Source organism: Triticum urartu, chromosome 2A (genome assembly GCF_056163025.1).
Source record: "Triticum urartu cultivar PI428250 chromosome 2A, HENAU_Tu73, whole genome shotgun sequence".
Taxonomy (NCBI): domain Eukaryota; kingdom Viridiplantae; phylum Streptophyta; class Magnoliopsida; order Poales; family Poaceae; genus Triticum; species Triticum urartu.
The window spans coordinates 671,469,274-671,540,595 of record NC_141874.1 but is presented as its reverse complement, the minus strand read 5'-3'; the positions used below and the strand labels follow the sequence as shown (position 1 = coordinate 671,540,595).

General features: G+C 46.4%; 3 protein-coding genes and 1 pseudogene across 6 annotated transcripts; 2 read left to right on the top strand and 2 right to left on the bottom strand.

Annotated features, from left to right (window-relative positions):
* Positions 1-31,777: 31,777 nt before the first annotated feature.
* Positions 31,778-35,067, top strand: LOC125539625 (26S proteasome non-ATPase regulatory subunit 13 homolog B). The gene is made up of 6 exons (XM_048703123.2): positions 31,778-32,053; positions 32,764-33,210; positions 33,292-33,372; positions 34,183-34,379; positions 34,485-34,584; positions 34,695-35,067. Exons 1-6 carry the CDS (start codon positions 31,901-31,903, stop codon positions 34,878-34,880), a joined length of 1,164 nt encoding a protein of 387 aa, XP_048559080.2. The 5' UTR covers positions 31,778-31,900; the 3' UTR covers positions 34,881-35,067.
* Positions 35,068-35,719: 652 nt separating this feature from the next.
* LOC147986589 (uncharacterized) lies at positions 35,720-36,866 on the bottom strand (annotated as a pseudogene).
* Positions 36,867-47,118: 10,252 nt separating this feature from the next.
* LOC125539624 (Translation elongation factor EF1A/initiation factor IF2gamma family protein) lies at positions 47,119-57,282 on the top strand. 4 transcript variants are annotated; one of them, XM_087544832.1, is made up of 13 exons: positions 47,119-47,971; positions 48,223-48,389; positions 48,719-48,829; positions 51,356-51,489; positions 53,224-53,373; positions 53,466-53,609; positions 54,361-54,695; positions 54,819-54,929; positions 55,017-55,516; positions 55,728-55,896; positions 56,344-56,583; positions 56,663-56,794; positions 56,905-57,282. In XM_087544832.1, the coding sequence occupies exons 4-13, from the start codon at positions 51,360-51,362 to the stop codon at positions 57,037-57,039; spliced, it is 2,046 nt and encodes a 681-aa protein (XP_087400958.1). In that variant the 5' UTR covers positions 47,119-47,971; positions 48,223-48,389; positions 48,719-48,829; positions 51,356-51,359; the 3' UTR covers positions 57,040-57,282. The 4 variants fall into 4 exon arrangements, with proteins under 4 accessions (XP_087400958.1, XP_087400957.1, XP_048559079.2 ...); XM_087544831.1 differs by having other exon boundaries at positions 48,223-48,421; XM_048703122.2 differs by lacking the exons at positions 47,119-47,971; positions 48,223-48,389; positions 48,719-48,829 and adding an exon at positions 50,822-51,006 and having other exon boundaries at positions 53,469-53,609.
* A 2,397-nt stretch (positions 57,283-59,679) lies between these two features.
* Positions 59,680-65,265, bottom strand: LOC125539623 (receptor protein kinase-like protein ZAR1). Its single transcript, XM_048703120.2, has 2 exons — positions 63,471-65,265; positions 59,680-60,625 (listed from the first exon to the last, which is right to left on the bottom strand). The coding sequence occupies exons 1-2, from the start codon at positions 65,230-65,232 to the stop codon at positions 59,910-59,912; spliced, it is 2,478 nt and encodes an 825-aa protein (XP_048559077.1). The 5' UTR covers positions 65,233-65,265; the 3' UTR covers positions 59,680-59,909.
* Positions 65,266-71,322: the final 6,057 nt, after the last annotated feature.

Genomic DNA, 71,322 nt, shown 5'->3' with positions numbered 1-71,322 from the left:
GATAAGAAGGATGGCAAAGTGAACATAAGTATATTTGATATACATGTTATTGATGTGTACTTTACTAGTGTTTATAGCAACCCCTCAGTATTTGATACTAGTTCAGTTGCTAAGATTAGTAACTCGAAACGGGAGTTGCAGAATAAATAGAGACTAGTTAAGGGTGAAGTGATGATGTGTGTTGGAAGTGGTTCCAAGATTGATATGATCATCATCGCACACTCCCTATACTTTCGGGATTAGTGTTGAACCTGAATAAGTGTTATTTGGTGTTTGCGTTGAGCATGAATATGATTTGATCATGTTTATTGTAATAAGGTTATTCATTTAAGTAAGAGAATAAATTGTTGTTCTGTTTACATGAATAAAACCTTATATGGTTACACACCCAATGAAAATAGTTCGTTGGATCTCGATCGTAGTGATACACATAATCATAATATTGAAACCAAAAGATGCAAATTTAATAATGATAGTGCAACTTATTTGTGGCACTACCGTTTAGGTCATATTGGTGTAAAGCGCATGAAGAAACTCCATGCTAATGGGTTTTGGAATCACTTGATTATGAATCAGTTGATGCTTGCGAACCATGCCTCATGGGCAAGATGACTAAAACACCGTTCTCCGGAACTATGGAGCGAGCAACTGACTTATTGGAAATAATACATACTGATGTATGAGATCCGATAAGTGTTAAGGCTCGTGGCGGGTATCATTATTTTCTGACCTTCACAGATGATTTGAGCAGATATGGGTATATCTACTTAATGAAACACAAGTCTGAAATATTTGAAAAAAATTCAGAGTGAAGTGGAGAATCATCGTAACAAGAAAATAAAAGTTTCTATGATATGATCGCAGAGGTAAAATATTTGAGTTACGAGTCTGGCCTTCAGTTAAAACAATGTGAAATAGTTTCACTACTCACGCCACCTGGAACACCACAGCATAATGGTGTGTCCGAACATCATAACCGTACTTTATTAGATATGGTGCGATCTATGATGTCTCTTACTGATCTACCACTATCGTTTTGGGGTTATGCATTAAAGACAGCTGCATTCACGTTTAAAAGGGCACCATCTAAGTCCGTTGAGACGACACAATCTGAACTGTGGTTTGGCAAGAAACCAAAGTTGTCGTTTCTTAAAGTTTGGGATTGTGATGCTTATATGAAAAAGTTTCATCCTGATAAGCTCAAACCCAAATCGGAGAAATATGTCTTCATAGGATACCTAAAGGAGACTATTGGGTACACCTTCTATCATAGATCCGAAGGCAAGACATTCGTTGCTAAGAATGGATCCTTTCTAGAGAAGGGGTTTCTCTTGAAAGAAGTGAGTGCGAGGAAAGTAGAACTTGATAAGGTAATTGTACCTTCTCCCTTATTGAAAAGTAGTTCATCACAAGAAATCTGTTCCTATGACTACTACACCAATTAGTGAGGAAGACTAATGATGATGATCATGTAACTTCAGATCAAGTTAATACCGAATCTCGTAGGTAAACCAGAGTGAGATCCGCACCAAAGTGGTACGATAATCCTGTTCTGGAAGTCATGTTATTAGACCATGACGAACTTGCGAACTATGAGGAAGCGATGATGAGCCTAGATTCCGCGAAATGGCTTGAGGCCATGAAATCTGAGATGAGATCCATGTATGAGAACAAAGTATGGACTTTAATTGACTTGCCCAATGATCGGCGAGCCATCAAGATTAAATGGATCTTCAAGAGGAAGACGGACGCTGATAGTAGAGTTACTATCTACAAAGCTAGAATTGTCGCAAAAAGGTTTTCGACAAGTTCAAGGTGTTGACTATGATGAGAGTTTCTCACTCGTATCTATGCTTAAGTCTGTCCGAATCATGTTAGCAATTGCCGCATTTTATGAAATCCAGCAAATGGATGTAAAAACTGCATTCCTGAATGGATTTCTGGAAGAAGAGTTGTATATGATGCAGCTAGAAGGTTTTGTCGATTCAAAGGGAGCTAACAAAGTGTGCAAGCTCCAGCGATCCATTTATGGACTGGTGCAAGCCTCTCAGAGTTGGAATAAACGCTTTGATAGTATGATCAAAGCATATAGTTTTATACAAACTTGCGGTGAAGCCTGTATTTACAAGAAAGTGAGTGGGAGCACTGCATCATTTCTGATAAGTATATGTGAATGACATATTGTTGATCGGAAATAATGTAGAATTATTCTGCAAAGCATAAAGGAGTGTTTTTAAAGAAGTTTTTTCAAAGAAAGACCTCGGTGAAGCTGCTTACATATTAAGCATCAAAATCTATAGAGATAGATCAAGACGCTTGATAAGTTTTTTCAATGAGTACATACCTTGACAATATTTTGAAGTAGTTCAAAAATGGAACAGTCAAAGAAAGAGTCCTTGGCTGTGTTACAAGGTATGAAATTGAGTAAGACCCAAAGCCCGACCATGGCAGAAGATAGAAAGAGAATGAAAGTCATTCCCTATGCCTCAGCCATAGGTTCTATAAAGTATGTCATGATGTGTACCAGATCTATTGTATGCCCTACACTGTGTTAAGCAAGGGAGTACAATAGTGATCTAAGAGTAGATCACTGGACATTGGTCAAAATTATCCTTAGTGGAATAAGGAAATATTTCTTGATTATGGAGGTGACAAAAGGTTCGTCATAAAAAGTTACGTCGATGCAAGTTTTGACACAGATCTGGATGACTCTAAGTCTCGATCTAGATACATATTGAAAGTGGGAGCAATTAGCTAGAGTAGCTCCATGCAGAGCATTGTAGACATAGAATTCGCAAAATACTTACGGATCTGTATGTGACAGACCCGTTGACTAAAATTATCTCACAAGCAAAACATGATCACACCTTAGTACTCTTTGGGTGTTAATCACATAAATGATGTGAACTAGATTATTGACTCTAGTAAACCGTTTGGGTATAGGTCACATGACGATGTGAACTATGGGTGTTAATCACATGGTGATGTGAACTCTTAGTGTTGAATCACATGGCGATGTGAACTAGATTATTGACTCTAGTGCAAGTGGGAGACTGAAGGAAATATGCCCTAGAGGCAATAATAAAATTATTATTTATTTCCTTATATCATGACAAATGTTTATTATTCATGCTAGAATTGTATTAACCGGAAACATAATACATGTGTGAATACATAGACAAATAGAGTGTCACTAGTATGCCTCTACTTGACTAGCTCGTTAATCAAAGATGGTTATGTTTCCTAACCATGGACAAAGAGTTGTTATTTGATTAACGAGATCACATCATTAGGTGAATGATCTGATTGACATGACCCATTCCATTAGCTTAGCACCCGATCGTTTAGTATGTTGCTATTGCTTTCTTCATGACTTATACATGTTCCTATGACTATGAGATTATGCAACTCCCGTTTGCCAGAGGAACACTTTGTGTGCTACCAAACGTCACAACGTAACCGGGTGATTATAAATGTGCTCTACAAGTGTCTCCAAAGGTACATGTTGGGTTGGCGTATTTCGAGATTAGGATTTGTCACTCCGATTGTCGGAGAGGTATCTCTGGGCCCTCTCGGTAATGCACATCACATAAGCCTTGCAAGCATTACAACTAATGAGTTAGTTGCGAGATGATGTATTACGAAACGAGTAAAGAGACTTGCCGGTAACGAGATTGAACTAGGTATTGAGATACCGATGATCGAATCTCGGGCAAGTAACATACCGATGACAAAGGGAACAACGTATGTTGTTATGCGGTCTGACCGATAAAGATCTTCGTAGAATATGTGGGAGCCAATATGAGCATCCAGGTTCCGCTATTGGTTATTGACTGGAGACGTGTCTCGGTCATGTCTACATTGTTCTCGAACCCGTAGGGTCCGCACGCTTAAGGTTTCGATGACAGTTATATTATGAGTTTATGAGTTTTGATGTACCGAAGGAGTTCGGAGTCCCGGATGAGATTGGGGACATGACGAGGAGTCTCAAAATGGTCGAGGCGTAAAGATCAATATATTGGACGACTATATTCGGACATCGGAAAGGTTCCGAGTGGTTCGGGTATTTTTCGGAGTACCGGGGAGTTACGGGAATACGGGAGAAGAAGTATATGGGCCTTATTGGGCTTTAGGGGAGAGGGAGAGGCAGCCCCCCCCCCCAAGGCCTAGTCCAAATTAGACTAGGGGGAGGGGCTGCGCCCCCTCCTTCCTTCTCTTCCCTCTTCCCCTTCCTTGTCTCCTACTCCTACTACATGGAAGGACTCCTAGTTGGACTAGGAAAGGGGAATCCTACTCCCGGTGGGAGTAGGACTCCCCTAGGGCGCGCCATAGAGAGGGCCGGCCCTCCCCTCCTCCACTCCTTTATATATGGGGGCAGGGGGCACCCCATAGACACACAAGTTGATCCTCGTGATCATATTCTTAGCCGTGTGCGGTGCCCCCTTCCACCATAATCCTTGATAATATTGTAGCGGTGCTTAGGCGAAGCCCTGCGACGGTAGAACATCAAGATCGTCACCACGCCGTCGTGCTGATGGAACTCTTCCCCGACGCTTTGCTGGATCGGAGTCCAGGGATCGTCATCGAGCTGAACGTGTGCTAAAACTCAGAGGTGCCGTAGTTTCGGTGCTTGATCGGTCGGGCCGTGAAGACGTACGACTACATCAACCGCGTTGTGCTAACTCTTCCGCTGTCGGTCTACAAGGGTACGTAGATCACACTCTCCCCTCGTTTCTATGCATCACCATGATCTTGCGTATGCGTAGGAAATTTTTTGAAATTACTACGTTCCCCAACAGACGTGTGGCGCCGAAGTAGCCGCCTCGGCAACCGCGTATCATAAATGTGGGCGGCAGATGGAAGGACGACACTTGTGTCGTTTGAAGGCGGAGCAATCGCCTGCACCGGGAAGCGGGGCGGGCGGCGCTGACTGTTTCGGGCGGAAAGCGCGCGCGGGCGAGGAAATGACTTTACCTGGAGAGGATGACAATGGGGACCCACCAGGTCCATAGCCTCACGTACGCAAGTGCCTCCTTATTATATATATGTATAAAACTATACTTCCTCCATCTAGGTGAATAAGTCATATTAGAAGGTGCATCACGACCTAGGTGCAAGCAGATTGGTGGAAAAGAAGAATATTTCTCTCTTCTAAACACAACATTTAATCACAGCAGTTAAGAGGATGCCTTATTAGCTACCCATGCAGGCCATCGTAATTCATAGCATGCAAAGCGCTTTTATTTCTTGCCTAATAACCGCATGGACGTGCTGCATGCATTGGTCCTTGCCCGAGCAAAAAAAGGGAGGAAAGGGGTTTCCACGGGAGACAACGAGGCAGAGGTGGAAGCGCTCGCTGGAGTTATTTATTTTGCTTCCCCCTGGTTTCCTGACATCACGGTCCCACACCATTGTCAACCTATGTAGTACTAGTCAATAAACGAGAGAATTGCACAAGAAGCGACCGACAGCTGAGACTAAGCAGCTCGAGCAGTATTTGTGTTTTTGAGGTGTGAGCACTGCAGAGTTTTTCGATGTTTAGCCCAAATATTAATTTTTCTCCTGTGAACAACAACGAAAACATCGCTGCAGGTATTAACTGGGCGGGTTGTGGCCCGTCTAGCCCAGGCCAGATATCCAGCCCAGATATTAATTTTTTTCAAGCTGAAAATGGCTAGCCCAGCTATACTTTCTTTTAGGAATACCCAGGCAAGGTCAAGTTGTTATTCTCCGCCCCGCTAGGCTGCAAATCTTTCCTAGGAGGGATGCATTAGGCTTAACAAGAAAATGGGCTTTAAGAAATAATAAATGAGATTTATTTATAAAATCTGGGCAGTAACTATAAAAAATGCACCAAACACGTGATTACTTTTTAAAATATTATTTTTGGATATTGAAAATTTTAATTTCATTAATTCTTGCGAGCGCAATGTTTCGTTGGATTTTTACGTAATATAAATTTATATTGAAATTGTTTTTAATCTGACTAGAAATTTCGGGATAGAAATATTTCAGATCCCATCAAAATGTGGGAAATTTTATTTGTTTTGAACGGTTGGTTGAAATGGGTTGTACTTTTAACAAACTGTAAATGGGCTGTAGTAAATTCCATTAGAATTCAAAAATGGGCTACACATTCTTACAAATCTCAAATGGGCTATAAGTTCTCTGCCACACACTTCTGGCCTTACTAAGTTGACGCGTCCCCTAAAAAACAGAGTTGACGTGTATGCAAGGCTTTGTCAATTTATAGTCAACACACGGTTCTAGCAGCAGTGGCCGTTGGATGTCCATCCAATGGATGTCGTGCTTCTTCTTCAATCTTGGATATTCTAGCTTCACCCGCCCAAAAAATGATTCCTCCCCCTGACATCTGGGACGCACCATTTCGGAAGCTGACCTGTGGGCCTACTAAGTTGACGTACCAAGGGCTTTGTCAACTTAGTCAATATAAACGATTCTAGCTGCAGTGACCGTACGATGTCCATCCAACGGTCATAGTGCTTCTTCAACCTCTGGTCTTCTTGCTCCAGCCGCCCAAAGCAGCGCCGATCGTGCCGCCTGCTCCTGCCTCCCGTGGCCGGCTGTGCTGCCGTGGAGGCCTCACCGCCCCCTACTATTCCCACCGCTGGGCAGGCCCTGCGGCGACGGCAGCCTCACTCCGCAGCCGAACGAGTGAACCCTCATACTCCTCTCCGCGTGGGCATCCACTGCCGCGTCTTCATCGGCTCCGCGTTGTCCCCTTCCTAGGCCTCGCCGTCGTCCATCGCCCTGGTGCTCTCGGCGCGGCGTGGTCAACGTGGAAGGAACGACTTCCATTGGACGTGGACTGTACGTGGAGAGGCTGACAGCTGGGTCCACGGCAGCAGCAAGGAAGTGCCTCCTTATTACGTGGAAAATAATGATTCCTCCACCTGACAGCAGGGACCCACCGAACGGGCCACCAGTATTTTGCAAAAAAAATTGTTTCCCCTGACTGTTGGGACCCACCGGACGGGCCACCGTATTTCGCGAAAAAAACGTTCCCCCGCTGTCAGCTCAGACCCACCGAAAGTGCCTCCTTATTACGCACAAAAAAATGAATACTCCCCCGGCTAGCTGGGACCCACCTTGCTGGGAGGCTGACTTGTGGGCCTACTAAGTTGACGGGGACGAAGGGCTTTGTGAACTTAGTCAATATGAACGATTCTAGCTCTAGTGACCATACGATGTCCATCCAACGGCCGTAGTGCTTCTTCAACCTCTGGTCTTCTTGCTCCAGTCGCCCAAAGCAGCGCCGGTCGTGCCGCATGCTCCTACCTCCCGTGGCCGGCTGTGCTGCCGCAGAGGCCTCACCGCCCCCTACTATTCCCACCGCTGGCCAGGCCCTGCGGAGACGGCAGCCTCACACCGCAACCGAACCAGTGAACCCTCGTAGTCCTCTCTGTGTGGGCTTCCACTGCCACGTCGTCCCCTTCCTAGGCCTCGCCGTCGTCCACAGCCGTGGTGCTTTCCGCGCGGCGTGGTTAACGTGGTCAAGGAACGACTTCCATCGGAAGAGTACTGTACGTGGAGAGGCTGACGGCTGGGTCCACAGCCACAACACAGTTTTTTTGTGATTTGCCAAGTAAGTCGCTTTGTCAGGCCTGTTGGGCTGCAAATCTTTCAAGACGAGAAGAGCTTTCATTCGGCTGGCCGAGAAAATGGTCCATCAGTAATGAGAAATGGGCTGTACATTTTTAAAACACATCATACCGGCAATTAGTTTCAAAATATTTTTTTCATTTCAAGATTTTAAATTACATTAATTTTTATGCGTGGAGAATTTGTTGGATTTTATATTGATATACATTTATTTTTAAAATCGGTTTGAATGTGAGTCGAAATTTTGGGATTAAAAACAGTTCGGACCGCACCGAAATATGCAAAATTTCGTATAATTTTTTAACCGTTGCCACAATATGGACTGTAATGCTAACAAAAAGAATATGGGCTCCAAAAAAACCTTAAGAATTAGCAAATGGGCTATAAATTATTAGAAATAATGGCAGATGGGATGTATGATGTTTTCCACATATTTGAGGCTTTCCTAAAAAAAGGTTGACGCACAAGCACTGACTGTTGGATGTCCATCCAACGGCCGTCGTGCTTCTTCAATCTCTGCTCTTCCTGCTCCAGCCGCTTAAACAAGCGCCGGCGGGACTGCCTGCTCCCTCCTCCTCGCGGCCGGCTGTGCTGCCGCGCAGGCCTCACCGCCCGACCGTACTACCATCGCTGGCCTAGTCATCCCTCTACTCACCCACACCTACTGTTATTCTCCGGCGACGGCAGACGAACCAGTAAACCCTCGTACAGTCGTACTCCCCTCCACGGTGGGAACAATTGCCGAGTCTTCCCTGCCTCCGTGTCGTCCCCTTCGTAGGCCTCGCCGTCGTCCACCGCCCTGGTGCTCTCGGCACGGCGTGGTCAACGTGGTCAAGGAACGACTTCGATCGGACATGGACTGTACGTGGAGAGGCTGACAGCTGGGTCCATGGACGCAGCAAGGAAGTGCCTCCTTATTATGCGGAAAATAATGATTTCTCCACCTGACAGCTGGGACCCACCGGACGGGCCACTGTATTTCGCAAAAAAAAACGTTTCCCCCTCACTGCTGGGACCCACCAGCTACATCTTCGCACGCAAGGAAGTGCGTCCGAGCAAAAAAAAATGATTCGCCCCCTGACTGCTGGGACCCACCAGCTACATCTTCGCAGGCAAGGAAGTGCCTGACAGTCGGGACCCACCTGGTCGAAGCGTACGTAGCGTTGTCATTCTGGTCGCGAACGTGTACGTACATATATACTGGTCGATGTAGAGGCGCGCACGTGTCGTAGTAGAGGCGCGCACGTAACATGTACACGTACGTACAACGGCCAGGGTGCAAGAAAGAAAATACGGCCACGTATGTGTACATACGGGTGGGGTCTCGAACGCCTACTCGGGCATACGTACGGCCAGGGCTCGTATACATGGCTGGGTTGGAACAGAGAAACAACATCGTCGTCATGTTCATGGGGAGGCAACGGAATGCGTCGTGTTCATGGGGAGGCAACGGAATGTGTCATGTTCATCGGGAGGGCTTGGACGGAACATGCGATGGAAACGAGGCCTGGCGTACCGCAGAACGGAGGAAACGGCCTTGTGTTCGACCGGCCACGTTCGAAACGGAATCCTGTTCATCGGGAGGGGTCTGGCGTACCGCAAAACGGAGGAAATGGACCTCCTACGGTCGAAACGGGGGTCCTGTTGATCGGGAGGGGTGTGGCGTACCGCAAAATGGACGAAACGGACTTGTGTTGGAGCGCTACGGTCGAAACGGGGATCCTGTTCATCGGGAGGGGTGTGGCGTACCGCAAAACGGGACTCCACGAGATACTGTTCATCTCCACCGTCGACCCCCTCCAGCCTCCACGAGCTACTGTTCATCCACCGTCGACCTCCTCCAGCCTCCATGGGCTCCTGTTCATCCAGCCTCCATCGCACGCTACTCCATCGGCTACTGTTCAACCACCCCTCTCCACGGGCTCCTGTTCAACCACCCCTCCACGGGCTACTGTTCATCCTGCCCTCCACCGTCTACTGTTCATCCTGCCCTCCACGGGGTGGTCCTGTTCATCCAGCCCTCCACGGGGTCCTGTTCATCCAACCCCAACCGGCTCGATCGATCAGGGTCCTGTTCATCCACCCCCACCGGGAACTGTTCATCCACCACCACCCCCCCCCCCCGCAACGCTCACTATTCATCCAGAGGCAGCATCGATCGGCTTCATTAGCAGCACTAGCGAAGGAATCGCTCGATCGGGTTCAGTTAACAGCCATTGATCGATCGCTCGGGTTCAGTAACGCGTAGCCTGCAGTGCAATCGCTCGGGTTCAGTTAGAGCCCAACGCCTCGCTCGGGTTCAGTTAGAGCCAACGCCTCGCACACACGCGCGTACGTGTATGAGAGAAACGCGCATTGCTCGGCCCCCGACCTCCCACCGTAACCGGGAACTCCCTGAAATTTTCCTCCCCTCGCTTCTACCATGGTTTTTTCCATCATGGACGGCCCAAAGAATGTCATGCAGCTGCGTCTCCGGCCCGCCCAGGACGAAAAGCCCATTTTCTGTCATGATTTTTTGTCATAGAAGTAGGAGCCCACCACATCTATGATGATACCGGGTTTTGTCACAATTATCGTCATAGAAGTGTCATATGTATGACAGAAAAAATTTCATTCGGCCCAAAATGTCACGGATGTGTCTTTTTTTGTAGTGGGAGAACTACTCCCTCCTCGTCATGGAGAGCACCGGGATGATGAAGATGGCCACCGGAGAGGGATTCCCCCTCCGGCAGGGTGCCGGAACGGGTCTAGATTGGCTTTCGGTGGCTACGGAGACTTCTGGCGGCGGAACTCCCGATCTATTGTGCTCCCTGATCGTTTTAGGGTATATGGAGATATATAGGCGGAAGAAGTATGTCAGGGGGGCCACGAGGGGCCCACAAGGGTGGAGGGCGCGCCCAGGGGGGTGGGCGCGCCCCCTACCTCATGGCTTCCTCATTGCTCCCCTTACGTGGACTCCAAGTCTCCCGGGTTGCTTTCCTTCTCAAAATAAGTTCCGTGAAGTTTCAGCTCAATTGGACTCCGTTTGATTTTCCTTTTCTGCGAAACACTGAAACAAGGGAAAAATAGAAACTGGCACTGGGCTCTAGGTTAATAGGTTAGTCCCAAAAATCATATAAAATAGCATATAAATGCATATAAAACATCCAAGGTTGATAATATAATAGCATGGAACAATAAACAATTATAGATATGTTGGAGACGTATCAATGCCCGAGGGGGCCATTGTTGGGGAACGTAGTAATTTCAAAAAAATTCCTACGCACACGCAAGATCATGGTGATGCATAGCAACGAGAGGGGAGAGTGTGATCTACGTACCCTTGTAGACTGACAGCGGAAGCGTTAGCACAACGCGGTTGATGTAGTCGTACGTCTTCACGGCCCGACCGATCAAGCACCGAAACTACGGCACCTCCGAGTTCTAGCACACGTTCAGCTCGATGACGATCCCCGGACTCCGATCCAGCAAAGTGTCAGGGAAGAGTTCCGTCAGCACGATGGCGTGGTGACGATCTTGATGTACTACCGTCGCAGGGCTTCGCCTAAGCACCGCTACAATATTATCGAGGACTATGGTTGAAGGGGGCACCGCACACGGTTAAGAATATGATCACGTGGATCAACTTGTGTGTCCAGGGGTGCCCCCTGCCCCCGTATATAAAGGATCAAAGGGGGGGTGCGGCCGGCCAGGAGGAGGGCGCGCCAGGAGGAGTCCTACTCCCACCGGGAGTAGGATTCCCCCCTTTCCTAGTTGGAATAGGATTTGGGAGGGGGAAAGAGGAGAGAGAGAAGGAAGGGGGGGCGCCGCCCCCCTCTCCTTATCCTATTCGGACTACGGGGGGAGGGGCGCGCGGCCCAGCCCTGGCCACCTCTCCTCTCTTCCACTAAAGCCCACTAAGGCCCAGATACCTCCCGGGGGGTTCCGGTAACCTCCCGGTACTCTGGTAAAATCCTGATTTCACCCGGACCACTTCCGATATCCAAATATAGGCTTCCAATATATTAATCTTTATGTCTCGACCATTTAGAGACTCCTCGTCATGTCCGTGATCACATCCGGGACTCCGAACAAACTTCGGTATATCAAAATGCATAAACTCATAATATAACTGTCATCGAAACCTTAAGCGTGCGAACCCTACGGGTTCGAGAACAATGTAGACATGACCGAGACACGTCTCCGGTCAATAACCAATAGTGGAACCTGGATGCTCATATTGGCTCCTACATATTCTACGAAGATCTTTTATCGGTCAGACCGCATAACAACATACATTGTTCCCTTTGTCATCGGTATGTTACTTGCCCGAGATTCCATTGTCGGTATCTCAATACCTAGTTCAATCTCGTTACCGGCAAGTCTCTTTACTCGTTCTGTAATACATCATCTCACAACTAACTCATTAGTTGCAATGCTTGCAAGGCTTATGTGATGTGCATTACCGAGAGGGCCCAGAGATACCTCTCCGACAATCGGAGTGACAAATCCTAATCTCGAAATATGCCAACCCAACATGTACCTTTGGAGAAACCTGTAGAGCACATTTATAATCACCCGGTTACGTTGTGACGTTTGGTAGCACACAAAGTGTTCCTCCGGCAAACGGGAGTTGCATAATCTCATAGTCATAGGAACATGTATAAGTCATGAAGAAAGCAATAGCAACATACTAAACGATCGGGTGCTAAGCTAATGGAATGGGTCATGTCAATCAGATCATTCACCTAATGATGTGATCTCGTTAATCAAATAACAACTCTTTGTCCATGGTTAGGAAACATAACCATCTTTGATTAACGAGCTAGTCAAGTAGAGGCATACTAGTGACACTCTGTTTGTCTATGTATTCACACATGTATTATGTTTCCGGTTAATACAATTCTAGCATGAATAATAAACATTTATCATGATATAAGGAAATAAATAATAACTTTATTATTGCCTCTAGGGCATATTTCCTTCAGTCTCCCACTTGCAGTAGAGTCAATAATCTAGATTACACAGTAATGATTCTAACACCCATGGAGCCTTGGTGCTGATCATGTTTTGCTCGTGGAAGAGGCTTAGTCAACGGTTCTGCTACATTCAGATCCGTATGTATCTTGCAAATCTCTATGTCTCCCACCTGGACTAGATCCCGGATGGAATTGAAGCGTCTCTTGATGTGCTTGGTTCTCTTGTGAAATCTGGATTCCTTTGCCAAGGCAATTGCACCAGTATTGTTGTAGGATCTAGAAGTAGATGTGTCTAGAGGGGGGTGATTAGACACTTTGTGCTAAAGTTGCAATTTTTAAGCTTTTTCGGTTTAAGTCGAGTTTAGGCATAATTTCAACACACACAATACATATCAAGCAAGTATGCAAAGAGTATATGAGCAGCGGAATGTAAAGCATGCAACTTGCAAGAATGTAAAGGGAAGGGTTTGGAGAATTCAAACGCTATTGGAGACACGGATGTTTTTCCCATGGTTCGGATAGGTGGTGCTATCCTACATCCACGTTGATGGAGACTTCAACCCACGAAGGGTAACGGTTGCGCGAGTCCACACAGGGCTCCACCCAAGGGTAACGGTTAGTCCACACAGGGCTCCACCCACGAAGGGTCCACGAAGAAGCAACCACCCACAAAGGGTCCACGAAGAAGCAACCTTGTCTATCCCACCATGGCCATCGCCCACGAAGGACTTGCCTCACTAGCGGTAGATCTTCACGAAGTAGGCGATCTCCTTGCCCTTACAAACTCCTTGGTTCAACTCCACAATCTTGTCGGAGGCTCCCAAGTGACACCTAGCCAATGTAGGAGACACCACTCTCCAAGAAGTAACAAATGGTGTGTAGGTAATGAACTCCTTGCTCTTATGCTTCAAATGATAGTCACCCCAACACTCAACTCTCTCTCATAGGATTTGGATTTGGTGGAAAGAAGATTTGAGTGGAAAGCAACTTGGGAAGGCTAGATATCAAGATTCATATGGTAGGAATGGAATGTCTTGGTCTCAACACATGAGTAGGTGGTTCTCTCTCAGAACATATGAGTAGGAATGGTGTGTGTGTTCTGATGGCTCTCTCACTTAATGAGAAGGAGGTGGAGGGGTATATATAGCCTCCACACAAAATCCAACCGTTACACAGTTTTCCAATCTCGGTGGGACCGAATAAATAAACTCGGTCTGACCGAAGTAGTAAACCTAGTGACCGTTAGGAGTTTCGGTGGGACTGACATGCAACTCGGTAGGACCGATTCGGTTAGGGTTTGGGCATAACGTAATCTTGGTGAGACCGATTACACAAACTCGGTGAGACCGAATTTGGTAATTAGCTAACCAGAGAGTTGGTCAGGTAAACTCGGTGGGACCGATTTGCTCTTTCGGTGAGACCGAGTGGAACTCGGTGAGACCGAAAAGTTACAAAGGGGAAATACTGAGTTTACGTTGCAATCTCGGTGGGACCGATTACACAAACTCGGTGGGACCGAGAATATTGCAATGGGTAACAGAGAGTTTGCAAGCCCATCTCGGTGAGACCGAGATCCTTATCAGTAGAACCGAATTGCTAGGGTTTGGTAGTGGCTAATGACAAGTGAAACTCGGTGGCGCCGGATAGGAAGAATCGGTAGGACCGAGTTTGGCTTAGGGTTTAGGTCATATGTGGATATGGGAAAGTAGTTGAGGATTTTGGAGCGTATCATTAAGCACATGAAGCAAGAGGCTCATTAAGCAACACCTCATACCTCCTTGATAGTATTGGCTTTTCCTATGGACTCAATGTGATCTTGGATCACTAAAATGTAAAATGAAGAGTCTTGAGCTTGAAGCTTTAGCCAATCCTTTGTCCTTGGCATCTAAGGAGTTCCCACAACCTTTAGTCCATGCCACTCCATTGTTGAACTTATCTGAAACATGCTAGATAGAAATGTTAGTCCAACAAGAGATATGTTGTCATCAATTATCAAAACCACCTAGGGAGCACTTGTGCTTTCAATCTCCCCCTTTTTGGTAATTGATGGCAACATACATCAAAGCTTTAGATAAAGATATAAAGAACAGCAAATAAAGCTTTGGAAGAACATGTAGCAAGCATAGGCTCCCCCTACATGTATGCACTCATGTAAATATGAAATATAGAGGCATGTGAGAGCATAAACATGACAGAGTAGGCAATGTGTTACATGTATCTTGGCCATATGCATCAGAGCAAAAGATTATCAAGGAAAATACCTTCATGCTCATGAGTCCTTCTTGCAAACAGTATGTACATAAGCAAGAACTCCTCATACTCATGACTTTGATGCATATACTTACCTTGTGGTCTTGGGTTGGCTTAGGATGGAATGAACCTGCACAAACAAGGTTAGATAACACAGGTACATCCACTAGCCAGAGCAAACAAAAGAAACCACAAGAATACCAAGACTGGGATGACATGTAGAGAGTGAGTACAAGGTACCATATTGGATTCAACATGTCCCCAAAAATAAAGATATGCAATGAATTTGGCTGATTTCTTTTCCCTTAGGTGTCTTGCTCCCCCTGAATCTTACATGGGATATTGGGAGAAGATAGGAAACAGAAAATCAGAGCTGAAGGATATTAATAGAACTTAATTCAAATGAGTTTATATGAACATGTCTTTCCCCCAAAAAGACATGTGGCATCTCTCCTCTTGAACATCAAGCATCTGGGATCCTCGAGACTTTCTCTCCCCCTTGAGGCTTTCTCTCCCCCTTGAGGTCTCTCTCTCCCCCTTAATACTTTCTCTCTTGTAGGTTTGGTCCTTGAGACTGTTTCTCTCCCTTGATGTGATCTCTCTCTGCTACAAGCTTTGATGTGATCTCTCTCTCCCCCTTTGACATCAATTTCCAAGAAGGTTTTTCCTGGAATCCGCCAAATAGGTTTGGTCCTTGAGATTCAGCACAAAGCAGAGGATAAAATTGTGATGCTTGTGGAGGACAAGATTCATTGAGTGGAGCTGGATCCGAAGAAATGTAGAACAAGTGGCAAACTGTTTTTCTGATTGCAAAGTCGGTGGCACCGAGTGGCATATTTCGGTGGTACCGAAAAGATTCGGTTGGACCGAAATTTGCAAGTCGGTGAAACCGAGTTTACACAGAGAAAAACACTTGTCACCTCAGCTCACTAGGCAAGTAAGATCTCACAAAGATTTGCAAAGAATTAGCTGAAGGATTTGCAAGGAATTTGATGCAGAAATATGCAGAACAAGAGCAAAAAGGAAAAAGAGTGAAAGTTTCTAGATGAAGTTTTTTTTGTGTGTGAGAGAGAAGGAAACAAATATGCAAGGAACAGATGCAATAACAAGAGAACTTCATCTAGAATTGGGCGGTGACATAGTCACCTATGTTAGAGTATATTGACTTAGGAGTCAAGTGAGGACACTTGATCATAGGTCATACTCATCGTTTAAGCTCAAAATGGGGTTACCATTTTTCGTTTAAGCATTTTGTTGTATTCACATCTTGTTGAGTTTCTTTGACTCATGTCTTGGAGTAAAGCTTCTCTAAGATGGAATAACATACCTTGGGTGGTGGTGTGGTTCTTGCTCATGTAGTTGAACTTGTGTGGGTGCTCAAGGTTGATGTAGCTCATCAAGAGTTGGGAGCACCACTTGGAGTTTGAGTTCATCCACCTACATGGGTTAGTTCTTTGCAAGGAAGAGCACTTGTGTATCCAAAAATGACAATCATGAAGCTCAACATAGAATTTGTCAAAGGATATGTTTGAATGGTTTTGTGCTTCCTTGTCTTCAACCACCATTGTGTAGAGTCTTGGTGATGTAGAGATTGCTCAAGATGTGAGTGAGTCACAATCTCATGGAATTAGATTCAACCAAGCACCTACATGGGTTAGACAACATGCAAGGTACAAATGTATCCAAGACATAAGATGGTTATCATAAGAGATATATCATGGATTAGTCATAAGCTCATGTCTTGCATGTATCCAATGGAGTTTCTACTCCAAGTTCGAAGCATCAATGATGTTCAATTCTCCTCTCAACCTGCAAAACACTTTCTCATCAAGTGGTTTAGTGAATATGTCCGCTAATTGCTTATCGGTGCGAACATGCTTAAGATTGATGTCACCCTTAGCAACATGATCTCGAATGAAATGATGACGAACTTCAATATGCTTAGTTCGAGAATGTTGTACAGGATTATGACCAATTTTGATAGCACTTTCATTGTCACAAAGCAGTGGAACATGTTTCACATAAATCCCATAATCTTTAAGAGTTTGAGTCATCCAAAGTAATTGAGTGCAACATGAACCAGCGGCAATGTATTCAGCTTCGGCGGTGGATAAGGATACCGAGTTTTGTTTCTTGGAAGACCAAGACACAAGAGACCTACCAAGAAATTGACAAGTACCCGAAGTGGACTTTCTATCAACCTTGTCTCCGGCATAATCCGAGTCGGAATAGCCAACAAGATCAAAAGAAGACCTCTTAGGATACCAAATGCCAAAATTTGGTGTATGGATTAAATATCGCACTATCCTTTTCACAGCCTTAAGATGACAATCTTTAGGAGCAGCTTGATATCGTGCACACATGCATACACTTAGCATAATATCGGGACGTGGAGCACATAGGTATAACAATGAACCAATCATAGAGCGATAAACCTTTTGATCAATTGGTTCACCATCTTTGGTTAAATCATTATGTCCACTAGTGGGCATGGGTGTAGACATACCTTTGCATTCTTGCATATTGAACTTCTTGAATAAGTCCTTGGTGTACTTTGTTTGAGAGACAAATGTACCTTCCTTAGTTTGCTTGATTTGCAACCCAAGAAAGAATTTGAGTTCACTCATCATAGACATCTCAAACTTCTCTAACATTAGCTTTCCAAACTTTTCACTAAAGAGAGGGTTAGTTGAACCAAATATGATGTCATCAACATAAATTTGGCATACAAATAATTCTCCATTAACCCTTTTAGTAAAAAGAGTAGAGTCAATTTTACCAATTTCAAAATCACTTGTAGTAAGGAACTTGGTCAAGCATTTATACCATGCTCTAGGAGCTTGTTTAAGACCATAAAGAGCTTCGTGAAGTTTGTAAACATGATTTGGTTTCTTAGGATTGACAAAGCCGGGAGGTTGTTTGACATAAACTTCCTCCTCTATTTCTCCATTTAGAAAAGCACTTTTAATGTCCATTTGGTACAAGGTGATATTATGGTGATTAGCATAGGCAAGTAAGATGCGAATGGACTCAAGTCTAGCAACGGGAGCATACGTCTCACCATAGTCCATACCTTCGACTTGTGTGTATCCTTGGGCGACGAGACGTGCTTTGTTGCGGACCACTTGTCCATCTTCATCTTGCTTGTTGCGAAACACCCATTTGGTACCAATGATGTTGTGGTTGTTGTCGGGCTTCTCAACCAATGTCCAAACTTGGTTTCTCTCAAAATTATGTAGCTCTTCATGCATAGCGTTTATCCAATCCGGATCTTCCAATGCTTCTTCAACCTTCATTGGTTCAATGCTAGAGATGAATGAATAGTTTTCACAAAAGTTAGCTAAACGAGTTTTTGAGCGAGTGATTCTCACGGTTTGTATATCATTGAGGATTTGCTTGACGGGATGATCTTTGGCAATTCTTGCTCGAACTCGTGAGAGCTTTTGCTTGGGTCTTTGTTGAACATCTTCTTCATCTTGTTCTTCTTCTTGGCCTTCTTCATTGTTGACGTCGTCGTTCTCTTGTCGTGGTGGAGAAGGAGGTTATTGATGTTCATCTTGACGTATTTCCTCGTTTTCTTCATCTTGATGTGTCCCACTTGTGGATGCTTCCGTGTCGATTCTTGGTTCACCTTGTCGTGAAGTAGAAGCTTCCACTTGGACGGATGAAGTACTCTCCTTCACCTCCGTTGGACGAATTTTGCCAATGGACAAGTCTCGAATTGCTTCTGAAGGGTCTTTGTCTCCTACATCAATTGGCAGTTGCTCTACTTGCGAGCCATTAGATTCATCAAACTTCACATCTACCATCTCTTCAACCTTTCGGGTGAAATTGTTGTATACACGGTAAGTGTGAGAGTTTGATCCATAACCAAGTAGAAAACCTTCATGAGATTTAGGAGCAAACTTTGAACGACGATGCTTATCAAGAATGTAGCACTTTGAGCCGAATACCCGAAAGTATCCAACTTGAGGCTTGTTACTGGTGAGGAGCTCATATGCCGTCTTGCCGAGTAGCTTGTGAAGATATAAGCGATTTGTTGCGTGACAAGCTGTCTCGACCGCTTCTGCCCAAAAGTGCTTTGGCGTCTTGTATTCATCAAGCATCGTTCTTGCCATTTCGATGAGCGTCCGGTTCTTCCTCTCAACAAATCCATTTTGTTGAGGTGTGTATGTGGCCGAGAACTCATGTGAAATCCCTTCTTCGTCAAGAAAGGTGTCCACATTTGCGTTCTTGAACTCCGTTCCGTTGTCACTCCGAACCTTCTTGATCTTCACATCAAACTGATTTTGGGCTTTCCTAGCGAAGTTTCTGAAGATCTTCTGGACCTGCGACTTGTCATTAAGAAAGAACACCCACGTAAATCTTGAAAAATCATCAACTATAACTAGACCAAAAGAATTTCCACCGAGACTCTTGTAGGCGTTGGGACCAAAAAGGTCCATGTGAAGTAGCTCGAGTGGTCTCCTTGTGGTCATGATGTTCTTCACGGGATGTCTTCCTCCAACCTGTTTACCTGCTTGACAAGCACTGCAAAGTCTATCCTTATCAAATATGACATCATTAATTCCAAGGATATGATTTCCTTTAATAAGCTTGTCAAGGTTTCTCATGCCAACGTGACCTAGTCGTCTATGCCACAACCAACCTTTTGAGGATTTAGCAACAAAGCAAGTTTTAGGTTGTGCCTTTTTAGAGAAATCGACAATGTAAAGATCACCTCTATGCATACCTGTAAAGACCATTTTATGATTGTCTCGACGAAATACTTGGCAATCTACCTCAGTAAATAGGACATTCAAACCGAAATCAGCAAGTCTAGATACTGAAAGTAAGTTGTAGCCAAGAGATTCAACGAGCATGACATTTTGAATGGAACTATCATGTGAGATGGCCACCTTACCAAGGCCAACCACTTTACCCTTTGAATTATCACCAAAGGTGACATATTTTCGAGGGCCATTGTTTTCGGCAAGCTCACGAAACATCTCTTCATCTCCGGTCATATGATCAGTACATCCACTATCAAGAACCCATTCCTTTCCTCCTGATTCATATCCCCGAAGATTTGCCATAAGACCAAAATGTCTCATTGCATCGTCGAGATCGAAGTCACTATCATCATCATCATAATATTCATGTTCATCATGATCTTGTGATTCATCATTTCCTAGAGAGAGTAATTCATCAGACAAATGATCATCAAAGTGGTCACTTTTATGAATTCTTATAGCTTTGAGTATGATATCATTAATGATTCCAACATCTCCTTTAGCATGCTTAAGATTGGCAAGTTCAAGAAGACATTTACCAAAACTAGGATCACTAGAGTTCATCTTACTCAAGGCAATGGATTTATGGAGAATTTCATCCAAAGTTTTCAAGGAATGATTGGGAAACCTTTCCTCAAGAAATTTCCATATAGTATAGGCGCAATTTTGAGTAGGCAAACTAGCAATCAAATTTTTGGGCAATCCTCTAATGATGAGCTCGATAGTTCTAAGATTGCGAATCATGTCAATATCTTCATCTAGGGTAGGATGCAAGGGATCAATATGGGGTGCACAAGGGCTAGCAATATACTTGTTCAAATGATATTGATTGAAGATTACAAGCATCTCATTTTTCCACTCATGAAAATACTTTCCATCAAGAATAGGCACTCTATGTCTAAGACTCCCTAGAGTAGACACATCCATCTTCCTCCAATGGTGATTAAACCAAGGCAATGGAGACCAAAGCTCTGATACCACTTGTAGGATCTAGAAGTAGATGTGTCTAGAGGGGGGTGATTAGACACTTTGTGCTAAAGTTGCAATTTTTAAGCTTTTTCGGTTTAAGTGGAGTTTAGGCATAATTTCAACACACACAATACATATCAAGCAAGTATGCAAAGAGTATATGAGCAGCGGAATGTAAAGCATGCAACTTGCAAGAATGTAAAGGGAAGGGTTAGGAGAATTCAAACGCTATTGGAGACACGGATGTTTTTCCCGTGGTTCGGATAGGTGGTGCTATCCTACATCCACGTTGATGGAGACTTCAACCCACGAAGGGTAACGGTTGCGCGAGTCCACACAGGGCTCCACCCAAGGGTAACGGTTAGTCCACACAGGGCTCCACCCACGAAGGGTCCACGAAGAAGCAACCACCCACAAAGGGTCCACGAAGAAGCAACCTTGTCTATCCCACCATGGCCATCGCCCACGAAGGACTTGCCTCACTAGCGGTAGATCTTCACGAAGTAGGCGATCTCCTTGCCCTTACAAACTCCTTGGTTCAACTCCACAATCTTGTCGGAGGCTCCCAAGTGACACCTAGCCAATCTAGGAGACACCACTCTCCAAGAAGTAACAAATGGTGTGTAGGTAATGAACTCCTTGCTCTTGTGCTTCAAATGATAGTCTCCCCAACACTCAACTCTCTCTCATAGGATTTGGATTTGGTGGAAAGAAGATTTGAGTGGAAAGCCACTTGGGAAGGCTAGAGATCAAGATTCATATGGTAGGAATGGAATGTCTTGGTCTCAACACATGAATAGGTGGTTCTCTCTCAGAACATATGAGTAGGAATGGTGTGTGTGTTCTGATGGCTCTCTCACTTAATGAGAAGGAGGTGGAGGGGTATATATAGCCTCCACACAAAATCCAACCGTTACACAGTTTTCCAATCTCGGTGGGACCGAATAAATAAACTCGGTCTGACCGAAGTAGTAAACCTAGTGACCGTTAGGAGTTTCAGTGGGACTGACATGCAACTCGGTAGGACCGATTCGGTTAGGGTTTGGGCATAACGTAATATCGGTGAGACCGATTACACAAACTCGGTGAGACCGAATTTGGTAATTAGCTAACCAGAGAGTTGGTCAGGTAAACTCGGTGGGACCGATTTGCTCTTTTGGTGAGACCGAGTGGAACTCGGTGAGACCGAAAAGTTACAAAGGGGAAACACTGAGTTTACATTGCAATCTCGGTGGGACCGATTACACAAACTCGGTGGGACCGAGAATATTGCAATGGGTAACAGAGAGTTTGCAAGCCCATCTCGGTGAGACCGAGATCCTTATCGGTAGAACCGAATTGCTAGGGTTTGGTAGTGGCTAATGACAAGTGAAACTCGGTGGCGCCGGATAGGAAGAATCGGTAGGACCGAGTTTGGCTTAGGGTTTAGGTCATATGTGGATATGGGAAAGTAGTTGAGGATTTTGGAGCTTATCATTAAGCACATGAAGCAAGAGGCTCATTAAGCAACACCTCATCCCTCCTTGATAGTATTGGCTTTTCCTATGGACTCAATGTGATCTTGGATCACTAAAATGTAAAATGAAGAGTCTTGAGCTTGAAGCTTTAGCCAATCCTTTGTCCTTGGAATCTAAGGAGTTCCCACAACCTTTAGTCCATGCCACTCCATTGTTGAACTTATCTGAAACATGCTAGATAGAAATGTTAGTCCAACAAGAGATATGTTGTCATCAATTATCAAAACCACCTAGGGAGCACTTGTGCTTTCAATTGTCACAAAAGATTTTCATTGGACCCGATGCACTAGGTATGACACCTAGATCGGATATGAACTCCTTCATCCAGACTCCTTCATTTGCTGCTTCCGAAGCAGCTATGTATTCCGCTTCACACGTAGATCCCGTCACGACGCTTTGTTTAGAACTACACCAACTAACAGCTCCACCATTTAATGTAGACACGTATCCGGTTTGCGATTTAGAATCGTCCGGATCAGTGTCAAAGCTCGCATCAACGTAACCATTTACGATGAGCTCTTTGTCACCTCCATAAACGAGAAACATATCCTTAGTCCTTTTCAGGTATTTCAGGATGTTCTTGACCGGTGTCCAGTGATCCACTCCTGGATTACTTTGGTACCTCCCTGCTAGACTTATAGCAAGGCACACATCAGGTCTGGTACACAGCAATGCATACATGATAGAGCCTATGGCTGAAGCATAGGGAACATCTTTCATTTTCTCTCTATCTTCTGCAGTGGTCGGGCATTGAGTCTTACTCAACTTCACACCTTGTAACACAGGCAAGAACCCTTTCTTTGCTTGATCCATTTTGAACTTCTTCAAAACTTTGTCAAGGTATGTGCTTTGTGAAAGTCCAATTAAGCGTCTTGATCTATCTCTATAGATCTTAATGCCTAATATGTAAGCAGCTTCACCGAGGTCTTTCACTGAAAAACTCTTATTCAAGTATCCCTTTATGCTATCCAGAAATTCTATATCATTTCCAATTAGTAATATGTCATCCACATATAATATCAGAAATGCTACAGAGCTCCCACTCACTTTCTTGTAAATACAGGCTTCTCCAAAAGTCTGTATAAAACCAAATGCTTTGATCACACTATCAAAGCGTTTATTCCAACTCCGAGAGGCTTGCACCAGTCCATAAATGGATCGCTGGAGCTTGCACACTTTGTTAGCTCCCTTTGGATCGACAAAACCTTCTGGTTGCATCATATACAACTCTTCTTCCAGAAATCCATTCAGGAATGCAGTTTTGACATCCATCGGCCAAATTTCATAATCATAAAATGCGGCAATTGCTAACATGATTCGGACAGACTTAAGCATCGCTACGGGTGAGAAGGTCTCATCGTAGTCAATCCCTTGAACTTGCCAAAAACCTTTTGCGACAAGTCGAGCTTTGTAGACAATAATATTACCATCAGCGCCAGTCTTCTTCTTGAAGATCCATTTATTCTCAATTGCTTGCCGATCATTGGGCAAGTCAACCAAAGTCCATACTTTGTTCTCATACATGGATCCCATCTCAGATTTCATGGCTTCAAGCCATTTTTCAGAATCTGGGCTCACCATCGCTTCTTCATAGTTCGTAGGTTCATCATGATCTAGTAGCATGACTTCCAGAACAGGATTACCGTACCACTCTAGCGCGGATCTCACTCTGGTTGATCTACGAGGTTCAGTAGTATCTTGTTCTGAAGTTTCATGATCATTATCATTAGCTTCCTCACTAATTGGTGTAGGTGTCGCAGAAACAGGTTTCTGTGATGTACTACTTTCCAATAAGGGAGTAGGTACAGTTACCTCGTCAAGTTCTACTTTCCTCCCACTCACTTCTTTCGAGAGAAACTCCTTCTCCAGAAAGTTTCCGAATTTAGCAACAAAAGTCTTGCCTTCGGATCTGTGATAGAAGGTGTATCCAATAGTTTCCTTTGGATATCCTATGAAGACACATTTCTCCGATCTGGGCTCGAGCTTATCAGGTTGAAGCTTTTTCACATAAGCATCGCAGCCCCAAACTTTCAAAAACGACAACTTTGGTTTCTTGCCAAACCACAGTTCATAAGGCGTCCTCTCAACGGATTTTGATGGTGCCCTATTTAACGTGAATGCGGCCGTCTCTAGAGCGTATCCCCAAAACGATAGCGGTAAATCAGTAAGAGACATCATAGATCGCACCATATCTAGTAAAGTACGATTACGACGTTCGGACACACCATTACGCTGTGGTGTTCCAGATGGCGTGAGTTGCGAAACTATTCCATATTGTTTCAAATGTACACCAAACTCGTAACTCAAATATTCTCCTCCACGATCAGATTGTAGGAATTTTATTTTCTTGTTACGATAATTTTCAACTTCACTCTGAAATTCTTTGAACTTTTCAAACGTTTCAGACTTGTGTTTCATTAAGTAGATATACCCATATCTGCTTAAGTCATCTGTGAAGGTGAGAAAATAACGATATCCGCCACGAGCCTCAACATTCATCGGACCACATACATCTGTATGTATGATTTCCAACAAATCTGTTGCTCTCTCCATAGTACCAGAGAACGGTGTTTTTGTCATCTTACCCATAAGGCACGGTTCGCAAGTACCAAGTGATTCATAATCAAGTGGTTCCAAAAGCCCATTAGTATGGAGTTTCTTCATGCGCTTTATACCAATATGACCCAAACGGCAGTGCCACAAATAAGTTGCACTATCATTATCAACTCTGCATCTTTTGGCTTCAACACTATGAACATGTGTGTCACTACTATCGAGATTTTATAAGAATAGACCACTCTTTAAGGGTGCATGACCGTAAAAGATATTACTCATGTAAATAGAACAACCATTATTCTCTGATTTAAATGAATAACCGTCTCGCATCAAACAAGATCTAGATATAATGTTCATGCTTAACGGTGGCACCAAATAACAATTATTTAGGTCTAATACTAATCCCGAAGGTAGATGTAGAGGTAGCGTGCCGACTGCGATCACATCGACTTTGGAACCATTTCCCACGCGCATCGTCACCTCGTCCTTAGCCAATCTTCGCTTAATCCGTAGTCCCTGTTTCGAGTTGCAAATATTAGCATCAGAACCAGTATCAAATACCCAGGTGATACTGCGAGCATTAGTAAGGTACACATCAATAACATGTATATCACATATACCTTTGTTCACCTTGCCATCCTTCTTATCCGCCAAATACTTGGGGCAGTTTCGCTTCCAGTGACCAGTCTGCTTGCAGTAGAAGCACTCAGTTTCAGGCTTAGGTCTAGGTTTGGGTTTCTTCTCTTGAGTAGCAACTTGCTTGCTTTTCTTTTTGAAGTTCCCCTTCTTCTTCCCTTTGCCCTTTTTCTTGAAACTAGTGGTCTTGTTGACCATCAACACATGATGCTCCTTCTTGATTTCTACCTCCGCAGCTTTCAGCACTGCGAAGAGCTCGGGAATAGTCTTATTCATCCCTTGCATATTATAGTTCATCACGAAGCTCTTGTAGCTTGGTGGCAGTGATTGGAGAATTCTGTCAATGACGCAATCATCTGGAAGATTAACTCCCAATTGAATCAAGTGATTATTATACCAGACATTTTGAGTATATGCTCACTGACAGAACTGTTCTCCTCCATCTTGCAGCTATAGAACTTATTGGATACTTCATATCTCTCAATCTGGGCATTTGCTTGAAATATTAACTTCAACTCCTGGAACATCTCATATGCTCCATGACGTTCAAAACGTCGTTGAAGTCCCGATTCTAAGCCGTAAAGCATGGCACACTGAACTATCGAGTAGTCATCAGCTTTGCTCTGCCAGACGTTCATAACATCTGGTGTTGCTCCAGCAGCAGGCCTGGCACCCAGCGGTGCTTCCAGGACGTAATTCTTCTGTGCAGCAATGAGGATAATCCTCAAGTTACGGACCCAGTCCGTGTAATTGCTACCATCATCTTTCAACTTTGCTTTCTCAAGGAACGCATTAAAATTCAATGGAACAACAACACGGGCCATCTATCTACAATCAAACATAAATAAGCAAGATACTATCAGGTACTAAGTTCATGATAAATTTAGGTTCAATTAATCATATTACTTAAAGAACTCCCACTTGGATAGACATCCCTCTGATCCTCTAAGTGATTACGTGATCCAAATCAACTAAACCATGTCCGATCATCACGTGAGATGGAGTAGTTTCATTGGTGAACATCACTATGTTGATCATATCTACTATATGATTCACGCTCGACCTTTCGGTCTCCGTGTTCCGAGGCCATATCTATATATGCTTGGCTCGTCAAGTATAACCTGAGTATTCCGCGTGTGCAACTGTTTTGCACCCGTTGTATTTGAACATAGAGCCTATCACACCCGATCATCATGTGGTGTCTCAGCACGAAGAACTTTCGCAATGGTGCATACTCAGGGAGAACACTTCTTAATAATTAGTGAGAGATCATCTTATAATGCTACCGTCAATCAAAGCAAGATAAGATGCATAAAAGATAGACATCACATGCAATCAATATAAGTGATATGATATGGCCATCATCATCTTGTGCTTGTGATCTCCATCTTCGAAGCACCGTCGTGATCACCATCGTCACCGGCGCGACACCTTCATCTCCATCGTAGCATCATTGTCGTCTCGCCAATCTTATGCTTCCACAACTATCGCTACCGCTTAGTGATAAAGTAAAGCATTACAGCGCGATTGCATTGCATACAATAAAGCGACAACCATATGGCCCCTGCCAGTTGCCGATAACTCGGTTACAAAACATGATCATCTCATACAATAAAATTTAGCATCATGTCTTGACCATATCACATCACAACATGCCCTGCAAAAACAAGTTAGACGTCCTCTACTTTGTTGTTGCAAGTTTTACGTGGCTGCTACGGGCTTAAGCAAGAACCAATCTTACCTACGCATCAAAACCACAACGATAGTTTGTCAAGTTGGTGATGTTTTAACCTTCGCAAGGACCAGGCGTAGCCACACTCGGTTCAACTAAAGTTGGAGAAACTGTCACCCGCTAGCCACCTTTGTGCAAAGCACGTTGTGAGAACCGGTCTCGCGTAAGCGTACGCGTAATGTCGGTCCGGGCCGCTTCGTCCAACAATACCGCCGAACCAAAGTATGACATGCTGGTAAGCAGTATGACTTATATCGCCCACAACTCTTGTGTTCTACTCGTGCATATAACATCAACACATAAAACCTAGGCTCGGATGCCACTGTTGGGGAACGTAGTAATTTCAAAAAATTTCCTACGCACACGCAAGATCATGGTGATGCATAGCAACGAGAGGGGAGAGTGTGATCTACGTACCCTTGTAGACCGACAGCGGAAGCGTTAGCACAACACGGTTGATGTAGTTGTACGTCTTCACGGCCCGACCGATCAAGCACCGAAACTACGGCACCTCCGAGTTCTAGCACACGTTCAGCTTGATGACGATCCCCGGACTCCGATCCAGCAAAGTGTCGGGGAAGAGTTCCGTCAGCACGACGGCGTGGTGACGATCTTGATGTACTACCGTCGCAGGGCTTCGCCTAAGCACCGCTACAATATTATCGAGGACTATGGTTGAAGGGGGCACCGCACACGGTTAAGAATATGATCACGTGGATCAACTTGTGTGTCTAGGGGTGCCCCCTGCCCCCGTATATAAAGGATCAAAGGGGGGGTGCGGCCGGCCAGGAGGAGGGCGCGCCAGGAGGAGTCCTACTCCCACCGGGAGTAGGATTCCCCCCCTTTCCTAGTTGGAATAGGATTCGGGAGGGGGGAAAGAGGAGAGAGAGAACGAAGGGGGGGGCGCCGCCCCCCTCTCCTTATCCTATTTGGACTAGGGGGGAGGGGCACGCGGCCCAGCCCTGGCCACCTCTCCTCTCTTCCACTAAAGCCCACTAAGGCCCATATACCTCCCGGGGGGTTCCGGTAACCTCCCGGTACTCCGGTAAAATCCCGATTTCACCCGGACCACTTCCAATATCCAAATATAGGCTTCCAATATATCAATCTTTATGTCTCGACCATTTCGAGACTCCTCGTCATGTCCGTGATCACATCTGGGACTCCAAACAAACTTCGGTACATCAAAATGCATAAACTCATAATATAACTGTCATCGAAACCTTAAGCGTGCGGACCCTACGGGTTCGAGAAAAATGTAGAAATGACCGAGACACGTCTCCGGTCAATAACCAATAGCGGAACCTGGATGCTCATATTGGCTCCTACATATTCTACGAAGATCTTTTATCGGTCAGACGGCATAACAACATACTTTGTTCCCTTTGTCATCGGTATGTTACTTGCCCGAGATTCGATCGTCGGTATCTCAATACCTAGTTCAATCTCATTACCGGCAAGTCTCTTTACTCGTTCCGTAATACATCATCTCACAACTAACTCATTAGTTGCAATGCTTGCAAGGCTTATGTGATGTGCATTACCGAGTGGGCCCAAAGATACCTCTCCGACAATCGGAGTGACAAATCCTAATCTCGAAATACGCCAACCCAACATGTACCTTTGGAGACACCTGTAGAGCACCTTTATAATCACCCAGTTACGTTGTGACGTTTAGTAGCACACAAAGTGTTCCTCCGGCAAACGGGAGTTGCATAATCTCATAGTCATAGGAACATGTATAAGTCATGAAGAAAGCAATAGCAACATACTAAACGATCGGGTGCTAAGCTAATGGAATGGTTCATGTCAATCAGATCATTCACCTAATGATGTGATCCCGTTAATCAAATAACAACTCTTTGTCCATGGTTAGGAAACATAACCATCTTTGATTAACGAGCTAGTCAAGTAGAGGCATACTAGTGACACTCTGTTTGTCTATGTATTCACACATGTATTATGTTTCCGGTTAATACAATTCTAGCATGAATAATAAACATTTATCATGATATAAGGAAATAAATAATAACTTTATTATTGCCTCTAGGGCATATTTCCTTCAGCCACGAGGCAGGGGGCGCGCCCCTGACCCTCGTGGCCACCCCATAAGGCAGTTGATGCCCTTCTTTCGCCGCAAGAAAGTTAATATCCGGATAGAGATCGTGTTAAAATTTCAGCCCAATCGGAGTTATAAATCTCCGGGAATATAAGAAACGGTGAAAGGGCAGAATACCAGAACGCAGAAACAGAGAGACAGATCCAATCTCGGAGGGGCTCTCGCCCCTCCCATGCCATGGAGACCAAGGACCAGAGGGGAAACCCTTCTCCCATCTAGGGAGGAGGTCAAGGAAGAAGAAGAAGAAGAAGGGGGGCCCCTCTCCCCCTCTCTTCCGGTGGCGTCGGAACACCGTCGGGGCCATCATCATCACCGCAATCTTCACCAACAACTTCACCGCCATCATCACCAACTCTTCCCCCTCTATGCAGCGGTGTAACCCCTCTCTTACCCGCTGTAATCTCTACTTAAACATGGTGCTCAACGCTATATATTATTTCCCAATGATGTATGGCTATCCTATGATGTTTGAGTAGATCCGTTTTGTCTGATGGGTTATTTGATGATCGTGATTGGTTTGAGTTGCATGTTTTATTATTGGTGTTGTCCTATGGTGCTCTCCGTGTCGCGCAAGCGTGAGGGATTCCCGCTGTAGGGTTTGCAATATGTTCATGATTTGCTTATGGTGGGTGGCGTGAGTGATAGAAGCACACACCCGAGTAAGTAGATTGTTTGCGTATGGGATAAAGAGGACTTGATACTTTAATGCTATGGTTGGGTTTTACCTTAATGTTCTTTAGTAGTTGCAGATGCTTGCTAGAGTTCCAATCATAAGTGCATATGATCCAAGTAGAGAAAGTATGTTAGTTTATGCCTCTCCCTCAAATAAAATTACAATAATGATTACCGATCTAGCTATCGATTGTCTAGGGACAAATAACTTTCTCGTAACAAAAAGCTCTTTACTAAAACTAACTTAGTTGTGTCCTTATCTAAACAGCCCCTACTTTTTATTTACATGCTCTTTATTACCTTACAACCCTATCCAACAACACCTACAAAATACTTCTAGTTTCATACTTGTTCTAGGTAAAACGAATGTCAAGCATGCGTAGAGTTGTATCGGTGGTCGATAGAACTTGAGGGAATATTTTTTATGCATTTAGCTCCTTGTTGGGTTCGACACTCTTACTTATCGAAAACTATTGCGATCCCCTATACTTGTGGGTTATCAGTAGCATCATCATCACCGTCATCATGCCGTCGTGCCGACGAAACTCTCCCGTGAAGCTCTGCTGGATCGGAGTTCGTGGGACATCATCGAGCTGAACGTGTGTTGAACTTGGAGGTACCGTGCGTTCGGTACTTGGATCGGTCGGATCGTGAAGACATACGACTACATCAATTGCGTTGTGCTAACGCTTCCGCTTTCGGTCTACGAGGGTACGTAGACACACTCTCCCCTCTCGTTGCTATGCATCACCATGATCCTGTGTGTGTGCGTAGAATTTTTTTTGAAATCACCACGTTCCCCAACAAATACAATGATGTAATATTATCTTATAGAAAAAAAGTAGCTTAGCGAGAATAGGAAATAATCGAAAATGCGGTCGGAGGAGACGATCCATAGTGAGCTAGGGGCAGGAGATGATATACTTAGCGAGCTCGTTGGGGATGACGAGGAAGATGGAGGTAGAGGCAAGAAACCTAGGGCAGGAAGGGCGGTAAGCGGTTGCGGGGTCGTGCCTCGTGTGATAAGGGCTCCTCGTGTTCGTGTGAGGCATTTGGTGGACTGGGAAAAAGCCCAATGTGTTAAAAATGTTGTAGGGATTTTTTAGAGTATAGCTTGGCCAAAATTAAATAAACAAAGCAATTTCACTATCAAAAATTACAGTAATATTCTAATCATTTTTTTACATAAATGTATTGTTATAGATATGTTTTTCAAAACTTTTTTGGATATTACAAAAAGATGTCCCAAAAGTTTGCTCCATCTCAATCCCTAACCCCAATAACATTTGTTTGAGCATGTGTGTGTGTGTGGGGGGGGGGGGTTCATATTGTCATCCACGTCCTCACCTTTCCCGCTCAGGGTGTTGCATTTCTCCGCCTTCCGAGCCTCCTCTATCTGTTGACACTTCTCACAACCAAGCCCAAGTCTGTGGCCGTTGATGTCGCGTTAGCACATCTCCACGCTATCGTGCTCGATCACTTCCACCTCCCAAGCATCCTCCCACGCACAGTTACACCTCCTCTAGGGCTCCTGGGCACCTTCTATGTCTATGTCACGACGCCTACTATGGCCTCGGGCGTCACTGATGCTGGGTATCAAGCCATGACACATCTTCGCCTCCCTCCAGTGCTGGTGGTGAGCTCCCAGTCTGCTCTGGCCATCGTGTCCTCCAACAGTGACATACACAAGGTATTACAAGTTTAAGAATTACAAGTTTTATTTAGATGGAAGGAATTATAAGTTTTAGTCTATGTGACGTCTTTTGTAATAAACGCACATCATCAAAATGCCTAAAATAAATACAGAAAAATATGAGCATTTGTATCTAAATCTACGACTTGAACCCTGTAAATGCGAATACCACGTTGTCTTCCTAACATTCAAGCACAGATTGGTGAGCGAAATTACAAGTTTTGGAAATAGAGTTTTAGTCAAATTTTAGGGATGGGTCAGAGTTGCTATTAGTCTGGAGCATCGCGGAGGAGTGCGAGTCCGACCGCACCGCGACCGAAACAGATCCAGCCCTTGCTGCTCCTCGTCTCCGTCTTCTTGGCCGGGAAGAAAGGAAGGGAAAGGAAGCGGCGGAGACCAGGCGATGGCGGCGCCGCTGGAGTTCCTGGAGGCGCAGGGCTCGACCCGGCCGGAGCTGGCGGAGTGGTACGCCGCCCTCGCCGACCTCTACCAGCGGAAGCTCTGGCACCAACTCACCCTCAAGCTTGACCAGTTCCTCGCCCTCGCCGTCGTCCAGGTCCGGTTGACTCGATCCGCCCCTCCCTACCCCCTCTCCCGGTAGTTCGTATCATGTAGCGCGCTTTGATCTGCTTTTAGGGTTGAAGGAGACTCCCTTTAGGCTCCCTGTTAGGCGAGGCGCCCCTGATCTCCCGGGAAAATATTGCCGCCCTGATTGGGAGTACCTCGTTGTTGGGAGTTGATACCAGTGGGGCTAGCTCCCTTTGGCCGAAGGTAGCTGATAAACTGGATGGTGCCAAGTTGCCAACACTCTCCCTTTAGGGTGTCTTGCACAAAACTGCCTGGCTTGCTTCAGTTCAGAGCAGTATCTTAATTCACTCCGTTGATTTGTTAATTATGTATGCTACGACCTGCACTTCGTTATGTCATGCGACCTGTGATTCACGGGTCGTCTGATGAAGATATTGAGCATTTTTTCTCATGTATTACAAATGTCATGAGTCGTATACTGAAGAGATGTCCCAGTACCTGCATGTTTTTGGTTCAATTCAGTAGCGCAGAAATCTGAAGAAGTATAATCATAATATCTTTGCTGTCTACTATAGTAATATGTCACAGATGTACATGTACCATATTTTCTGTTCTGAAAGTTTCATCATGATTCCTGAAACCCTGAAATACTTGCATTACATTTGGTTGCTTTTTCGAGATATTGCTTGCCATGTCACGGGGCTTATCACCACTGTGTGGTCTTTTCCTTTTGTACAGGCGGGTGATGCTCTGATTCAGCTGTATACTCATTTCATCTCTGATTTCGAGAGCAAGATCAATCTTCTTAAATTTGCTCACTTCGCGGTAGTAGTTTCACGCCAGTATTCAGATAAAGATGCCGGTATAAGCTATCTCGAAGGCGTAATTTCGAAGCTGCGTGATACCAAGGAATCACGGGTTGAAGAGCCCATTCTGTATGTGAAGATGCAGATTGCAAGTTTTCTTCTTGAGAAAGGGAATCAAAAGGAGTGTAAGGAACTGGTAGACGAGGGGAAAACCACTTTGGATAGCATGGACGATGTTGATCCTTCAGTACATTCGACCTATTATTGGTTATGTTCTCAGTACCATAAAGTGTGTCAAGACTATTCTGAATTCTATAAAAATGCTCTTCTCTATCTTGCATACACAACAGTGGAGTCACTTTCAGAACCATTCAAACAGGTATTGTTTGCTTACCTGCTCTTTCGGCATGAAAAGTTGGATTTGATGGTTGCTGTTTCTGATTCCAATAATTACCTGCAGAACCTGGCATTTGACCTCTCACTTGCTGCTTTATTGGGTGACAACATATACAACTTCGGGGAGTTGCTTGCCCATCCAATTGTATGTCCTTATACTTATAATTTATATGTGCATTTCATCTTTGTTGTCTGGTTACACTTTACTACTTACTCCCTCCGTTCCATAATTCTTGTCGTGGTTTTAGTTCAAATCTGAACTAAAACCAAGACAAGAATTATGGCATGGAGGGAGTACGTGATACCCATGGCTACCCCTGTAAAGAGCTAACTGTAGGCTTAGTGATGCTTGAATTGTTGAGTGACACATTCTTGTATAAATATTATTGGTTGCCCATTCTGCTTGCAAGCATGTATACTTAATTCATATTTGAACAAAAAGGAGGATGAACAGTTACATTTAGCTCCTGATCAGACTAGCAGGTCATAAAGAAGTATGTATTTTTAGTTTCTTGTAACGAAACCATGTTTATTTTGCCTTTTTGGCCTATTTTATGTCATTGTGTGAGCTTACATTCAACTGAGCTGGTCATTCTTGATAGTTGTTTTCTTATCTTTGCTATATTTTGCCTCTGACAAGAGCAATTTTTGCCATTAGAATAGAGCTATTGATTTTAAAGCTGGGAATTAAGGGGCATTCTGTTGAAATATCTGGAATTCAGTGTTGAAACAAAGTCGTGATTATATTTACTTTGTGTGGTTCAATTTCTTCATTGAAAATTTGAAGCTGGTGGTGACATTACAATTGGTGATGTTAGCTGTGAAATATTTGGCTGAATTAGTGTCAGGCTGTTTTTCAGCTGTAGTGCCTTCTTTGTGATTTTGGATCACCAAAATTTGCATGATTTTGCTGTATCTGTGTGCACCTCTAATTCCCCTTCCGGATACCATGTAGATCCACAGCCTTGTGGGAACATCGGTGGAGTGGATTTATCATATATTGCAAGCGTTCAACTCTGGCAATCTAGCGTCCTACCAGGAACTCTGCAAAGTTCACGCCGCCGCTTTGAGTGCGCAGCCTGCTTTGGTACAGAAGGAGAGGGAACTTCTTGAAAAGATCAATATCCTTTGCTTGATGGAAATCATTTTCAGGTAATTCATGTGTGGTACAATTCAAGCTAAGATGCTCATCGATGTTACCCGTCTGTTACTATTCAGAGCTAAGCTTTGTTCCCTAACCGTTTTTATCCATTGCAGTCGAGCATCCCAAGACCGTACAATCCCGTTGAGCACTATAGCTGAACAGACCAGGCTCTCAGTTGAAGATGTGGAGTATCTACTAATGAAGAGCCTCTCTGTAAGTCTAAAGCCCCTTTCTCGTCGCTGTAAAATAGTTCCAACCCTAGTTCCAGTGACACTTATTTGCTTATAAGTGAAACGATGACACCGTTACCTTTAAAATTGTAGGCTCATCTTATCGAAGGCATTATTGATGGGGTCGACGGGACTGTCCATGTTTCATGGGCGCAACCGAGGGTCCTTGGGATTGACCAAGTGAAATCCCTGCGTGACCGGCTTGATACCTGGGTCGGGAAGGTGCACACTACTTTGCTATCTGTTGAAGCCGAGACACCCGACCTGGTAGCTTCGTGATGTTCTTTTGGTCCCCTGTTGAACGATGGCTGTGACCTTACACAAAGTGAACAGATGGATTTGAAATTTGTATTGATTCTTAGGCTGCAATCTCGCAAAACCTAGAAAGATTTGTTTGTAAACATGATGATCAGTCTTGTTTTGTTTTGACGTGGAACTCGCTGTATGCGCAATGGCTCTTTCCTGACGCACCAAAGTGAAGTGAAATCTGGTTCTTGTTTGCGTACAAACCCTCTCGGTAGCCTATCATCTAATATAGCAGTCTAAGAGCATTACTAGTAGAACCCCTAAACCCTTGTAGCAGTTTTAAGGGTTGAGAAGTGCCACTTTTTGACACTTTTAAGAGTTGAAAAACAGGGGCAAAGACTAGATCCCTCAAACCCAACCCTTAAACTGCTTTAAGGGTTGGATTTGAGGGTTCTAGTCTTTGCCTCAACCCCAACCTTTAAAACTGTCATTTCATATATCACACATTTCATCATATGACATATCACAAATTTCATCACATTTGACATAAAACAATAATCATTCTAGTTATTATTACAACACCGAATAAAACAATAATCATTCAAATTATTACAACAATGTTTGAGCAAATTACATAATTGTTCGAATCAAATAGGACATAGAAAAGTAAAACAAAGATACATCATGGACCAATGCGCCGCCCATCCAACTGCTAGTGGTGCTCTATTAGATCATCCCGGAGCCGACCATGAGTGGTTGCATCCTCAATCTCACGATGTGCTTGAAGAAAAGCGTGTATGCGAGAAGGATTTCTTTCCGGTTGCACACGGGTACCAACATTGTCATAGAAACAAGGGAGGTTTAACCCTCTTTCATCCTCTAGGATCATGTTGTGTAGAATCACACAACATTTCATGATGTTCATTAAGGTATTTTTGTCCCAAAACCGAGCTGGACCACGAACTATGGCAAACCTTGCTTGCAAAACACCGAAAGCTCTCTCAATATCCTTGCGGTCTGCCTCTTGTGCCCTGGTGAAATGAGCCTTTTTTCTTGTTAAGGGCACCCCATTTTTCTCCTTGATGGACTTCACAAGAGTTGCCCATTCGGGATAGATGCCATCGGTGAGATAGTATCCCATTGAGTACTCATTGTCCATGATTTTGTAGTTGCAAGCTGGAGCATCCCTAGAAATTAATCTTTTGAACAAAGAAGATCTATTGAGGATATTGATATCATTGAGTGTTCCCGGCAACTCAAAGAATGCATGCCAAATCCATGTGTCCTGAGATGCTACGGCCTCAAGCACAATGGTAGCATCACGGCTTTTACCGCAATACATTCCGTGCCATGCCTTTGGGCAATTTTTCCACCTCCAATGCATGCAGTCAAGACTACCTAGCATCCCCGGCCATCCCCTTTTTTCATTCATTTCCATTAATCTCTTTGTATCTTCCTCGTTTGGTTCCCGAAGATACTGCTCACCGTACAGCCGAATGACCAACTTGGCAAACCTACGGACTGACTCCGTGGTTGTATCTTGCCCAATGCGAAGATACTCGTCGGTATAATCCACGGGTATGCCATAAGTGAGTACCCGCATTGCCGCCGATATCTTTTGATATGCACTAAACCCCATGATACCGGCGGCGGATCTACGACGTTTAAGTAATAGGAGGCGGCCTCACAATCGTTGACAATCTTCACAAACAAACTACGCCGCATTCGGTACCTTCTGCGGAAGAGACGAGGAGGGTATGTAGGTACCTCCGCGAAGTAGTCTTCCATCAAATGCTCGTGTCCGAGAGCGCGATTCCGGTAGATGGTGACTCGCCCCATCTTCGACCCTCTCCTCTGATCCATCAGCTTCACGCGGTTTTCAAAGGATTGCACGTCGATGAGGAGGCTCATCATCTCGACGTCGTCGTCTTGCAACAAGTCGTTGATGTCCGAATCGTCGGATGACGACCAACCCGACGAATCGGACAACGAGTCCATGTCGTTGTTGTTCACCTCCATCTACACAATACAACAAACAATAAATTGTGAGTGCCAACAATGAATCAAAAAGGAAAAAAATAAAACAAAAAGGAAGAACAGGAAGCATACCTGCGGGTTGGGGACGGGAGGCGGGGGGCGTCGAGGGGAGGCGGGGGCGTCTGGCGCGGCGGCTCGAGGAGGCCGGCCTGCCTCTGGCCTCTGGGGGGCGGGAGGCGGCTGGGGGCGGGAGGCGACTGGGGGCGGGGGGCGGGGCCGACGACTGATGCGGGCGGGCGGGGGCGGGGCGCCGGGGCGGGAGGCGGCGGCGCAGGAGGCCGGGGGGCGGGACGCCGGGGCGGGAGGCGGCGGCGCGGGAGGCCGGGGGGCGGGGCTCGGGGCGGGAGGCGGGGGGCGTCGAGGGGAGGCGTGGAAGGGCGGATCCGGCGGCGGGGAGCGTGGCACAGGGGCGGGACGGCGGCGGCGTCGAGGGGGGGCGGGGGGCCGGCCGGATTGGCGGCGGGCGACGGCCGGCGGCTTGGGAGGGAGGAAGCGGGAGGTTGGGGACGGGAAACTTCCCTCTCGCGCGACGGGGGAAGGGAGTGCGGGCTGGGGTCGAGCGCCCCCCTCCAACCCTCACTTCTATGGTTTGAAATTGGGTTTGAGGGTTGGACCCTTACTTTTTTTGAGGGTTTGAGGGTTTAGGGGTTCTAGTCTTTGCGTTTTTTTATTGCAACCTGCAAAAAAGCGGTTATTTATGAGGATTTGAGGGTTTAGGGGTACTACTAGTAATGCTCTAAGATCATCTACAACCGGAGCCCTCAAATCCGCCCCAAACGCTTGGGTGGCCTGACCGGACACAAAAACCGCACCCAACCAAACCTCGCAAATCTGCCTTAAATGCATGGATTGATCGGCACTCCTTGTATTCGCCTCAGATAACTGGAGGCCCTCTATACCCACATCGTTGTTGTCCCGTGCTGCAAACGGTCAAGGTCGCTGCCACCAGATGCCGCCTTGGTACGTCCAACTCCTCCCTATATGCACCTCGTGCTCCAGGTGTTCGACGAAATGTCTGAGCCGTGTTTTATATTCTTTTGGTCTTTACTTGTAGGTCACCGATGGATTTTGTCGTGGAATGGTGGCTATGGAAACAACAACCTTGATGAATTCATATTCAACTAGTTCATCACCTCATCGGACTCGGACGACAAAGATGCCAAAATGATGATGATCATGATGAGCATTCAAGAGAAGATGGAGAAGGCAGAGGAGCATGACCTAAACTTTAAGGGCGGCATGAAGGGGCGGAGAGTTATTCCTCATGATAGGATTTCCGGTGCACGACTTCTATATACAGACTACTTCATGACGGACCCAACATATCTTGAAGGCTTTTTTCCGTTGTCGCTTCCGAATGAGCAGAAATTTGTTCCTGCGTGCAGTGACTACCATGGAAAGGGCCGGTGACAACTTCAAGCTGAGGAAAGATTGTTGCAGACAACTTTCTTTCTCTCCTCCACATAAATGCACGACTTCGCTCAGGATGCTTATGGGAAGGCCGCAAATGTAATTGATACTGAAATCCGAATGGGAGAGAGCACGATACTGGAGACAACGGTGCAATTTGCACGCATTGTTGTGAAGGTGTATGGAGCAAAGTAACTGAGAGAGCCAGTTGTGGAGGACACAAAAAAATTGTTGGCAATTGAAGCATCAAGAGGATTCTCTGGTATGTTGGGTTCGATTGATTGTATGCACTGGCAATGGAAGAACTATCCAAAAGGTTTTGCGTGGGTAATATCAAGGTCACGTCAAAAGCCACCGTCATACTTGACGAAGTGTCATCGAAGGACTTGCAAATTTGACATGCTTTCTTTGGCACGTCAGGTTCGTGCAATGACATCAATGTGCTCCAACAATCTCCTTTATTCAAGAGACTTTGTGATGGGGAAGCTCCATCATGCAACTACACTGTCAACGGGCACAAGTACAACATGTGGTACTATCTTGCTGATGCTATCTATCCTCAGTGGGTGGCGTTTGTCAAGACCATATCCGATCCACATGGAAACAAACAAAGCCACTTCGCAACATGTCAAGAGGCAATTAGGAAGGATATGGAGAGAGCATTTGAAGTGCTTCAAGCTCGTTGTGGTATTGTTCGTGAAGTTGCAATAACGTGGAAAACAAAGACATTTGACAGCTCATGACATGCTACGTGATCTTGCATAACATGATTATCAAGGATGAGGGTGAAGGGGTAGCCTGCACGCATGATGTCGACAAGCCTGATGTTCAGGTTCGTCTCTCAAAACAAGAGGCAGAGCATGCTAACTTTCTAGAGATGAATGCACACCCACAAGATCAACAGGTGCATATGCAACTTATGAATGATCTTATGGAGTATATGTGGGTCCATACTGGCAGTGAATTTTGCATTTAACTTGTCAATTATGCACCAGGAACAATATTTCGGCTTGAACTATGTTTGAATTATGATTCTTAAGTATGAATAATTTGTATTTATGTGCACTGAACTATGTTTGGCCAAAATAATCAACGCGCATTTGTTTGCATGTATTTAATGTTTTGAAAGTAGGGATTGTGATGCAAAATGCATTATTTGATGTCCGTCACTGTTTATGAGCACATCTAGACAAGTCCGCGGAATGAATTAGGCAATTTCTGGTTGTAAATGCTCTGACACACGTAAACAAGTACCGTAACAAATAAATCACCGAGACTGCAACACTCATTGAGATCTTTTTTAACACAGTACATACACAAACGCTCATATATATACGCACATACACTCATCCCTATAAACACATGCACGCACAACCTACCCCTGAGACACCTTCGAGAGATTAAGTTGGTGCATCATCTTGAGATTGACGAAGTTGCCACAGACGCCTTCGTAGTCGTCGTGAATGTCTCCTCCCGCTGAACGCACATCGTCGAAAGACCCGAAATAAATCTAGAAAAATGCAAACACCAATGTCTAGGACTTGAACTCTGATGGGTAGGGGATACCACTATGCTCCCAACCATCCAGTGCCGGAGCCAGGGGTACTCCCTGGTATTCCATGGAATACCAATGATTTTGGGGCAAAAAAATTATATATACATTAATACATGTATATTATGTATATATACTGAAACAGCCAAAGCGCATTCGACACATGTCCAGGTCCAGCCCACACAACAACTCAAGGCCTCAAACTGGTCGACTCTAGTCCAGTACACATCATCTATTCTCCCCTGCTAGTTGGCACTTCGTCCTCGATATCTTTCCCTGCCGCCGTTTTCCCTCTAGTTAGGGTTCCGCCGTTTTCTCCCGGGGCGATCTCATCGCCGCCGTCGAGGCATCTTTCCCTGCCGCCGACTCTCGTCACGCTATCCGCTGGGAGCGATCCAGGCATCGTTGCCCGCTCTTGGACTGGACCGGGACGGGGCGGAGTCTAGGGTTCCCCCCAATAAACCCGATCTGTTCTCTCATCGGGTTAGGGTTCTAGATGGCTGGTGAAGGGGCCGCGGGCTCCTCTGGACTCACCGACGTGGAGAAGATGATGATGGAATTAGGCCTTCGTGAGGAGGATCTGGATGATGTCGTTTTCGATGAGAAGGAAGCGCCGCCGGAGTCACCACGGTGGGTCGCGCTGATCAAGGTCAATACGAACAAGAGCTACAGCCAGACGTGGTTCTATCGGAATATGCGATCTGCTTGGGATGTGGCACAGGAAGCGAAATTCAAGCCTTTGGAGGAGAATCTGTATACTGTTCAGTTTACTTGTTTGGGAGATTGGGAGCGAGTAATGCAGCAGGGGCCGTGGAATTTCAGGGGGGATGCGGTGCTTATGGCACCATATGATGGAATCTCGAAGCCGTCTACGGTCAAGCTGGAGACCATTGACATATGGATTCAAATCCACGACGTGCCAGATTTATATGCTCATCTAGTCAGGCCTCTGGCAGCTAGAGTGGGCGAAGTTTTGTTTGTTGAAACCCAATCCCATGACTTCACAGGGAATTTCTACCGCGTCTGGGTGCGTATCAATGTCCACAAACCACTAAAGAACGCGGTTTCAATGATCAGAGAAGGACAGAGGCAGATTTACAAAGTCAAGTACTAGAGATTGCCCGACTGGTGTGCCGTCTGTGGGATGATGGGACATCTTTTCAAAGAGCATGGCAATGGGATTCATCCCCCCTCTGCATTAGTCTTCAAGGAGCTTCGGGCTGAATGTTTTATGAACAACAGAAGAGGCCCTGGCGAAGGACGGGCACGTCGAGGGGGCCGTCGTGGCGGCCGCTTTGGAGGAAGATCAAGGAGCGGGGCTGATAGCAGTCTAGCTACCACCCAACGTCCGGATAGTACTCAGGAGGAAGACGCAGCGGTGGGGGAGAAGATAGACGTGGACATGCTTGATTCAAGTAGAAAGAGGATGAACCCCGCTTTTGCTAATGATACTGATAAATCAATAGTACGAGTAGTTGATGCAATGGCCAACAGCGCCAAGAAGGTGTCCGGGCTGGAGTTAGCGGTGGTTCATCAGAACTCTACTCCCATAAGCCCCCCACCAAAGAGAGAATCAAAGAGGAACAAGACAGAAGAGGATGGCAGGATCGTCAACCCGGCGGCTAAAAACTTATTGGCGGGCTCCCTAGAGGAGCGCCGCCAGGCCCAATGAGTGTCTTGAGCTGGAACTGTCGTGGCGCGGGCAACGCTGCGACAGTTCGCGAGCTCCGCGGTTTCGCGGAGATTTTTGCCCCTACCCTGCTTTGTATCGTAGAGACACAAATTGATAGAGAAAGGGTAGAGAAGTTAGCTGAAACTCTTGGTTATGATAATGGCTACGCTGTGAGTAGTCGAGGTAGAAGTGGAGGTCTAGGGATTTTTTGGAACAATTCAATAAATGTTGAGATTTTGGGTTATTCTCCGTATCATATTGATTGCTCGATTGTTGAGGAAAACTTGAATCCGTGGAGGATGACCTTAGTATATGGGGAAGCTCAGACCCACTTGAGGCATCAAACATGGGATACTTTAAAAGGGATCAGCAATTTGAGAGATGATCCATGGCTGTGCATAGGAGATTTTAACGAAGTTTTACGTCCGGAAGAGCAAGAAGGAATCGGAGAAAGGAGTAACGCTCAGATCCAGGGTTTCCGGGAGGCCGTGGACGTTTGCATGCTTATGGATATGGGCTATCAGGGACAATTCTGGACGTATGAGAAGAAAGTCACTAGAGGGAGCTATACTAGGGTGAGGCTTGACCGAGCTTTGGCAACGGCAGACTGGAACGAACGCTTCCCGTCGGCACATCTGAAACATCTTACGGCGGCCACCTCGGATCATTGCCCTATCTTACTTACCATGCATGATGGGCCAGTACTGAGAGCACCGAAATCTTTCAAGTATGAGGTGATGTGGGATACTCACGAGAACCTGAGTGAGACACTGCTCCAGAGCTGGACAGCAGGCAGTGCCACAACGAGAATGCAAGAGTTGCGTGTCAAACTTGGTCGGGTGGCTGCAGATTTGGGACGTTGGAACAAAAATACGTTCGGGTCGGTACGCAAGGAGATCAAGGGTCTCAAATCGGAACTCGAACGCTTGCGGAGCAACCCAGCGAGGACGGGGCCATCTCATGTGGAGCTGAAGATCAATGAAAGGTTGATTGAACTGTTTCATAGGGAAGAACTGATGTGGAGGCAGAGGTCGCGGTTGGAATGGTTGTCGGCGGGAGATAGAAACACTCGTTTTTTTCATCTTCGTGCAAGTCAGAGGCGCAAGAGGAATATGATCAAAGCTCTTCCCAACTCTTTGGGAGCGATCATTGATGATCCGGGAGCGCTGAGATCTATGGTTTCAGATTTTTACAAGAGTCTTTATACTTCCGAGGGTGTCAACGGAATGGATCAGGTCCTATCCAAAGTGCCCGCAAAGGTAACTCAACAAATGAATGACATTCTTTTAGCTCCATATACTAATGAGGAGGTGAAGACAGCCCTTTTTTAGATGTTCCCGACTAAGGCACTGGGGCCTGATGGATTCCCAGCACACTTCTATCAGCGTCACTGGGATATCTGTGGTGAAGAGGTGACCCATGCAGTGCTCAGGATCGTCAGAGGTGAGGAAAGTGCTGGATGTGTGAATGATACGGTTTTGGTACTCATCCCAAAGGTTTTGAACCCGACTCAGCTTGCTCAGTTCCGTCCCATTAGTCTGTGCAATGTCATCTACAAAATTGCTTCAAAGGTTGTTGCCAACAGACTTAAAACAGATACTACCGGATATCATATCTCATGAGCAGTCAGCTTTTGTCCCCGGTAGACTAATCACAGACAACATAATATGTGCTTATGAGTGTCTACACTTTATGAAGCGGAATAAGTCCAGGTCCAATGTTTTTTGCGCGTTGAAACTTGATATGATGAAAGCCTATGATAGGCTTGAGTGGGACTATCTGCAGGCCATGATGGAGAGATTGGGTTTTGCACAGTCATGGGTTGATACAGTTATGAGCATGGTTCGGTCTATCTCTTTTTCAGTCATGTTTAATGGTGAGAAGCTTGAACATTTTGTGCCATCCAGAGGTATTCGGCAGGGAGATCCCATTTCCCCTTATCTTTTCTTAATAGCAGCAGAGGGCCTTTCGTGCCTTTTAAAATCCAGTTCTGAGTCGTCAGGTCTTGAGGGAATCAAGGTGGCTCCTACAGCTCCGGTTGTGAACCACCTCCTTTTCGCCGACGATAGCCTGTTGCTTTTTAAGTCAAGTACGGAGGGTGCGACTGCGGTATCAAACCTGTTGGAAATTTATTGTAATGCATCTGGCCAGAAGATCAACAATGACAAGTCATCTATTTTTTTCAGCAAGGGCTGTCCACAACAGAGAAGAGATGCAGTCAAGGACATTCTGCATGTTCATAATGAGTCGTTGAGTGATAAATATCTGGGAATGCCTACTGATGTTGGCCAAGCAAAGATGGGAAAGTTTAAGTATCTCAGAGACCGGATATGGGAGAAGGTGAGAGGATGGATGGAAAAACTGTTATCAGCTGCAGGTAAGGAGGTACTAATTAAATCGGTGGCTCAAGCAATACCAGTATATTCAATGGCTTGCTTCCGCTTGCCGAGAGGACTATGTGAGAATATTACATCGATTATTCGACAGTTCTGGTGGGGGAGTAAACAAGGCAAAAGAAAGCCAGCATGGGTGGCGTGGGACGTGATGACACACCCCAAACATTTGGGAGGTTTGGGTTTTCGGGATATGGAGATCTTTAACCTGGCCTTGTTGGCACGACAGTCTTGGAGGCTCTTGCACGACCCCTCCTCTCTGAGTGCGCGGATCCTGAAAGCAGTTTATTATCCGCATGGTACAATTCTTGAAGCTAAGCTGGGTAGCCACCCCTCACAAATCTGGCATGCCATTATTGACGGGAGGGATGTCCTAAAGTAAGGACTCGTCAGAAGAATAGGCAACGGAGCGTCCATGTATATATGGGAGAATAACTGGCTTCCCAGGGTTGGTCCGATGAGGCCCATCACGGCGCTGGTGGCGAACCCCCCAGGCTTGTTTCTGAGTTGATTGATGCCTCGACGGCCAGCTGGAGAGAAGAGCTTGTCCGGTCAGTTTTTATTCCTTTTGATGCAGATGCTATCTTGGCAATACCATTGTGCACACGCAATGTAGAAGATTTTTGGGCTTGGAGTGCTGAACGACGGGGTGTCTTCTCAGTTAAGTCCGCATATCAAATGGTGCTGAACACCAAATACCAGAGAGAGAATTGGATAGATGAAAGTGCCGGGGTCTCGGATATGACTTCTCAAGGGAAAGCATGGACCTCTTTGTGGCATACTAAGGTTCCATCGAAGCAGAAAATCTTTGCATGGCGTTTAGCCCAGCACTCAGTGCCGACTGCGGATGTTCTACACCATCGTAACATGTCTCAGTCTCCGCTCTGTGCGCTGTGTGGAGCCCCGGACTCATGGAGGCACGCATTGCTGGATTGCACCATGTCGAGGTGCATTTGGGCTTTATCGGATGAGCATGTGGTGGAATAGATGAGCATGAACAACGATGGTGACGCGAAGAACTGGCTTTTCGCTATGCACAAGGTCCTTGATCACACAGCTTTTGTGAAGCTAATCATATCACTTTGGGCAGTGTGGCGAGCAAGGAGAAAGGCGATCTACGAAGATATATTCACTAGCCCAATGTCTACTCACCAGTTCATTGTCTCCTACCTGAATGATCTCAAGAGTGTTGAAACATCGGGAAGGACGGCAATTGTCCAATCTACCTCTAGACCAACACAGTGGCTTCGCCCTCCGGCGAGTCTAGCAAAGATCAATGTTGATGCGGCAAAAAGAGGTAATCAGGGAAGGGGTGTTGTAGCTGCAGTATGCCGGGATCAGAACGGTCTTTTTTTGGGGGCCTCGGCGGTCGGTTTCCGCGGGATTGGTGATCCCACGACACTTGAGGCGATGGCAGTTCGAGAGGCTCTGGCTCTAGCTTAGGATCTTCATGAACAAAAAATACATGTGGCTTCTGATTACAAGGTGGTGGTGGACGACATCAAGCAACAATGTTTGGCAAGCTATGGTGCGATAATACATGAAATAATAGAGTCTAGTAGGTCTTTTACTATTTGTAACTTTGTCCATGAGTTTAGGAGCTCGAATTTCGAGGCTCACAATCTCGCGAAGCACGCTCTGAAGTTAGGGGTGGGCCGCCATGTTTGGTTAGGTCATCCCGGAAACCTTTCTTTCGTCCCTGTAAACGTTGTGACGAATTAATAAAGCTTCGTGGGTTTGTCTCAAAAAAAATCTATTCTCCCCTGCTCCCCAGGACCTAGCTGCCTGCAGGCTGGAGCCGCCCGAGGTGGTGGCGGATGGCACCTGCAGGAAAGTGGTGGCGGCGGCGCGGCAAGCAAGCAAGTCCGCGAACTGCCACTCCGGGTCCGGCCCTCTGGCCTCCGCTGTTCCCAGGTCACTGCCCTCCGCAGCTCTGCCCTCGGCGCCCGCCATTGTAGAAGCTCCACGAGATCCATCCGCCCAGGTAAATTTATCCTCTGATTTAGAACAGAATAGAAAGGTCAAGAATCAGCCATAGTAATAGTATAATTCTGGCATTATGTTGATGGTTCATAAATCCTTTCCATCTGCCAACTATTAAAATAAAAATCATGATCAAGTAATCATTTAGAAATTTTCAGACATATCAACTATGCAAACAACTTTAAGAGCAGGAGATTTTACTATTATAAGAATATATTTTCCAGCAAGCTTACTGCATGCAATGCAGCTGTGTATTTTTCTATTTTCATTTTCAAAAGAAAAAAAATCCAAGAAATTATTTATTGGCAAGACCAAAACTCCAAAAGTGCTATTGAATGTGACCACTTGGAGCTTTGCTGGATAGTTCATTGCCAGGCTTTGTATGTGTGTGCATCAGCTACTGATTGCAACTTTGATGAAATTTTAGAACGTATCTGATATTTTTTCTTATGTTCTTGTAATGTAAGAATTTGCATCATTGCGGACATTTGTGTTTGTTTTCTATTGCATTGGAAAAAAAATCTGGCTCCGCCACTTTCTATTGCATTTCCAAAAAAATTCGGACATCACTGCCAGTTTCTATTGAATTACAAAAACAAATTTGCAATGAATACCCAGGAGCAAATTTCTGGCTCCGCCACTGCAACCATCCAACACTGGTTAGAACCTGCGAACACATGGAGAAATGCAACAAAAAACAACGAGACTCCAACCCGCAGGACACAACATCGATGCGCCGCAACACGACCAAAAGCTAGGAGACGTCAATGTCGTCGACCCTGCACAGCTGCAGCTCCTCCTCGAACACGTCGAGCTCCCGATCGTAGCACAACTGCAGCTCCTCCTCGAACACAAGGTCGAGCTCCGTCGACGCCCCTGCGGGGGCACACTACACCATGACAAAAAATTAAGGGCAATTAACTGCCGGGAATAAGCAAGAATTGGGGGCGAGTAACTGCCTGGAAAGCTTTATATGCCGGGCAATGATGTATAGGTCAATGCATCCGCCGGGAATATGGAAGCTAGGTGGACAGGCCATCTGCCGGCATCTTTTGGGGCGGCCCAATTACCCCAAATTCATTTTGGGGGCGAACGCACTGCCCTTAACGGGTGGAGGCCCAAAAAGCGCGCGAGGCAAGTCGCGGGAGAATGAAAAATTAATTAGAAGACACTGGAAGCATACCGTGGCCTTTTCCCCTCCTCTTTCCCCTTCTCCACATACTTCATCTAAAAAAAAACACATCTCGACGCTCTCCCTCCCTCAGCAGCCGCCCGCACTGCATCTCGCCGTCGCCGCCAAACCCTAGCACCGCCGCCCCTCCGTCGACCCACCGCTGCCGCGCCCCCATCCCCTGCATCGACCCACCGCCGCCGCCCCTGCGTCGACCCGGCGCTGCCGCCCCTATCCCCTGCATCCACCCGTCGCCTTCATCCCCTGCATCGAGCCACCGCCGCCGAACCTGCATCGACCCACCGCCGCCGACCCCATCCCCTGCATCGACCCGGCGCCGACCCCATCCCCTGCATCGACCCACCGCCGCCCCCATCCCCTGCATCGACCCACCGCCGCCGCCCCTGCGTCGACCCGGCGCTGCCGCCCCTATCCCCTGCATCCACCCGTCGCCTTCATCCCCTGCATCGAGCCACCGCCGCCGAACCTGCATCGACCCACCGCCGCCGACCCCATCCCCTGCATCGACCCGGCGCCGACCCCATCCCCTGCATCGACCCACCGCCGCCCCCATCCCCTGCATCGACCCGGCGCCGCCGCCCCTGCATCCACCTAGCACCGCCGCCCCCATCCTCTTCATCCACACCGCAGGAGCATCCCCAATCCAGCCCGCCGCCCCTGCATCCACCCAGAACCACCGCCCCCATCCTCTTTATCCACGCCACAGGAGAATCCCCCAATCCAGCCGGACGCACCAGCATCACGCAATCCAGCGCCGCCGCCCCATCGCCTCCATCACCCCACATAGTTGTCCCAGTGTACAGGCGAAGCTGAATTAAAAAGATCTCAGCTTTGTGGGATATACATACAAAAACTTTGATGCTGTGAAAGGATTAAAACATGCAGGTTTGTGTCTTTGACATAATTTTGTATGTTGTGAAATATGGCTGGATTACAAGTATGGATTTCTTTTCTAGTGTTATTGGCATTTTCTCATATCATACTCATTATGTTTTGTAAACTTATAAATGACAGTTTTTCATAGTATAAACATGCTATTAGGTAGCTTCACCACTTGATGAAAAATGACCAGTATCTAAGTGGCATACATGCTGTTTATAATCCTTTGTTGTTTATTAATCTATAAATGTTTGCAGATATGCAAAGGAGCTCATCACTAAAAAGGCCCTCTATTGGTGCTATATTCCCCAAGAACAACGCCTCCCGATACCCTTCGCCATCCTCACCCCTGGTTCACCTCCTCTGCCACCTACTCGTCAACTGATCAGCAGGAGCAGCAACAGCCTGAGAGTCGCAGATAGAGGTTGCACCGAGTTCTGTTCTCTGTTGTCACAGGTCTGCATTTAGAACATGCACAGTTTTTTTTGCTGAGGTAGTAAACTTGGCTATGAGCTATGAGTCTAATAGAAGATCCTTGTAACTTGAACTGTCAGAACATGATTCCTAATTTATGCCTATCAGGTGCTATTTAGAGTATATGACTTGGTACTTTTGATTTAGTTTCATTAATGATCTGGATGATAAACTGGACAAGTTTGTGGTACCTTTTGATATGCTAAATGTAAGATCATAACTGCATGCTAGTTGGTTATTGTTCTTCATCTAGGGTAATTATATTTTTACGCGTTCCAGGAACCAGCCTAAACCAGACTTTAAGGACAAGTTTAAGATCTAGGTTGGGAAGTGAAGAAGGTATCAAGCTGCAGCCATCAATAATTGAACAAGTGCCACTTCCAGCTTCTGGTGAGATTCTTGATCATAAGACTTGATATTTTTTATATCGTTGTGTGGTATCTTCTGATTTTAGTTTGAATACCTTGTAATTTGATTCTATCATTGCATGGTAATATTAGACTATATTTCGAATATTCGAGTGTTGCTCTGGTTTGTAATTATTGATTTGTGTTGGCTTGCGATAATTAGGCAAGGGTTCAAATTTAGTACAAGCAACTAGTGATGGACAAGAGTTGGATGGATCATGCTAGGTACAACATTAAGATGAACACGCTTTCCACTTCATATAATATTATCGAAGGATTATCTATTGATGAATCAATAATTGTAGGCATACAAAAACGTATATTGAAGGGGTCAAACAATTTATACAATTTGCATTTACCAATTCTGCTAGAGGGAGCAAGATATTATGTCCTTGTAAAATCTGTGTGAACTGTGCATGGAAGGAATCTAGTGTTGTCTATGAGCACTTAGTATGCGATGGGTTCTTGGAAGGGTATAAAAAATGGTTGTATCATGGGGAGGGACCGTTATGCCTTCCACAACAGTGCGAGCCTGTCAAGTTTCAAAACGACGAGGTTGAAGATGAGGACATATTTGAGGTACTTGATGAGATACCTGAAATGCTTGAAGATATAGGACATGAATTTGGTGAAGTTGGGGATGGTGGTGGGAATGATGGTGACCTAAGGGAGGATGGAAGTGATCCAAATATAGAGGCCTTTCACCAATTATTAGATGATGCAGGGCAACAACTTTATCCTGGGTGCACAAGCTTCTCAAAGCTACACTTTGTAGTTAGATTACTCCACACCAAATTTCTTGGGGGTTGGAGTGATAAGAGTTTTAACATATTGCTCGAGCTGCTTAATAAGGCCTTTCCAGGGGACTCGCCACTTCCTAAGAACTTTCATGAAGCAAAGAAGATGATAAAATGCCTTGGACTAGGTTATGTTAATATACATGCATGTGAGAATGATTGCATATTATTTCGAAAGCAATATGCAAATGCAGACCAATGCCCTATATGCAAAACTTCTCGGTGGAAATCTGAAAAGAAGAGCCTTGATGGGAAACGTGTACACCAAGTACCAAGAAAGGTTCTTCGTTATTTTCCAATAAAGAAGAGGCTTCAGCGGCTGTTCATATCAAAGAAGAGTGCAACAGATGCAAGATGGCATGATGAAGGACGCATAAGAGATGGTTTAGTGAGGCATCCTGCAGATTCTCCTGCATGGAAACATTTTGATATGTATGTGCTGTGACAGTGCTGCGCATCCAAATTTTATTTATAGATGGTCCAATGCTGCTAAACATATTACCAAAGAAACTTATTGAAAGGGACTGCTTATACTGAACTGCAAAGGAAGTAAAGAGTTCACAAGCGAACCAGAATACTAAAATATCGGTGCATATAGAGAATAATAGATCAAAGCCATGTTTTCAACACATAACATAAGCAGATTGGTTATACTGTGAGATGTCGAATTAGCATCTTCCTTTCTTTCCTCTTTTCATATTTATTGGGTTCATGATGAAGGACAAACTTGAAGGAACAAAAGAGCAGGGCTCTTAGTTAAACATAAACATAAATTCACGAAACCAATTTCAATATTTACCAATAATACCTTTATCATGAGATGTGCTAGCATACTTTCTCTCAGAATCACCGTCGAAGTTTGTAGTAGAAGTCTTCGCTGGCATGCGGATGCCCTGTCACCGGCCGGGAGCAGAGGAGTATCGGGAGGAGAGGAGGACGGCAAGGGTGAGCAGCCAAGGGGGGGCGCATGGAGGCGGAGGAGATGGCCATAATAGTTTTAGGCATATGATTTTTTAAGGACGGTACACTGAGTCGGGGGTTTTCTGTTCGGAAACGGGTTCTAGTCGGACCGGGTCCAACGCAAACCTCTTCGGTCCGGTCCGGCCGTTTCCGTTTCTAACCCGATACGATACGATACGATAGACGCGACCTGGTTGCCCACGCGGAGCTTCCCTTCTACTGTACCCCCCGCCGCCCTTCCCCTGGCCCTGCTGTGTCCGGTTCAGTTTACACTCACGCCGCGGCCGCGCCTCCTCGACTCTTCCCCGAGAATCCAGAGGTGGGATAGGGGGACGAGCGAGAGGGGGAGGCAGAGCTCAGCATCTTCCAAGCCGAACGCCGAGGACATCTAGCTCACATCCAGGTAAAATCATCCGTTCCCCATTGCCCCCCGGCCCCCTTTTTTCGGTGTATTTCCAGCGCTTTTTTTGTTAGGGTTCCTTGATTTGGTGAGCGTGCGATTCCTGGAGCGAAACCTCCGCCCGTCCGCTCGTGCTTCGGTCGCCGTCGTGGGGTTCGGCGGGGTTTTGCGCGCTGCGGGTTTCGGGGCACCTGCGTGTAGTGCGCCGTTCTACTACTCAGTACTGACCAGTGCTGATTTGTGCCAGATGCGATTTAGGGTTCTTGAATGGGGAGTGCCATAACTAGGGTTCGATTTTGCTTGACTGCTCGTTGTGTATGCTAACTATGGACCATCTTTCGCGCTTTCCCAGGACAATGCCTCGCAAGGTTGTCTCCGGCCCCGACTACGACGACGACTATGCTGATTATGAGGATTATGAGGATGATTATGATGATTATGATGAGACTGGATATGCTGATGTTAAGCCCCCTGTGAAGGAGAAAGGTACGCGGCCGTCTGTGCAAGCTACTAGTCTGTCTGCGTACCGTATTCACTGCATCAGTTATAAGTAGGAAGTAATTTCAGTTATAAGTAGTTGCAATATCATATCTGATCAACTCCGCAATTGAAGCATTTTAAGTTGTTTGGCGGCAACTGTTGTACAGTTGTAATCTCGAATGCACCGATACGGATACGGGTATCAGTATCGGGCCAATACGGATACGTAAATTCGTCATTTTGAAAAAGTGCCAATACGGATACGTTTTACTATTTATTTATTTTTCAAAAAAAGGGATTCAGAATGTCAACCGTGACCTTTCTACATCCATGGATTCCATGGTTCCCTGTCTTCTTTAGCAAATGAGCAGAAACTCTAGAGTAGCTACTCAAAGCTTCATGACCACAGTAGTCGCATTTCCATTTAGTGTTGCCTCCTCCAGGTGATTTCTCTATGATTTGAACATGGCTGCACAATGGTGCCCTTAGATTTGTAGGTACAGTAGGAGGTTCAGCAGGAGGAGATGAGAAAAATGAGATCTTCACAGATCAGAGGAGAAAGAAGAGGGGATGAGCTTGGCTGGGCAGGAAAAAGGAGAAGAGACGTTGGTGAGGAGTAGTAGCTCGTCGCCGGCTAGCCGTCGCTGCCGCCGGCCCTGAGTGAGTAGCTGCTAGGTACGCATCCACCAACCGCCGCCTGGTGTGAGCTCAGGAGGGAGGAAAGAAAACTGGGAGGGAAAGGAAGGGGGCATTGGGGTACTAGGGTTGCTGTCTGCCTCTTAACTGGGCTGAGTGGTCTCTTAGATGGGTTGGGTCGTATCCAAAACGATCTGAAAAAGTATCCTTCAAGTATCTGAATTGTTTTAAATCCTTTATTCATGGATACTCCTTGGATACGTATCGGGGGCGTATCGGAGGAGTATCGGTATCGGATACGGTATCCGATACCGATTCGCTAGTTGCCTGAAGTATCGGTGCATTCGAGGTTGTAATGTTCATGTTATACGTCGGTTTTCCGTTATGCTTGCTACCACATTTATAGTCTCGGTATGACCAACAGAATTCCACATACTCTATATAAAGCTCCCCAACACCATTGTTAAACAAATTGGGATGGCGACTGAGCTTATCATTAATGATTCCCTGCTCTTCCGTTGATTTCTGCTGCCTGTTTAGCCCATCTATTAATGTTAAATGCATGTGCACGTGTCTGTTTGCACCGCAGATGCACATGTGATATAATGTCTTATTACCTTTTAAGTGTCCATCTTCTTCTGCAAGGCGTTGTTGTCTATATGATAATTTTTTGACTGAAAGTCAAATTGTTTCGTCCATCCAGTCTAGCAGTCAAAACTTACTCACAAAATACGCAAAATAAAATGTTGTTAAAACTCGAAGCTTAGCAGGTTGTCGGTTGGAATTAGCCATTTTTTCTTGCTGGTTATTTGTTGAATGTTGGGGTGTATCCATCATACAATTTCAATTATTCTAAGCTTCTAATATACTCCCTCTGTAAAGAAATATAAGAGCATTTAGATTACTACTTTAGTGATCTAAATGCTCTTACAGTTCTTTACGGAGGGAGTAGTTCTTATGGCCATACACCTTTGGATGATTTTGCACCTTAGTGGAATATGTAGTTTCTTTAGGCATTGCGTTACTCTGTCAGTCTCTTGATTAGTTTAAGTGCCTGTAGTTTGTCTCCTTGGTCTCATATTATGTTGCCACTCTCTTGTATAGAATCATCGAAGAAGTCTTCAAATGCAGTGCCTGTGCTTTGGAAGTGCTCCATGTGCACATTCGATAATCATGAAACTATGGTATACTGTGAGATGTGTGGGGTTTTCCGGGAATCCTTCGTCAAATCTGGCAAGGATGTTTCGATCAAAGGTATTTGAGTCTCATACATGTCTGAACAATTCTGATTATTGGCATATACATAAGGGTTGTAATGTAATCTTATATGCTCTCGTTGCAACTAGTAGAATCTGTCAACGGAATATCAAACAATTCTGGGACATCTGCTCTGTCAAACTCTGATTCTACCAAGATGCCAGCGAAGACTTCTACTACAAACTTCGACGGTGATTCTGAGAGAAAGTATGCTAGCACATCTCATGATAAAGGTATTATTGGTAAATATTGAAATTGGTTTCGTGAATTTATGTTTATGTTTAACTAAGAGCCCTGCTCTTTTGTTCCTTCAAGTTTGTCCTTCATCATGAACCCAATAAATATGAAAAGAGGAAAGAAAGGAAGATGCTAATTCGACATCTCACAGTATAACCAATCTGCTTATGTTATGTGTTGAAAACATGGCTTTGATCTATTATTCTCTATATGCACCGATATTTTAGTATTCTGGTTCGCTTGTGAACTCTTTACTTCCTTTGCAGTTCAGTATAAGCAGTCCCTTTCAATAAGTTTCTTTGGTAATATGTTTAGCAGCATTGGACCATCTATAAATAAAATTTGGATGCGCAGCACTGTCACAGCACATACATATTAAAAGTGGTTCAATGGTTGGACTTGTTGGAAGTCAATAACTTTGTTGACATCCCTTCTGAATCAAGTTAGTTCTATTGTTAAGGGTGAATTGATGAACTAAGGTTGCAGTGCTGTACATACTACTCCCTCTGTTCCTAAATATTTGTCTTTTTAGAGATTTCAAATGGACCACCACATACAGATGTATATAGACATATTTTAGAGTGTATATTCACTCATTTTGCTCCGTATGTAGTCACTTGTTGAAATCTCTAGAAAGACAAATATTTAGGAACGGAGGGAGTATTACCTATTGTGAACTCTGTCCTTCCTTTGCTGTTAGCGTTGTTTTTTGCATTCCTTAATTATTAATCATTTGTGTCTCAACAGTCAATTCCACACAGTTGGCGTCTATTGGTAGCTCATCAAGCACTGGAAAAAAGAAACAACCCGTAATCTCTGACAATAATGTGCCAATCGAGAGGACACCTCAATTGATTGCTGATCATTTTCAGCTAAAGGAGGACCAGGGTAGTAGTAGTAGGGCTAGCAGTTATGCTCAGAATAAGGGTTCCATGGAGACACTTTCTTCTGACATAAGCCAGCTAAGTATCGAAAGGAATAATGTCAATGTTGCACAGCCTTTACCTGAAGAGTATAAGCCTGAGGGGTGGATGCTAGCTGATCAGGAGTCCGGGGTGCTGAGCCAACTAAACCTTGCAATAGTATGTTACTACTCATCTTTTGCTGTGACTTTTAAATATGGAATCTGCTCTTTTCACATTTCCTCTTCTAAAAGAGATTTTGCTTTGTCTAAAGATGTACTTGTCTCTAAACAATTTCGTTAGGTGGGTCATGTTGATTCTGGCAAGTCAACACTCTCTGGGAGATTGCTACACCTATTAGGGAAGATATCGAAAAGAGATATGCACAAAAATGAGAAGGAGGCTAAGGAAAAAGTAAGTTGCTACTGCCTTTGTGTCAGTCCCCCAATTCATTTTGGCGCACAAATCTGACTGTTTGTGTGCTGTCATTTGTTTATCCAGGGAAAGGGGTCATTTGCTTATGCATGGGCCATGGATGAGAGTACTGAAGAAAGGGCAAGAGGTGTCACAATGACAGTGGCTGTCGCCTATTTGGAGACCAAGAAATACCGTGTAGTTTTGCTTGACTCTCCTGGCCACAAAGATTTCGTGCCAAATTTGATATCTGGTGCAACACAGGCTGATGCAGCTATTCTTGTGGTTGATGCATCAACTGGTTCTTTTGAATCTGGTATGGATGGGGAAGGAGGGAAAAGTGTTGGGCAGACAAAGGAGCATGCTCAGCTTATTAGAAGCTTTGGTGTTGAGCAACTTATTGTTGCAGTCAACAAGATGGATGCTATTGGGTACTCAAAAGATAGGCTGGAGTTCATCAAGGTACGACTTGGTAGTTTTCTGCGGTCATGCAACTTCCGGGATTCAGCTGTTACCTGGATTCCTCTTAGTGCTGTAGAGAACCAGAATTTGATTAAATCTCCTTCAGATGCTCGTTTTACCTCCTGGTAAGCTCTGTTTCAAGTGGACTTTGTTTCTTTTTGATTTACCACTTTAGGGTGAATTTCTCCAGTGCAGCGGATGTTGTAGCCTCTCTCTAGTTAAATGTTTGGTTTTATGTGCCAACTTTGAGAGTGTTGATCTGTGGACATATATAGTCTTGGCAAATTTTTGCTGTTTTTCTCACAATTTGAATCTTGAATGGATATATCCTTTCAGGTATCAAGGGTCGTGTCTCTTGGATGCTATAGATTGCTTGCAGCTTCCTTCTCGGGATGTTTCAAAGCCCCTCATTCTTCCTATATGTGATGTTATCAAATCTCAGTCGACAGGACAACTGGCAGCTTTTGGAAAAATAGAAACTGGCGCTATTCGAAATGGTTCAAAGGTAGATTCCTCACAAACTTTTCTCTTCAGAAGCTACCATTATTCCTGTATTGCATTGAGACCGGTTGCTATAATGAGAGTAGATTAATTCAATTCTATTTAGAGCATGATCTTGCTAGTGACATGCCAATCTTTCAGCAATAGCATGATGCGAGAATTTGTCATGGCAAAATTATGTCCCATTCTTTGCTTTATAACTTAGTTGAATGATTTAGTGCTACAATGATCTTGAAAATATTTTCCAGGCAATAGGTTTATGACTGAACTGAAACTAGAGCAGGATGCCTATGTTTCCAATACAGAAATCCTTACCAGAACAGAGCAATAGGGCCAACTATTGATCTTACTTTCCCTTGATAAATAGTTTGGATTGGATAAACGATTTTTTTTGGAGACATGCACGCGCAATTATATTTCTCCTGACTGCTTGGATCTTTTCCTTGTGCAGGTCTTGGTTTTACCTTGTGAGGAAGTGGCGACAGTGAAATCCATTGAACGAGACTCTAGTTCATGCAGCATAGCGAGAGCTGGTGACAATGTGGCAGTTATTTTACAGGGAATTGATGGTAGTCGAATAATACCTGGCGGGATTCTTTGTCACCCTGGTTTCCCTGTGCCTGTAGCCAACTACTTGGAGCTTAAGATTCGAGTGTTGGACATCGCCATCCCAATTCTCATTGGTTATCAGGTAAAGAAATGTCATATAACCAAAGCCTTGTTTGATTAGCTTCTTCTCCAGCATAATCATATCAATTTTATTGACCTAGGTGGAGTTTCACATACATCATGTGAAGGAAGCTGCAAGAGTAACGAAAATCGTGGCGTTGCTTGACAAGACAGGCAAGCCAAGTAAAACAGCACCGCGGTTTCTTAAATCAAAGCAGAATGCTGTTGTGCAGGTAATCAACGAGTACTAGCCCTCGTGAACAGCTAACTTTTGTGAAGTTATATACCTTGTGAATGTTGTGAAAACTGTTTGCATTCTTGTAACATTATTGCTTTTTGTCAGGTTATGCTAGATCAAGCGGTCTGTGTCGAGGAATTCTCGAAATGCCGAGCTCTTGGAAGGGCATTCTTAAGGTCGTCTGGAAGCACGATCGCTGTCGGTATAGTGACTAAGATAATGAGGCAGGATCAGCACTAGAGGACCCCTGTCGTCCAAAACCCGGGCCAAGTTGCTGCCTTGCAAGATCAGTACCTACCGACTGGTACTGTAATACCGGCGCTGGCAAGTTTTGTTCTCTGTTCGCTTGTCGCCGTTGCTGTTGTGCATTAGTGCTGAGTTATGCCTTGTAAAAATGTTCACACCTGTGAATGACTTGTATACCTTGAATGCTGAGTTAGTTTTAATTAAGCTGGGGAATGCAGTAACTTTTTTTGGCAGAAAGCAGCCTGTTACATTTCTGAATGGGTAATGTGACAATTAACCTGTGCTGTTAGAAGAAAGGGTGAATCAATCATATATATTCCCACGTTCACCTCTCTAGCTAAACTCCTACCTAAATTTTCACAAACCTCCACACGTACCCTCGTTCACCTTTAGCTAAAGTTTCACAAACCTCTAAGCTAAAATCAAACTTTCATCTTTGCCAGCGTGGGCTTATTCAACAAACATGGATCCGGAGTCCAGAGATCGAGATTTGTCGAGGGAGCTCGGTGGCGTCTAGGCAGGGGAGTTAGTATGCTCCAGCCCAGAAACTCCGGGAAACGGCTCCAGCGAGGTGACCGGGAGGTGATCTTCTGCCTTCTCTCGACACCAGCGACGTCGTGGGTCCTCGTCCTCTTCGTGTGTTGCTCTAGCGGACGAGGACCCCAACAGTTGCTGCATCAATGATGGAGACGGCGCCACGTTGGAATAATCTGCTTATGCTCTTTCTCCATCTCGGTAGCGTTCTAATGGTCTTCAGATCCGTGAGATTTGTCTGATGGTCGACGCACAACGCTTTCTCGGGTGGCGTTAGCATCGCCTATTACAGTTGTGTTTGGTCTTTTGCAATAGGGTGTGTGGATGGCGGCAAACAACGATGTTCCTCTTCTTTGACCGCGTCGGATGAAGTTGACGGTGCTGAGATGTAACAGACATGAGAAAGTATCCCAGCTGACGTGCTAAAAAGCCTCGATCGCGTCGCTTACAGCGATTCCGTTCGTCGGCCCGAAAAGCATCCTTATACCCGAAGATGCTCCTCTAGATATGGGTATGATGGCAAATCCTTTTTTTTTCAGTGTTGCCTCGGCGACTGTGAAAGACGATGGTGGACGACCTTTCAGCGTGACACAAGATTCCGCCAGAGTAAAATTCTAGTTTTACTTTTTGTGTAGTCTTTAATGCAATATTGCAAGACATATATGTATGTCTCTTATAGTGACATTGTGTGTACTTTGTGTAACCCGGCTTTTTAATGAAATATATGTGGTTACTTTAAAAAAGAAACTCCAGGCGGCCGTCCTTGCTCGCCCTAATGCAATCAATGTATGAGACTGGCTAGATGTCAGTCGATTATTTTTTTGTCAATCGATCTGTTTTAAGTCGTCACATGTGAATGAATGACCATGTCGCTTTCTTCAACCTCCTTCCCATCCTCATGTTCATCTTTTTTCCCAAACCGTCTCACGTACCACCAGTCCAACCGCATGCTATTGCCGCCCGCGACCGGCGCCGCTCCCGTGCTTGCCTCACCGCACACCGCCATCCCTCTAACCCCGACGAACCTCCATATTTTTCCGTCAAATCTATATCCCCGCGCCCCTATCATAGATACCCGGCAAGCATGCCACCCTAAGATAGACACCCGGCGAGTCTGTCTTCCAAAGATAGACCCAGATGGTGCTGCTTCTTCGGCGAGCCGAATGCTCCTTCCTTCTCTCCGGCGGAGGCGCAAAAACCACGCACGCGGCATAAGCAGTTCAACGCGCGGGCCGAAATGGCATCGCGTGCCGCTTATTTCATGCGCCCGCTTTCGCGCGCTGCACACTCGAGCGCCTGCGCCGCACCCTCTCCGCCACGCCGCTTTCGCCCCGCCGCCGGCGAATTCGCCCGATGGACGGACGATGGAGCTACCATGGGCGGCATGGGTAGCTTCGGAGCTACCAATGGAGGCCATGGGTGGCTTTGGAGCTATCATGGGAGGCATGAGTTTTGCATCTTTCATGGGAGGCGTGGGAGTATCTCCGGATGACATGGGTGGACGCATGTCTTCCAGTGTGCCTCACATACCTTCGCATGATGCCGTTGGAGATCTTGCCAACGCCTTTCGAGCTCCCCATGATAATGCGGCGCGACACAATAATGAGGAGGAGGAAGAATCATTTTTGGAGGATGAAGAATCAGAGGAAAAGGAGGACGAAGACGAGGATGAAGCATGATTGTTGATGTGCCATTTGTTTGTATGAACTTTTATGTCATGAACTTCGTTGCATGATTTTGAACTTGGTTGGATGATAATGTGATGTGGCATGATTTTGAACTTTTATTTATGTCATGAACTTGTTTGGGTGATTTTAAACTATGCTATCTCTTGTTTTGATGTTTGAAATATCATCATATTGTCTTCAAAATGCAACATATGACAAACGTCGGCTGCTCGCGCCTTGCAGTTTAGCACGTCTGCTGGAGCGGCTTGGGCACGCTATATTTTGCAGCGGCCGCTGGAGCCAGTGCACCGCGACGCGTAAAAACTGACAATTCCAGCGATGTAAACTGTTTTTTAACGCGTCGCGTGTTGCGCGGCCGTTGAAGATGCTCTTTTCTTATGCATGCAAAGTTGCAAACCCAGTTTTTAAGGAATGGACGCGGAAAGTACACTTCTATATGCTGTTGTATGATCACAAATCGTCAGTTTTGTCGGAACGAATAACCAAGAAACCCCAATTACAAAATAAATAAAAAAGAATATGAAGAGCTCAAGAGCGAGAGAGGAAGCTCAAGAAAAGAAGACTTCTCCGACGAGCTTTGTCACGAACACATAACGTGGCAGCGTAAGCCAACGGCCGTACCCGTACGTGACGCATCCGTTCTCACGACCCGATCTTGTCGAGGCCGTCGGCGACGGTCTTCATCTTGGGCCGGAGCTCCGGGTCGGCCTCGGTGCACGCCAGCGCGACGTGGAACGCGGCGACGATCTCCTTCTTGGGCAGCGCCGGCGCCTCCCGCAGCAGCGCCGGGTCCACCATCTCCGCCACCGGCCGCGCGTCCTCGAACCCGCGCCGCACCCACCGCACCGCCTCCGGCACCGCCTCGTGCTCCGCGCTCCCGGACCGGTCCGTCGTCGTCGTGGACGGCCCCGAGAAGGACGCGGACGTCGACGGCGACGCGTGGTCCGCCGGCCCCCGCCCCGTCAGCAGCTCCAGCAGGATCACCCCGAAGGAGAACACGTCCCACTTCTGCGCCGGCCGCGCGCCCGGCGCGCGCGCCTCGGGCGCCCGGTAGCCGCTCGCGTGCGCCTGCGCCGGCGCCGGCTTCGTGTAGGGGATGGCGCCGCCGAGGAGGCTGCCGCCGGAGGACGGCGGCGCGGCGTCGGGGCCGCAGCCGGCGATGGCGAGCAGGCGGACGAGGCCGAAGTCGGCGACGCGCGGGGTGAAGTCGGCGTCCAGGAGGATGTTGGACGGCTTGACCTCGCCGTGGACGAACCGCCGGGTGCTGCTGCACTCGTGGAGGTACGCCAGGCCGCGCGCCGCGCCCTTGGCGATCTTCAGCCGCGCCGCCCACGACAGCACAGGCTCGCCGCTGCGACCTGCAACGTCGACATGGGTGTATTACTAACCATAGTAATTGATGGGCATTTATTCTGAATAAGAAACAAAAATGCTACAGACAGAATTAACGTCCACATCGCCAGAAATAAAAACTTTGGCGCTTTGCACGGACACAAGCAGCCATGACATGCCACTGTTCATGGACACTGACTGCATATGAGGAAGAGGAAGGGATTTGTGCAGCGAGCATTAATTGCCACGTTGTGCCTGATTTGTCATTCACTTGACAGTGGTACTAGTAATTGTTGCCGCAAGCACATGGCTTCTCACAACACGCAAACCAAGCATTGCTGCCCGCACACACCACTTTTATGGCGTCCTGACAAAGTTGTCAAGCTTTGCCCTATCAAGGCCCGAAAGCCACATAGAAAGGCAGCATCAACAGCAGCCTCAGCAGTCAGCACTACACTCATCACGGATCACCCAGTAATCAAAAGCGCTCGTTGATCATGCTCATGCATGCGCGTCGCCGAGGCGTGCCTCCGCGGTCTCAATTATCATCACCTCTCCGCGCTCTGCTTTCTGCTCGCGTGGAAGGCCTTTTCGGGTCATGTTTAGCCCCGGAAGATCATTCTGTTAGGCCGTGACAGTGACAAAGGTTCCAGGCCTAAAAAGGTCCCCTTTCCCCCCCTTCCAGGCTCTGCAGTCTGCACGAAGGAATCAGGATGCTGGAAAGGCATTCCTTTGCCCTTTCCCTCTTGGTTTGTCAGTATTGTGCAAGTGCTGGTATGGAGGATACCTTAAAAATGACATGATCCCATGAGGCATTGGACTGTAAAGCGTGCGTGTACGCCATAAACAACACGTAGTTTTTGGTGCAGCATATTCAGTTAGCGGCCGGGCCCAGCTTATGGCGCGACTCTTGGCTCTTAAGTCACGCAACAAAAAAAAAGCTCTTAAGTTACGCTAGCAACTCCCCTGGTTTTCAAGCAGACAGCGACGGCTCGCTGCTGTTACTGGAGAGCACGAGCGAAGACACGAGGCAGAAATGTTTTTTCTTTCTTTGCATGTCACTGGAACCATCCATCCGTCCGGTCGACAGCAGATGCCCGGCATGGGTGGCAGAGTGAGTGTGGTCCATCTCCGTCCGGGGACACAGGTCGGTGCCGTGTTTGGAAGCTTTCGCTCTCGCCGCTTGTCCTGCGGTGGATCGAATCGCCTGACCGGTCCGTCGTCCGTTAGGAAACTGTTGATGGGATGATGCCTCCGTCGCACGGCACGTCGGCACGGCAGGTGGTTCGATCCTATAGATAGAACATGCCTCGTGGTGGCATCTTCAAATCCTACCGCTAAACCTAAAGGTGACATGTTATCGGACAAAAGGGCGCAAAGCCTCCAAGACAACGCCTTCAAAAAAGACTAGCCGCTCACATGTCAAAGTCAGTTGGTTCGCCAGACTAAGTTAGACCCTGGCCTATAACCGTCAAACCAATATCTTCGAAGCAGCCTTATCATGCCAGAAAGGTTAGATCATGGGTTGTCACCTAGGAGCTATGTCTCTCACCAGTCATTGTCCACCATTCTAGGTCATGCTCACACAGAATTAGGCGGGACAAAGGATACATCACCGGAAGGGAAGACAACACCGCGCCGCTTCCGATCATTGCCGCACCGCCATCTCGCCGATGGCTGCCGTTTGCGCCTAACAGTCGCCGCACCAAGATGCACCACCTAGATGTCATCAATGGTCGTTCCGGCCCACGATGGAGCCAACGTTGGCCTCGGTAGGGCCCTTCGGCAACGGTGAGGGGGAGGATCATGCCGCCTTGCCCAACCTCCCTACGAGACCGGTCCGACGTCCGATGCACCGCACATGACCTGCATGATTCGGCATGCCTCGCGGTCGCGAGCTGCACCAGCCTGCGTCCGCCACCCCATCGTTCAACACATTGGGGTATGTCGGATCTGCATGTCCCAACCACCACGCCATGCGAGCGTCTCTAGAGACGTCTGAGAGGGGCCGCACGCCGAGGTGCAACACGATTAAGCTTGATCCATGCTCCAGCCACATGCCAAATCCACGTCCGGGGTGCTGGTGGACCATGTGCAAACACTGGCTTGACCTTCCACGCGCAGACATCGTTAGTTGCATGCGAAGGGAGATGCCCTGCGAGCTGGTACCGCATGAGCTTTGCCCGACGACGACGAGGATGGAAAGCAGAAGAGGAGGGCAAGGAGTGGGGGATGGGTGGGTGGGAGACGTAGAAATTTATTTGATGGTGTGTCATGGATTAAAATAAGGAGGAACCATACCCTAATTCTACTACCTCTGTTTCGGTTTATAAGTCCTACGCGTATATCTAGGTTGCCAATTTTATCACTTTAATATAAACTATATGACATAAAAATTATATTATTTGAAAATAGAACATCTAAAGTTTATATTGGTATATTTTTTGTAATATATGACTTGTATTAGGTTGGTCAAATTGACAACCTAGGGGTACGCGCATGCCCTGTAATCTGAAAGAGAGGTAGTATGTTTTTTGTTTGGCAAAAGTTATGACCCTTCCCGTGCACTGAAATTCTTGCCACGTGTCATCATTGGTTGTACTATTATTATGATCCAATATATCTTATATTTTTACAGGGGAATATACCACATTTCAATGCTGTTGTCGTGCATTTAATACGTAATCAAGCAACATAAAAGTAAAATAAAAACTAACCCACACTCTATTAAGATGATTTACTATCCTAGTGAGTTTGGCTTCAAGTTATATTACCAGGAGCAGCAAGTTTTGTTCAAAGCGAAAGAGCAGTAAGCGAGTTGACCGGTGTTGTTATAAAAAAGAAAAGTTGACCGGTGTTACTTTTACTTACCACGCAGCGCGGTGGCGAGGTTGCCGTTGCCGACGAAGTCGGTGACGACGAGCTTCTCGTCCGGTGACCAGTAGTAAGCGCGCAGCCGCACCACGTTGGGGTGCCGCACCCGCCCCATTGCCCGCGCCTCCGCCCTGAACTCCTTGCACCTCTCTGCGCCACCACCGCCGCCGCCCAGCCGCCGGACGGCCACCGGCGTCGAGCCATTGCCCACCACCACCTTGTACACGATCCCCTTCCCTCCCTTCCCCAGCACATACGCGGACGACCGGAGCAGCTCGTCCAGCTCCATCCGGAATCCCCGGTCGATCGCCACAAGCTCCCCGTCGGCGCCGCTGCACTTGCCGTCTCCTTCTTCCTCGTCGTCCGACGAGCCGTCAACCCAACCTCTGTCGCGGCGGCCCCAAATGCAGCCGCACAGCCCCTTGTTCCGATCATCGTCGTCGTCGTCTTCGGCGATTGCGCGGCCACGGCCGCCGCGGCCTTCCCTCCGGTCCTTGACTTTCCAGTATATGTACACCAGGATGATGCCGACGAGGGCGACGCCGGCGGCGTCGGCGACGGAGATGAGCGCTATCAGGCTTGATTTAATTGGCTGGTGCTGGCTGTCGTTAGAGGCGGAGGCTGTTGATGAACTGGTGTTCTGTGGCGGCGGCGATTGCGTCGGCGGTGGGACGGCTCGGCAGGCAACTTGGAGCGGGAAGCCGCAGAGAGCGGGGTTGTTGAGGAACGCGGTGGGGCCCTGGCTGGCGAGGGAGCCCGTCTGCGGGATGGCGCCGGAGAGGTTGTTGAAGCGGAGGTCGAGAGTGACGGTCGCCGGGAGGCGGCCGAGCTCCGGCGGCACGATGCCGGAGAACTGGTTGTGCGAGAGGTTGAGTGTGCCGGAGAGCTTGGGGAGCTGGCCGAGGTCCGGCGGGATGGAGCCGTTGAAGGCGTTGGAGGAGAGGTCGAGCTGCTGCAGGCTGGACAACTCCGGCCAAACACCGGCGGGCACCTCGCCAGAGAAGGTGTTTCTGGAGACGATAAGACGCTGCAAGCTCCGGCAGTTCCGGAGGTCGAGCGGCAGCTCGCCGGAGAGCGAGTTCCGGGAAACATCGAGGTTCTGCAGCCTCGGGAGGTCGCAGAGCGCCATGGGGAGCTTGCCGGTGAGCGCGTTGTTGTAGAGGAAGATGGAGTGGAGCGAGGAGGCGTTGGAGAGCGCGGCCGGGATGCCGCCCGTGAGGCGGTTGTCGTGGAGGTTGAGCCGGCGGAGGAAGAGCAGCGAGCCGAGCTCGGAGGGGATGTAGCCGGCCACGTTCTTGCCGGCGACGGCCAGGCCGACCACGCGCGGCTGCGAGGAGATGTTGGCGCAGGTGACGCCGGGCCAGCGGCACGGGTCGGCGTCCGACTCGGACCACTTGGCGAGGGCCGAGGCCGGGTCGTCGGTCACGGCCGCCTTGAAGGCCAGCAGCGCGAGGCCGTCGTCGGTGAGCGCCACGGCCGGCGCCGGCGGCAACGCGAGGAGCAGCAGCAGGAGGAGAATCGTGGTCGGGACCGTCCTCATGAGCAGAACAAACTCTTCTATCGTCTGTGTTAGCGTGTGTCCCTGGCTAACACTGACTGTCAGTGGCCACAGAGAGGCGCGGCAGCAGAGGTTAGAGGGGTTATAGAAACCGACAGATCTGCGGCAGCGCTGCGGTTGGAATCGAGTGGACACCTTGGATTTCGAAGGCGCCCCGGATGTGAGTGGTGGTGATGGAATTTTTCTCCTTTTCGTTGGCATGCTAGGAGTAGTGAGGAAGTGGTTATGCGTGAAAGATGGTTAATGGTGGCTGTCTTCATTAGAGTGGGTAGGGCCCCGGATGTGGTAATGGGGCTCGTAGTAGCCGGAGAGAGACGTGTGGGGGAGGGGAGTACAAGGGAAGCAAAGTTGTGTGTATGTGCGCTTCGTGGCTGGACTGTAGAGTATGATGAAGGACGTTGCGGTGAGCCAAAGACTGGAGGACGGCCGGGTAATCATTCCTGTGGGTATGGACTTTAGGTGGCCTGGTTGGTGAGGTGAGTGAGTGAGTGAGGCCTGTTCGTGCACTTGCCTTTTGCCATATGCATCTTACTGTAGAACCAAGTATATCTGCTATGTTAGGGCATCTCGAACGTCGACCCTCAAACTGCCCGCAACCGTTTGGACTGCGCGGTCGGGATGTGTTTTGTCATTCAATGCGGAGCTGTATCGGTTCGCTCGGCAGGCAAACATAAGGTATTTTTTTGAGTCTAAATGCACCTTCGTGATGTTCCTTGGTCCCTCATTGAACATATTGTCGAAACTAAATCCGGCAGATCTCTCGGTAGAGTATACTAAACTAGGCTACTTGGCATGATGGTAGCAAAAACACATGATTTTAATCAGGTTCAGGCTTTCTAGAGGAGATAAAACCCTGCACCCCGCTTGTGCTTTATTATGTTGGGGTGTATGAAGAGTAAAAAGTACCGAGAGATTTCAATGTGTCTATCTACGAACCTGGCCCCTCGGCTTATATAGCGTACCCCGGGGGGGGGGGGGGTCCTACGTTACATGGATGCTAGTCATCTACGTACAAGGAGGTAGAATCCTCCATGACCCCAACATCTTTTCTTGCCCATCAAAGTCTCCTGGAATCTTTTTTAACATTCCATGGGTCGTCTGAAGTGGCCCATGATGGAACCGACAAGGGGTCCTCAGATCGGTCCACCAGGGCGAGAACTGTCATGGTAAGAGGCCCCTTAGCTGGGAATCCTGTTGGGTAACGTAGCATGTAATTTAAAAATAAATTCCTACGATCACGCAAGATCTATCTAGGAGATGCATAGCAACGAGAGGGGGAGAGTGTGTCCACGTACCCTCATAGACCGAAAGTAGAAGCGTTAGGTTAACGCAGTTGATGTAGTCGAACGTCTTCACGATCCAATTGATCTAGTACCGAACGTACGTCACCTCCGAGTTCAGCACACGTTCAGCTCGATGACATCCCTCAAACTCTTGATCCAGCAGAGGGTTGAGGGAGAGTTTCGTCAGCACGACGGCGTAGTGACGGTGATGGTGATGTGATCCGCGCACGGCTTCGCCTAAGCACTACGACGCTATGACCGAAGAAGTAAACTGTGGAGGGGGGCATCGCACACGGCTAAGGAACAACTGTTGTACTTTGGGATGCCCCCTGCCCCCGTATATAAAGGAGGAGAGGGAGGAGGCCGGCCAAGGGGCGCGTCATAGGGGGGAAACCGACTAGGACTCCCAATCCTAGTCGCCCCCCTTTCCTTTCTTTCGGAAGGGAAAGGGGAAGGAGAAGGAGAGGGAGAGGGAGAGAAGGAAAGGGGGCCGCGCCCCCTCCCCCTTGTCCAATTCGGACTCCCTTGGGGGGGAGGGGGGCGCCACCCTTGCGGGCTCCCCTCTCTCTCCACTAAGGCCCATGTAGGCCCATTACTTCCCCGGGGGGTTCCGATAACCTCCCGGTACTTCAAAAAAATACCCGAACCATTCCAGTGTCCGAATACCATCGTCCAATATATCAATCTTTACCTCTCGACCATTTGGAGACTCCTCGTCATGTCCGTGATCTCATCCGGGACTCCAAACAATCTTCGATCACCAAAACACATATCTCATAATACAAATCGTCATCGAATATTAAGCATGCAGACCCTACGGGTTCGAGAACTATGTAGACATGACCGAGACACATCTCCGGTCAATAACCAACAGCGGAACCTGGATGCTCATATTGGTTCCTACATATTCTATGAAGATCTTTATCGGTCAAACCGCAATAACAACATATGTGATTCCCTTTGTCATCGGTATGTTACTTGCCCGAGATTCGATTGTCGGTATCATCATACCTAGTTCAATCACGTTACTGGCAAATCTCTTTACTCGTTCCGTAATGCATCATCCCGTAACTAAGTGTAGGATCGAAAGTATGTCTAGAGGGGGGGGGTGATTAGACTACTTGACCAAATAAAACTTATCCTTTTCCCAATTTTAGTTCTTGGCAGATTTTAGCAACTTTGGACAAGTCAAGCAATCTTAACACAATTCAAGCAAGCATGCAAAGAGTATATGAGCAGTGGAAAGTAAAGCATGCAACTTGCAAGAATGTAAAGGGAAGGGTTTGGAGGATTCAAACGCAATAGGAGACACGGATGTTTTTGTCGTGGTTCCGATAGATGGTGCTATCGTACATCCACGTTGATGGAGACTTCAACCCACGAAGGGTAACGGCTGCGGAGTCCACGGAGGGCTCCACCCACGAAGGGTCCACGAAGAAGCAACCTTGTCTATCCCACCATGGCCGTCGCCCATGAAGGACTTGCCTCACTAGCGGTAGATCTTCACAAAGTAGGCGATCTCCTTGCCCTTACAAACTCCTTGGTTCAACTCCACAATCTTGTCGAAGGCTCCCAAGTGACACCTAGCCAATCTAGGAAACACCACTCTCCAAGAAGTAACAAATGGTGTGTTGATGATGAACTCCTTGCTCTTGTGCTTCAAATGATAGTCTCCCAACACTCAACTCTCTCTCACAGGATATGGATTTGGTGGAAAGAAGATTTGAGTGGAAAGCAACTTGGGGAAGGCTAGAGATCTAGATTCATATGGTAGGAATGGAATATCTTGGCCTCAACACAAGTGTAGGTGGTTCTCTCTCAGAAAAGGTAAGTTGGAAGTGTAGGTTCGTTCTGATGGCTCTCTCCACGAATGAAGAGGAGGTGGAGGGGTATATATAGCATCCACACAAAATCTAACCATTACACACAACTTGCCAATCTCGGTGGGACCGAATTGATAAACTCGGTCGGACTGATTCAGCAAATCTAGTGACCGTTAGGATTTTCGGTGGGATCGACATGCAACTCGGTAGGACCGATATGGTTAGGGTTAGGGCATAACGTAATCTCGGTGAGACTGATTACACAAACTCGCTGAGACCGATTTTGGTAATATGCTAACCAGAGAGTTGGTCAGGTAAACTCGGTGGGACCGATGCGCTCATTTCGGTGAGACCGAAATGTTACGAAAGGAAAACAGAGAGTTTACATTGCAATCTCGATGGGACCGATCTCTCATCTCGGTGGGACCGAAACGTTACGAAGGGAAACAGAGAGATTACAATCCCATCTCGGTGAGACCGAGATCCCTATCGGTGAGACCGATTTGCCTAGGGTTTGTGGCAGTGGCTATGACATCTGAACTCGGTGGCGTTGGATAGAAAGAATCGGTGGGGCTGAGTTTGACTTTTGGTTTAGGTCATATGTGGATGTGAGAAAGTAGTTGAGGGCTTTGGAGCATATCACTAAGCATTTTGAGCAAGAGCCTCATTAAGCAACACCTTATCCCTCCTTGATAGTATTGGCTTTTCCTATAGACTCAATGTGATCTTGGATCACTAAGATAGAAAATGTAGAGTCTTGAGCTTCGAGCTTGAGCCAATCCTTTTGTCCTTAGCATTTTGAGGGGTCCACTTTTCTCATCCATGCCATGCCAATCATTGAGCTTTCCTGAAATATTAATCTTGAAATAGCATTAGCTCAATGAGCTATATGTTGTTAGGAATTACCAAAACCACCTAGGGATAGTTGCACTTTCAATCTCCCCCTTTTTGGTAATTGATGACAACATATAGATCAAAGCTTCGACAAATGATAATAAGAATGAAAAACATTGTCGCTTTGAGAAGTATGTGAAAAGCAAGAGCTCCCCCTAAATTTGTGCATAGTTTAAGATTTGCTTTGGACTGCAAATGCACAATGAGTTAGGATCATGGGTTACTCTTCCATGTCACATACATCTTGGTGGAGCGCTCAAAATGATAATAATCAAGTACATGCACTCATCACCAAGCAAAGTGAATGATCATATGGGGATATAAAAGGATAATGTCATCCAACAAGCATTAAGGTAGCATATGATCAAACACATGATCATCCAAGTATCACACAAAAGCATAAAGTATCTCAAACAAGCAAATAACAAAGTTCAACCACCAAAAAAAACAAGAGAGAACAAAGAGCAACACTCTCTCTCGAAGCCTATGATCTATACATTTTCTCCCCCTTTGGCAACAAGTTACCAAAAAGTTCATAAAAAATGCATAGTGCTAGATCGACTCTCAGGCTTGGTCTTCAGGTAGTGGTGTAGATAAAACTCCAAGGACGAAGGCATCAGTTGATGTAGATGGAGCTAGTGGAGTGGGTGCTGGAGCTGGTGGCACTGAAGCTGTAGCTGGTGCAGATGAAGTTGCTCTGGTGTCTGTAACTGGCACTGCAGCAGATCTCTGTCCTCTAGGCACTCTAGCAAAAGCATTAGTGGTAGACTTGCCCTTCTTCTCCTGCACTTCATCCTGAAGTTGCTCAACAATTGACTGTATCTCTGTGACCTTCACATCTAAATCATAGAACTTCTGCTCCATGATCCTCTCCAAGCTCTCCTGGTTTTGAGTCAGGGTGGCCAATCCCTTCTCCATCCTCAGAGTGGAGGCAATCAAGTAGCCAAGCTGATCTTACTTGCTCTTCAGAAGATACTAAGATGCCTCGTCAATGGTTGGCATCTTTGCAACCTTTTCAGTCCTTGCCTTCTCCCTCTTTGCTTGTGATTGCACAAAAGATGGTTCATTCTCATCCATCACCACAGTGTTGTCCTCAAAGTCTGGGTAGATGGGGCATATGTTCCTTGTCCAAGAGATATGTGCCAGTGCCCATCTTGGAGTTGATTAGTTCGTGGATCTATGGGCATACCCACAACTTCTCTTCTGATCTGCAGCTGTTCTTTATAGTTTCCACAATTAGGCTCATGACTTTGAACTTTTGAGGCACATCAAATATGTGAAGCAGGTTAATTGCATGGCCTCTTATCATCTTGTGATCACCCGACTTTGGCAATAGAGTGTGCCTGAGGATCCAGTTGATTGTTGGCAAACCTGATAGAAGGTAATGTACTGATCCAAATTTGTGTGTCTCAAGAGCAGCATCTGGGATCTCTCTGTACATATGTGCCATGGTGTTGTGATCCTTCTTCTTCTTGGCATAGACATCCAAGTCATCTTCATTCTCCTTAGGAGCATTGATCAATTTTGCCCATTCTTCAACTGTTGACTGGTACCTAGTACCTTCAGACATCCAGACAATCCTTCCATCTAGGTAGAAATGAGCTGTGGAGTAGAACTTCATAATAAGCTCATCATTCCACTTTGTGAGCTTCTGCCCAACAAAGTCCTCTACTCCACAAGACTTGAAACTATCATAGACTCCAGGATAGTGTTCTTCATTTTCCCTGATGTACTCCCAGTCCACCCATCTCATATCACAGACTATAGGCTTCTTGTCAAGCAACACTGTCTCATAGAAGTCATGTTGTTCCTTTGTATGGAACCTGTAGTCCACAACAGTTCTTCTCCTGACTGCATAGGGATCAGTCAATCTCCACTATCTGAGTCATGCATCCTTCCTAAGCTTCATGTCCTCAGCTACTGGATGAGCATCATTGTGATCTGGAATTTTGGGCTTCAACTTCCTCAAGACATGTGACTCATCATCATCTTCTTCTATAGTAGCTTCAGTCACTGGGCCTTGTTCTTCTCTGCAGCTAGAATATTCCTTGTACTCCTCTTGGGTGCAGTTTTGGCTTTTGGAGCAGCTGCATTGGGAGCTTCTTTAGGCTTAGATGGAGCAGCCCCTGATCTTATAGCATCTCCCATAAGCTTTTGAGCTTTAGGTGCTGGTGCAGCAACCTCTTCCTCTTCATCTTCCATCATTGAGGGCTTCCCAATTACTCTGGCAATGGTCTTCTTGACCCTTTATTTTCTATTCTTACCATCTCTAGTTTCCTTGGGTTCAAGAG

What these genes read in the sequence shown, in the direction of transcription:
- LOC125539625 (XM_048703123.2), top strand. Translation starts at nt 31,901, where the DNA reads ATGGCGGCGCCGCTGGAGTTCCTGGAGGCGCAGGGCTCGACCCGGCCG. An exon ending in TCGCCCTCGCCGTCGTCCAG is followed by an intron (nt 32,054 to 32,763) that starts GTCCGGTTGACT and finishes CCTTTTGTACAG; the next exon opens with GCGGGTGATGCTCTGATTCA. An exon ending in AGTTGCTTGCCCATCCAATT is followed by an intron (nt 33,373 to 34,182) that starts GTATGTCCTTAT and finishes GATACCATGTAG; the next exon opens with ATCCACAGCCTTGTGGGAAC.
- LOC125539624 (XM_087544832.1), top strand. Translation starts at nt 51,360, where the DNA reads ATGCCTCGCAAGGTTGTCTCCGGCCCCGACTACGACGACGACTATGCT. An exon ending in CAAGGATGTTTCGATCAAAG is followed by an intron (nt 53,374 to 53,465) that starts GTATTTGAGTCT and finishes CGTTGCAACTAG; the next exon opens with TAGAATCTGTCAACGGAATA. An exon ending in AGCAGAATGCTGTTGTGCAG is followed by an intron (nt 56,795 to 56,904) that starts GTAATCAACGAG and finishes GCTTTTTGTCAG; the next exon opens with GTTATGCTAGATCAAGCGGT.
- LOC125539623 (XM_048703120.2), bottom strand. Translation starts at nt 65,232, where the DNA reads ATGCCAACGAAAAGGAGAAAAATTCCATCACCACCACTCACATCCGGG. An exon ending in CCTCGCCACCGCGCTGCGTG is followed by an intron (nt 60,626 to 63,470) that starts GTAAGTAAAAGT and finishes TCGACGTTGCAG; the next exon opens with GTCGCAGCGGCGAGCCTGTG.